This window comes from Felis catus, chromosome A2 (genome assembly GCF_018350175.1).
Source record: "Felis catus isolate Fca126 chromosome A2, F.catus_Fca126_mat1.0, whole genome shotgun sequence".
In the NCBI taxonomy this organism is placed as follows: domain Eukaryota; kingdom Metazoa; phylum Chordata; class Mammalia; order Carnivora; family Felidae; genus Felis; species Felis catus.
Window position 1 is genome coordinate 88,262,586 of NC_058369.1, and position 63,025 is coordinate 88,325,610.

The window sequence follows — 63,025 nt, forward strand, 5'->3', positions numbered from 1 at the left end:
TGCAAAGTGACATGGTTTCTAAGTGGCAGAACCAGGATGCAAACTCAAAGAGCACAGTTCCAAGACTCTTTCTTTTAAATCTTTGCTGCCTGATAAAGAGAAAGTCAATATACTAGGCCTAAGACTGTACGATATTATGGGTTGGCAGTGAACATGCTGGAATCACTGAGGATAATGTAGGATAGGGAGTGGAGACAGAAATTGCAAATGAGATACAGAGTTCCTTTAAACTGATTTTTATTCTTGCTATTTTGTTATAAATTTGAAAAATAAAACTATTTAATAAGTTTTAGCTTTATAATTTATCTTTCTACTATCCAGCATAGTGTAATGGTTAGGAGTATGAACTCAAGAGACTTGAATGCCTAGGTTGAGTTCTGTCTTTGCCAGTTACCAGCTGTGTGACCTTCAGGAAATTATTAACTGCTCTGTGCCTGTTTCATGTCTGTAAAATAGGGATATCAAAGATTGTCCATCTCAGTGTGCAAAAGATTCAATGAGTTAATATTAATAAAGCACTTATAACAGTGCTTTGATTACACTATAATTAGCACTACAAGTGTTTTTCTAAATAAAATTAAGATACCAACTAAAATCTCAACTATAGCATTCACTACCATTAAATAAAATTTTCATTTAGTGCAAGAGAATAAAAATTCTCTATATGTATTGACTTCATTAATATATAATCTCTTAGTTAAAAAAAAAAAAACAAAAAAAAAACCCCAAAAAACAAAAAAGGAAAATCCAAACAGATAATTTCTGCTTTTTGATTCTGTACTGACTTTTTCTCTTCCTGGGAGGCCCTAGGAATATCTTACTGGTGACTAAGAAGTTTAACAAAAGTAAAACTTGTATACAAATACCTAATATGCTAAACATTAACAGGGATCTGATGAATTTCTGCAAATATCCTTCAGAGAATAAGCCTGAATTACTCATTGCTACTGGATTGAACTTTGACATTTTATGATACATAAGTAAGCACATTATTTTTTCTTCAACTATTAACTGCACAGAGTCATATTTTGCTTTGCTAAAAATGAAAAATTGATTAATTTTCATCTTATGAAATTCTTAAGCATATCCCAATCTCAGCATGTTTGGGGAAATAACCATATACATAAAATAACCTGACAGAATTTGAGTGCAATTTTTGTTCCAGAATGTTTATCCTTAGACTTTGATTAAAACCAATAGGCATCATAATCTCTAAGGTTTTTAGAGTGAAACAATCAGGTTTTGTGGTGAATTCTTGCATCATAATCTCTAAGGTTTTTAGAGTGAAACAATCAGGTTTTGTGGTGAATTCTTGCCTGTTTAAGTGGTATATTTTTAGAATCTATTGTAAAATTTAGGACAAATGCAGATCAAGGGTGAAACAATCATTGTGTGGAGAATGATGGTGTAAGTCAAAAAAGCAAAGTCCTCATTCTTTTCAAATTATTTAAAATGGTCCTAGATATTATAGATTTATTTTTTTCCCCTCCTCAATGCATTTCCCTTGCAAAAAGAAGCTGGCTTTGAATTGGTAAGTAATTCAGAAAAGAAAACCTTGGATGAGTTCAATGAAGTGCTAACGTAGCTTACCTGTGGCCCTGAAAGGATGAAAAAAGGGGTATTAAAAAATCAGCTGAGACCACTGACAAGGTGCCTATGCTTATGCTACAAAGAACTGCTTATCTACCCAGTTGATTATTTTCTCCCACAAGTTTCCAGTATCATGAGTCCATCCAGCACTTTCCAATTTTCTCTCCTAGCATAAAAAAATAATCTACTTGAGCTCACCTACAGGTTAATAAATACTCCTACCAGTTTTCTTTAGTAAACAGATAGGCAGAAATCTGATGATAGTTTTCAACATCCAAAAGATGAGATAGCACTCTCAAGTGCAATCACCTTTTAAACTGAGTCTCAGTGTGTGTCATTGCATCATCCACCATTTGATTGAAATGTATATATTTGCAGTGAAGTCACTAATTTTTTCTAAACAAAGTTTTGCTAGAAATATCCATTTTTGAAACACATTTGTTTAAAATGTTCTACTGTGAGAAATGCAGCATCTTCCAAGGAATAGATTCTGAACTTGTCCTGCCCAGTCTAGTTTTAAAAGTTGCAGCCTTCGGTTAAGCTGATACTGGTGTATGCTGATTTTTATTCTTTAAAATAGAATAGAGACTATTGGTCATCTTGAGTTAAAGATTAAAAGATTTTATTTTCACTGATAGGGAATGCTTGAGGGCTATAATTAACATATAGGTAGACATGAAAGGAGAAAATATTAAATACAAAGAATTATAATCTCCAATCTTTAGCCTTCAAAGTTGGATGGATCCCAAAGAAGATCCCTGACTAGTAAGGTAGATCCTGAATGGATATTTTGCTGCAAACAGCAAAAGCTTAGAGAGTCAAATTATCCCATGTGAAAAAGAAATCGGGAAACTAGGGATGTAGATAGAAACCCCAGAGGATGTTCTTAGCCAAGAAGGGCTAAGTCCGCAACCAGAATAAGAGGATACAAAAGATGTACCAAGGGCTTTTAAAGAATCAGATGTTGGGCAAAAAGAGAGTTTTAAAAGGGTTTTTAAGTTTGTTTTTTCTTTTTCTATATGTCCTCTAACCCTCTCCTCCATTCTCTTGCATATTCAGAAAAATCTTGACTCCCTGTAATAATGTTATTTTAAATTTTTATTTTACTTGTTATAAGGGTGTAATGTTTTTTCTCCTCTTATTGACTAAGTTATTATTTATAGACAATAAAACTAATTTTAAGTGTTGGGGAAGTGGTGGTGAATAAATGCTTTACACTTCTTTGCTTCCACCTGGGATGAGTCCAAAGAGCCACATTGGCTCTGGAGCTCCCCATGGATCAACCCAAGCACTGTGACTGAATTGCAGTTCAACTTTTTTTCCCTGCCCAATCCCGCTTCCTTTATAGCCATGCAGGTGTGGCCCAGTGTGTGCTCTCAATAAACTTCCCGTACAGAAATCTCTACTGCATTTTGTTCCCAGGAATCCTGGACTGAAGATTTGACATTAGCAAAGGTTCTAGGAAGCCGACTCTAAAGTGAGAATTGGAGGCTTGCCTCACCTGCCAGCCAGATACTAATGAAGATCCCATCTCTGATGATGAACAGAACACCGGTAGCCCTTGATATTCTCTAGTAAGGCGAGTGTGAAACTCTCTGGTGGTAAACAGGCATGGATGCCTGCAGGAGGAATGTAATAGATATCCCAAGCATTTGGAAGATGCAGCAGAAAGTAGTATTTTTAAGAATGATGGAATTAGATGGTTGTTGTTAGCAGCTATCAGATGCACTAGGGGAAGAAATGGAAGGCTGAAGGTGAATAATCACCAACTTAAGATGAAAGATGAAAGTCAGAGAGCTGTTTCTTTGGCTGCCTATAAAGAGATCCCCATCACCTACAACTAAAGGGCAGGAAAAAAAGGAAGATCAGGCCCAGAACTTAATCATAAGGCCAGAAACCTCTAGAGAGGTTTGCCTTCTCAACTCTGGAAAGCTTGCTCCACCACGATTAGGCACTGGTAGGTAAATAATGGAGTCTTGAGATCTAAGATAGGGACATCTTAGTTTATGACTTTGAAATCTCTAAAACTTCAGATCTCCCTGAGCTCTCTGAACCTACAGAAAGCATCTCAGTCTCTTGCTTAAATGTTAGTATGCCCTCTTGACCCTTGCCTGTAGGACATGCAGAGGTCTCTGCCTTGAAAGACATGATGCTCTGCCCTATAGAATGCACCCTTATTTCCCTACCTGGCCACTGGACCCACAGTTTGAGTCAAATATCAGCATAACCCAGTTGAGGCAATGTTGGGCTTGCTAAAGAAGGAAAAGGAACACACTCCAAAGAAGCTTTGGCATCTAGGCAACATATACCAGAGAAAGAGGAGAGAACATTTTGGGTGGGGGATTAAGGAGACAGGCATAAAGTCAGATAACAAAGAGTTCTCCCATAATAGGAGACTGAATATTTTGGCAGAGACCTCATGACACAGTGTTAATAAGCTACCAGGATGGTCTTGGATGTTGGGAGAAAGTGATCACCTAAGCTACATGCTGGAGGAAGAGCTAAGTCTTAGTTGTCTCAGGCTACACAGACTGCTGGAACAAAAGAAATTTATTTCTCACAGTTCTGGAAGCTGGAAAGTCTAAAATTAAGGTGCGTACAGATTCATTTCTTGGTGAGGACCCTCTTCCTGGCTTGTGGACAGCTATCTTCTTGCCTTACCCTCACATGGCCCCAAATCCTAATAACATCACATTGAGAGTTAAAGGCATGAACATATGAATTTGGGGGGGCATGCATTCAATTCATAACAGTAACCAAATGCTCAAATGGGGTGGAGGGAATGCTGTAACTTCTATTACTAGGAAAGGCTGAAAAACCCACAAACCAACTATGTTCAGTGGGAGTGCCCAAAGGACACTCCATTTATCAAAGCAAAAAGGAACATGTTAGTGAGAGTTAGCAGGTGTCACTGAGAAGCTCTGTGGCGGTTGTCCACCATTGGCTAGGATCATTGTAGAAAACGCTGATTTGGAACAGAGGTCCCTGAAAGGAATAAGGATCATGAGGTAATAGAGTCCAGCTGGTAGACCTTAACCATCAGAACTCAGGTGGGAACAATTACCATAATGCATAGCAAGGTCTGAGGAGCAGCCTGTGATCCTGACCCATAGAGAACTATTGAAAAAATAGAACACAATGTTCTGAGACACACAAAAAAGTGTAGAAGCCAATAGGAATGTTGCTTAATATATACAATAAAAAAAGTTGGAAGATGGACAATGAAGAGGTTAACCACAGTCTCCCCAGTAAAATGTCACATTCTCAGATCCAGTTTCCAGACATGATCAAACTCTATGACTGAAATCCACTGACTGAAGAAGAGGCATCGAGTCCCCATGAGGAAGGATTCTACAACATGAACAGAGGTGTAGATGTTAGTGATACCCCCAGTGCTTTTCTAAAGAATTTCACGACTGTCTGCCTGTCAACTATGTGTTGGGAGAGAAGAATAGGGATCATAGCTCTAGAATAAAGGGACTGAATCAAATATCAATAATCCAGGTCTCCAAATGTCATCATGGTGCCTCTGTTAAACAGGAGTAATTGGACTTGGTAATAAATTAAGTCCTGGCCAACGTCTAGCTCACATTGTGCCTACTAGGTCCACAGACTCACTAAGTATTTTTTCCCCCTGTCCTCCACCCCCACCATGTCCCTGAGGCTCTGGACAAATAGAGTTAAGGGTGGTCTTTTGAAAGGGCAACTACAGGTCAGCTTAGACAAGATACCCTGTGCCATTCTCCATGAGGACACGGTACATACCCCACACCAGTGAAAACTATTCTGTTCCCAAATGGTAGGATGCATGGGTACTGGAACCAAAGGATAGTGGCACTGTCACTCCCAGTGAGACAGTTGGAGAATATGTGCTTCTCATTCCCTAAAATTTCATCTCTGTGGGCCTAGGCCAATTGGAGATGATTTTGCCTTTCCTCCTGGGAGGAATGAGGGACAGTTGACAATGTCTACAGACATTTTTAGTTGTCACAACTGGAAGACACTACTGGTAAGTAGTGATTAGAGGCCAGGGATGCTGCTAAACCTCCTGCAATGTACCAAAAGTTTCTTAAAACAAAGAATTATCTGGCTCAAAATGTCAGTGGAGGCAAGGTTGAGGAACTCTGATCTGCACATCCTGGTTCCCAAAGAAGAAATTGCTCCCACCATGGGAGAGAGTTAGAGTTCCACTGAACTTCAAGCTATAGTTGCCACACAATCACATCAGGATCCCATGCCCAAAGTACAACATGCAAAGGAAAAAACGTCGTCTGGTGTAACTGACCCTGATCAGCTGGAAAAGTCTACTGTTCTGTCTCAGGACAAAGAGGTCTATGTTTGGTCTAGGTTTATCTTTGATCTCTTGGTGGTATCTTTGGTACTACCCTGACCAATTTTGATGACAAATGAAAAAATGCAGTAGCCATGGCCTGATAAGGACGTGGTGACCAGGGCCTTAGGTCTGGATTACTTCACCAGGTATGCTACACGGAACAGCAGAGGTGCCATCCATTGGCATGGGGAATCTAAAGGAAGGAGATGATGAGTTTCTAAATCAGCTGGAGCAGCAGGGAATTGAATCTCTTCCACTAACCTTCAACTTTTAAGCTTCCCCAGAAGATGAGACAAACCAGAATCCTGAGAAAGTTGTTTCCAGACAGCTTGAAATTACCAGAAGTATTAAATGGATCTGAGAGGAGAGTAGTGACCCTTTGATGTGCTATCCATAAAGATACCATAAAGGTATCTAATCTCCCAACTGATAGCACATCAGCTACTGAGGTCTCAACGCTGCATCCACCCCAGAACCGTCTTTTCACGTTAATGTAGGGATGGGTATATGACACCTGGAATGCTTACCTCCTTAGCAGACTGCTCTCAGGGTAAACTATGGTGCAGCTGAGGTCGTTTTCAACTGCTTTGCAATTCAACTTCTCTGCTTGATCCTGCTTTCCTTACATCTTAGAAGTGGTATTCCAAAGGGCACTCCTTAGTAAACCTCTGCTGAAAATTTCCAACTCAGTCCATCTGTATGTACACAATCTAAAATCTAAGTCAGAACTAATGACATGATTCTGCAAATTAAGATGAGGAAACATTGCCCTGAAAATGTACATGAAGGAGGTACATCTAGAAATAGTGTACTAAATGAAATGAAAGAGTTTTAAAATCATTTTCATTGTCAATAAAAGAAAACAGAGACTCAACATCACATGTCACAATACACTGGACAAAGGATGACTGAAATAAAAAAATGAAAATAGCAACAGCAAAATCAGCACTACCATTCACAGTATAAATTCAAATGCTTCATACTTACTTGGTGATAGCAATAAAGTCAAAAGCGTTGGAAGAAAACAAAGGTAAAAGAAGAGATAAAAGTTGTATGAGACAAGGTTAAAGATTCATGGACAAAATATGGACGCTGAACTCCAAAAAAGAGAAACCATAAGTTAAAAAATATATATTTCTGAAAAACTGGGATTAGAGGTTAACGAAAGAAGTTTCAAAAGAGGAGAAAATGTGACCCCAGAGATGAAAAGTATGTCACAGGAGGTCCAAGTAAATTAACTTAGAAAACCTTAGAGAATAAAGGAGGACCTAGTTCAAGGTGAAGCTGAATAAGCACATGAAAGCTGAAATCTATGTGGTCGTAGGAGTTCAGTTAACTTTTTTGAAGTTTGAGAACAATGGAAGCCACCAGGGTTTATGAGGAAGGGACAGATATGAGCAGATTTTCCTTTAGGAAGATCTGTCTGGCTTTACAGTTACAGTGTGATCTGACTTTTTTTTTTTAGATTTTATTGAGGAAAATTTTAAACATGTACAAAAATAAGTACAATAGAATAATGAGACCTCACATATCCTTCATTCAGCTTCATTAGTTATCAATGCATGGCCAATCTTGTCTCCCTTCTACTTTCACTGCTCAAACTCCCATATTATTTTTAGGTAATAAATATGCAAACTCAACGTTTGCAAAGATGAAGTAAAAGACACATTTCTATAGGTTCTTGTTAAAATGAAATTCATAACATTTCTTTAATTGTTTCACTACGCAATGATAGCCTTAAAAGAATTATGTTTAAATATTTCATCTGTTAGGGGCGCCTGGGTGGCTCAGTTGGTGAAGTGTCCGACTTCGGGTCAGGTCATGATCTTGCAGTTCATGAGTTCCATCCCCGAGTCCAGCTCGATACGGACAGCTCAGAGCCTGGAGCCTGCTTAGGATTCTGGGACTCCCTTTCCATGTCCCTCCCCCGCACGCGCTCTGTCTCCCTCTCTCAAAACTAAATAAACATTAAATAAAATGGAAATATTTATCTGTTAGAATATATTTTAAGGAAATATAAAATTTGAAAATGATGCATAAAGGTGTTCCTATGGTATGGATATTCTAGGATACTTGAAAAATATCATCACTTAAAATGTCAACATTAGGGATACCATTAAGCAAACTGGAGGCCCACCATATGATAGACTATTAAAAGTTTCCCTTTACATTAAGCAACATTGGGCATGGCGGGATCAGCTGCCCTGGGAACACTGCCTCAGACCGGAGCCTGCTCTCAAACACTCTGAGAACAAAGCAATGCTTAGGGAGTGATAACACGGTTTTCAGTCTTCAGGCCTCACAGTTGCAATGCATCAGAAACCTTGCCCTGAGGGGACAGGTGAGAGAAAGGTGTTTCCTAATGGAGCACTGAAATTCCAAGCAGGCTTCTACTTTAAAAACCTAATCTTGACGAGCGCTGAATTTGATGAACTTCCTCCAAGATTTAAGAGTCACGAGATGAATTAATTTGAAATCAGACTCTGACTTACCCTGTTGAGTTCTTCATATTGTGTCTCCGATTTTGTGGTTTTTATAACTTTGCTTTTCATCGGAATTCATAGAGAAATTAAAAAAATAATCATATTTCTGTGGCGATTCCAATTTCGTCCAGTTTAGCAAGTGAGGTACAGAGCCTAAGAATCTACATTTTAAGCCGTTTCCCTAGTTCTTTTGTATTCAAGGAGTGGTCCTTGGACAAACAGCCTGTTATCACTGGGCACCTTTGGTAACTGAGAATCTCAGGTTCCACCCTGAACTTTCTGAATGAGAATCTGCATTTTGGTAAAATCCCCAGGTATTTTGTACACACATTAAAACTGACAGGTGCTGATCTATGGAGTCCACTAGATACCCAAGTTTGTTCACCAGATGATGGAAGTTCAGGGAATGATGGGCAATAAGACAACCCTTTCTGTTATGATTTGGTTACATGTGCCTCCAACGTATTTGGTCTGTTAACCGATACATAATTAACCCATTTGGTCTGATAACCCATGCATAATTAAATTTTGGGAACTGTTTATCAATAAAAAAGAAGTCTTAGCCCTAGAATGAACCCATGTCTTAACCACAGAAGCAGCAACTATTGTGTGAAGTTCTTCTCTATAGGATATTTATCACCATGTATAGTATGGAACGCATCAAGATTTCCACAGAACCACTCAAGTGAACTGAAGTGGAGAAGCTCAGTCAGAGAACTGACAAAACCTACCAGGACATAACTCAAAGCAACATGTCTTAGCTTTGCTGTATCTGGCAGTAGTAGCAGCAACAAAATAAAACTAGTCACAGGCTCTTTATTCCACGCAAATGTAAAAAAGATCAAGAAGCCAAGAGCAACAGACTTTGAATTTTCAGCAATAAACCCTTGTATGGTCTATTCATGTTTATACACTGTTAAAAGGACTATTTGTCATGCATCCCAAAAACAATAGCAATACAATAAGCCCCATTGTTTATTACCAAAAAAACCCACAAAGAGCAAAAACACACAATAAAAACCAAGAAGCGATACAGAGAGTGTGATGGAATCAACTTTTTGACATTAAAAGAGGAACAAAGTATTCTAAGAGGCGCAAAATACTGTAACTGCATGATGAAATCCTGGCATCTTTTAAAAGAATAGTGAGCACACTCAGTCTAGATCTGATTGTAATATCATAGCATTTGACAAATCACAGCTGGGACCCTACTAGAAGGATGATGAGAGAGGCTGAGAATCAAACTGCTTAAAGGTTTTGGTGGTACCATGAAAGGATTTGAAGATGCATGTCAGTTGATCTGGAAGTAAATCTTAATCTTTTCATATACGAGGCCATGTTTTTATGTCCACATCTCTTAATTACTGATGTCACATAATTTATTCATGCAGAGGTGATTTAATGTTGGTTTGGTGTCTACCCCACACTAAGGAATATATATTCCCTAAAGGCAGAGGCCATCAGTAGTCCATTCCCTTGCTGTTTTAGGAGACCAAATTCACTTTAAGCTTGTGAATAAGATGCTTTCCTCTGTGTGGCTGGGTTTATAGCAGTTACTGAGAGAGACCAGAGAGACTAGAAGGACAGATAGAGGTACAGCAGGGCTGGTCGGGGGATGGTGAGTGCCATCCCCAGTGTGCATCACCTATTTTCACACATCTATTAATCATGAGCAAGAAGAGGCTTTCGATAAGTCAGTACTGCAGGAAACATGTTTGCTCGATGACAAATGGAACATCAACATCTAATAGTAGAATGAGAGTTATAATACCAAAAGTTTCATGTTATTTAAAGACAAAGTCTGGGGCATCTGGGTGTCTGACTCTTGATTTCAGCTCAGGTCATGATCTCTTGGTTTGTGAGTTTGAGCCCCGTGACAGGCTCCACGCTGACAGCGCAGAGCCTGCTTGGGATTCTCTCACTCTTCCTCTATCTCTCTGCCCCTCCTCTACTCACACTCTCTCTTTCAAAAGAAATAAACTGTAGGGGCGCCTGGGTGGCTCAGTCGGTTAAGCGTCCAACTTCAGCTCAGGTCATGATCTCACAGTCCGTGAGTTCAAGCCCCGCATGGGGTTCTGTGCTGACAGCTCACAGTCCGGAGCCTGCTTCGGATTCTGTGTCTCCCTCTCTCTCTCTGCCCCTCCCCTGCTCATGCTCTGTCTCTATCTCAAAAATAAATAAAAACATTAAAAAAAAAATTTAAAAAAAAAGAATTAGACTGTAAAAAAAGACAAAGTTTAACTTGTGACAAGTTTGCTGTTTCTTTTTAATAGGAAAATAAATTAGAGCAGTACACGTGATCATGGATTTAATGCAGTTTTCAGTCAGAAACTAATGCTGGATTTATTATTATTAGTTATTATTATTATTACAGTATTAATAATAGCTTCAGGTAGAGTACTGTCTGCAGTGCTATCAGACATGATGTGTTATGATACCAAATTGCCACAGCTTATAGAAGAGCTTGGATGTATTTAGTAAAACAAAGTCCCCCAAATACATTTCTTGTCAGTTAATCCTGCTTCACATAATAACTGCACCATATAAAGAGAAATACACACAGGGACATGCATGCATACAAATATGCATGCATACATATGTTCTGGAGTATATATTTGCCCAAGAAAATACCCAGGAGGACAAAAGTCAAACGTGAAGCTACCACAGTGGTTTTCCAATCTGGATGCACATCCAAATCACCCAGGGAGCTTTAAAAATTACTGATGCCTGGCCCCACTGCCATCCTAGAGAGCTGATTTCATTGGTCTAGAGTACAATCTAGGCTTTGGGATTTTTTTTCAAAGCTTCCCAGGGATTGAAAAATACACCTAAAACTTAGCAGCTATGGAGCTAATATGATCACAAAGTGTTTTGATTTTTCTTCTTTTGAGCAAATACAGCTGCCAGCCTTCTGTTTCTCAGAAATTATATCCCTTTTTTCATGAAAGCTTTTTCCCCTTTAGGATTGATTTGAGTGGATAAGGGAGGATGAAAATCACCATACAATGCAAGTGCATGAGTGATAGTGACTCTGTCCAGGTCATCACTGCACCCACAGTATCTCCAGATGCCTATACATATTAGCCACTTAATAAATATTTAATGAATGAATCAATGTTGCTGTTACAGTTACTTTGGCTAAAATCTCGTCTCCCAAGGTTCTCTATTTTTCACTGATTCTCCGCTTTCTATTCTTACTGTGTCTCTTGCTATGTGTCCCAGGCTCTGTCATTGTAACTGGAAAAGAGATTTTTGATGGGAGTATCTTCCTGCAAATTTTCTCCCACATCACTGGGATAAGGTCCTAATGCAGAGGACTGGGCCTTGTTCCATGGCTCCCTGTGTGAGAATGAAACAAATGGTCCAGAGGAGTCAATTTCAGTCCTCTAGTTTTGTATTTATATTTATTTGGTAGTGGAAATTGCATTTGGCAGTAATGTCTCTTCAACAGGGAGAGTGCCTGGTTTTCAGTTTTTAAATCCCTATGAGAGACTGAAGAAGGTTGCCTGTGAAAATGTCACTGCATTATGCCATGTGAATGATTCAGATAGAGCTACCAAATTGCTAAGAGCCTAAGCAGTTGCTACTAACCAACGTCTTGGCTATGAGGTCACCAAACCCTTCTGAATTCCACAATACTCAGATCCAGAGTCACCAGCATTTAAAAACAGACAATAACAATTAACAAACTGTCTTTGTATGTTGAGGCTAATCATTAAGATTCAAAGTCCTAGTATATGATTTAATGACATATATGACTTTTTGAAAAAGAGCCCATATCCTTAATGTTTTAAACACCTAATGACGTAAAATCATGTTTTATCATTGCAGTGATTCTGATAGTCTATTTTAACCATTATGTGCATTGCATAAGTCAGATCATAATCTCAAATGGCTCCAACCTTTCTTTGGTGTATCATAATCAGAATATAATTTACAATGCTTTATGTGTCTTGCAAGATCCTATAATCAGACACCTGACCACCTCGGCCACACTTCTCCTTGCTCAGATACTGTTAACTCTATCGGGTCCTCATAGAGGGCACAACACTCATTGTGCCAAACAAGATCTGTTCTTAAGGTTTTTGTACTTGTTGCTTACACTCCTAGAAGTCTGTTCTCTTGAATAGCCAAATTGTTTACTTCATTTAAGTCTCTTCTCAAATGTAACCTCATCATAGAGTCCTTCTCTACCCATGTGTGTAAATTAGTACCCATATCTGTTACTCTCTACCCCTACTTACCCTTTTCTTTGTTTATTTATAAACAACTTGATATCTGACATATTCACTATCAACTCTCACTCCAACACATATGCATGCACACTCACAAAAATGTCAACTCTAATTTTTTTTCCACTGTGGAATCCTGTGTACTTATAAAATTACTTATTGCGTGTACTCAATAAATATTGGTTAAATGCATGCGCAAAATGACAGATCACTAGAGATGATTTTTTAAGATGTGAAGTTGAGGAGCTGTTGGTATCCATGTTTCTTGACATTCAAAATTCATTAGATTTACAGTTTAAGAACTTGACAATTAGATCAATGAATATACAGCAGGCAGACTGAATGTCAAGTTGGTTTCCAGATAGTTTTTTATCCAGGTGATAAATCATTTTTGATGTAAATGCAATGAACTTATTTGGAAAAATCTACATAATGCATAAATGCATAAATGCATAGATGCATAAATAAGTGACTTTCATCTCTAGTGTTTGTAGTATCTGATTTAGAAATTATGGTTTAAGGTCATAAAATATGGGAATTTTCAATTGCATTCAGTATTTTACTTGCATTATCAGAATGTGTCACAAGTTAAAATACAGAGTGAGATATTTATTTCAGAAAAATCATGTTATGTCCTGAGGAAATTCATGCTGTAAAATTTTAGCAAGAGTTAATGAATGGTGATCATTTCATAACATATATAAAGATTGAATCACTACGGTGTATATCCAAAACTAATACAATATTCTATGTCAACTATCATTCAATACTAAAAATAAAAAGTAAATGAATGAAAGACTTGAAGAATTGGGGGATAGAAAGAGATTTCAGATAAATGCCTTTCAGGTAGGTTAAAATCTGTTTGTGGATGTAATACATGCATAGGCATAAGATATTACAATTCAAGGTAGAAAGTGACAAGTCAATGGTAGAGAAAGCAAGTTAAACTTTGAGCAGAGAAGACATTCTGCAGTCATAAAAAACTTTATGGAGGAGTTAGGGTAGCGTCTACACTAGCAATGAAATATCAACACTGTTCTAAATTACCCAAAATGAATGCCGAGAAATTAACAGCATGATAACTGACCAAAGCTAAAATAGTTAGAAAAAAAAGAATGAATAATATGAATAAAGCTTTCTAACCCAGCCAGGATCATATGTAAAACTCCAGGTGATTAATTGACTACCACAAAAGACAATAATTCCTATTTACTCTAGACATAAAAAGTTACTGCTCACACAGCTTCTTCCCTTTTGAAGGGGAACACATTCCTTTAATGTTTTAAATGCCTGCTGAGTTGACTATAACTCACAGGTATCAACCATGTTTCCCTTTCTAATGAACCTGGAAAAGTGATGACATATCAGAATAATGTGAACAAACTGCCCTTTTAATGCTTACAATAGTGAATGGCCCTGAGTAAATTTGCATTCCGGATCAAACTGAAAAGAAAACTATTTAAAAATTGCTTGGGTCAGTGACAGGACTAGAACTTCAGATTCCATCCTTGTTATTCAAAGAATCTGAAAGTCTGTTAGTCTCAGGCTGTGTTACGTTGCTATCGTTTTATTAAAACCCCTAATGATTATATTAATAGGACAGTTTTCTTTAGGCAATGATTTAATATCTATATACACACCCCAATCTATCTGATGCACTATTTCTACACGATTTTATTGTTTTCACCTAATTTAGAAGTATTTCTTTCCTTGTGCCCACTCCAACCCTTCAGCTCCAATCACTGCCTCACACATGCACCTGTACATCACAGCAACAGATGAGCAAATACAAGTGTTTTATTTTCTTTATAAAGGGAATTAGCATGAGGTTAAGTCTCAGGTACTCATTACCAGAGGGACAATTATGTTAGACACTCAACGTAACGCTTCTCATGGAAATGGGAAAAAACATGAAATTGTTAGAAGTGGTCTATGCGTACTTCCCTTCAAGCTGCAGAAAGTATTTGTCTACAATAAACTCCAAATCAATGATTTTTACCTTAAAGCCATGTAATCGTATTCTCTTGTCTTCCGCTTACTGTCTCACACAAAACTTTGTAACAATCCTGATATTCCAAGCCACAGAAAATTAGAGACAATAAACAAGAACAATCAAGAGAAGGTAAAAGTCTACCAAAGAAACATTAAATCAAATGGAAAAATTCTCAATTAAAATAGAAAGGGGGTTCTGGTTCAAAATTGGTGAAGTAGGAAGATCTTGAACTCACCTCTTCCCACAGACATGCTGAATCTACAGCTATGTATGAAACAGTGGAAAAAAACAAAAACAAACAAAAAAACAAAGCAAAAACAAAACAAAAAACAAAACAAAACAAAAACAAAACAACTAAAGGCCAGCTGAGCATAGACTACAAATTGAGCAAAGAAGAAAAAAATAACAACAAACACATCCACTGAGTAGGAAAGGCTGGGATATAATCTTGCCATAAACCCAGCCTCTGGTGACCCACAATCAGGAGGGATCTCAGAACTCAGAGCTTCTCCTTGAGTGAAGTGTTTGAACCCCACAACGGGAGCCCACAATTTTAAGACCGGCATGTGACACACGACCTCCCAAAACACCTAGCTTTGAAAACCAAGAGTCCCCCAAGGTTGTGAGGAGCTGAGAAACATCTCTCAAAAAGCTCACACCTGTGGACTTACCTGGACCAGGGCCCAGCGCAGAGGCAGATGATTGTGAGTGAAGGAGGCTCTTTTGCTTATATTATATTGTTGGCCTGATGGGCATAATTTAACACTCACATCCAGGAACCCGCACAGCCGGGCGGGGATGTAGCCTGGTAAACCACAGTCTCCTGGAAGGGAGCGCTTACCTGCTCTGGTGCCGCCTGGGGGGATACCTCTTGATGGCCTCGCTCTGAAGGCCTGGGGAGCTTGTGTCTGGGGTCCCATTGCACTGAAACAATTGGAGAAAAAGTTCTGATAGGCTACAGCCCCCTGAGGCATTGCACCACAGCTGACTGAAATACTCCCCAGTCTTTCCCTGAAAGAGGCCTATTTACTTATCCAGAGGCCTCGGCCTGAGGGCCAGGCTTCTGGCTCAGTATCCATCTAGAAGCTGCTTTGAGGGAACAGAGGCTGGTGGATGACATCTTTGTTCTCTCCCTCTGCCTAGCTCCAGGTTGCCTGTGGCTCCTAAAGACGAGTTTAAACCTTGCCTGGTGCCCCAAGTTTTGTGGCTGCTGCTAGGGACACTTCTACTGTGGCTTGGCTGTAGGGGTAACATTTCAAGTGCAAACTTGGCAATGGTTGCCAGGGCACAGCAGATGGAGCCCTTGATCAATTATTCTCCCAGCTGTTGGAGGTCTGGGAAGTACATTCTCATGGCGGCCACATGGGTGCACTTCAGACCACATTGTTGATCTGATACCAGCGAAGAAAGAGGGGGAAGGGGAAAGGATCAGGTGGTAACAGCCTCAAACTACCGTGCAACTCTGAGAAACTCCCACTAACCTGATTGAGACATTCTGAGGAAAGATTACCTGATGGAGGAACAAAATGACCCTCACGAGGCACAAATGACACAGTTCTTGTCCTCCCACTGTTCTTAGTCATTGGAAGTAGCCCAGGAAGAAAGCAGCTTTGGCATAAACACCATATCAGATTCTAAAGGTGCAGCACCTGGGGGCCATCAGCCACTTACATTCTTTGGAAAAAGTTCTCTCGAAGAAAATCTGAGTGGTGCACTTTCATGGCTGCCTCAAAATTTCATGGGCAAAAATCATGTGAAAATAATGTGTCTAGTAAATCTTTGATTTTACAAATTACACAATATAATAACTAAATGAAATGACTTTCCAAGGTCACATCGTTAGTTGTTTCACAGTCAAGGCTAAAACCAAAATGTGTTTATCCTCTACACAGGATTATTCAGTTCCATGACGTAGCAAATTACGTTTCTTTCTTCACTCCCACCACTAAAGTCTCCAAATGATTACAGGATGGAGAAAAATCCAAATATGACAATATGACTTGCATCCTAACTTAATCTTTCTTTCCTTTCTTTATAAATTTTGAAACTGTTAAATTCTCAGGACCTTAAGATTAATACGTGAAGATGTTTTTTTTTTTCCACTAATTTATTTTGATCTGAAAATGAACAGATAAAGCCAGAGGGGGAATTAATTTTTCTGACCTGCTCTGAATAGTGAGTGATTATACAGAATAGCCCAACTCGTCTATCAAGAGAGCATCAAAAGAAGCCACTTACTTCTTTGGATGCACTTCTTTTCATATATTTGAAGATGCTTCTGTTGACAAGATTACTTGTTATCTGTTAACAAAAGAGAGTAATAAAAATCACTCATCTATAGGCCATTAACCAGTACATAATCTTCAGGCCCCACTTATGGAATGTGAAATCGCGATTTTGTGAAAATACTTTGCAGCATTTTATTATTTTTTCTTTTTAACATGGAAGACAACTAACTACAAAGAATGTTGAACCTTGCATAAAGAAAATTCGAGAATACAATTAAAAAAGGTGGATGTGGGTGCTGTTATTTCTGATTTTAGGTGTTCTTAAGAAGTTATAAAACTAGGCTCTTTGTCCATATTTTCATCTTTTCCCTCTATTTGTTCAGTTGCTAACAGTGTGAATGCTGTTTATGAAATTGGCTTTATAATGTGTATTCTAGGGTAGTGTTTATAACTTATCACCAAAACGTGAAATATCCTACCTCTTCTATGAAGTCTTTTATGACTGCATGCTCAGTCATGTCTTCTTATTGCTTTCAGAAGAAAACAAGTCAGCATTGTAAACTAAAACTGATTAGCTATATTAGGGCACGTGGGTGGCTCAGTCGGTTAGGCGTCCGACTTTGGCTCAGGTCATGATCTCATGGTTTGTGAGTTCAAGCCCCACATAGGGCTCTCTGCTGTCAGCACAGAGCCTGCTTGGGATCTTCTGTCTCCCTCTCTCTCTGCTCCTCCCCAGCTCGTGTGTGTGTGTGTGTGTGTGTGTGTGTGTGTGTGCGTGCACTCTCTTTCAAAACTAAAAAAAACTTTTTAAAAAATATTTTAAAAAACTGATTAACTATATCAAAAGAGCCAATTTTACAAGAGGACTTATAGATTGTAAGAATAATATATAATATTTTTTCTGATGTCAGAGTTTTGGCTTTATAATCTATATCATTAGACAGTAAGTATTAATTAAATTATTGGGACCTGTGCTACATATAATGGTTTTACTGAAGAAATTTAAGACTTTCTTTGGATTTACTAAGGGCTTTATCACCAGAATCTCAGATGTAAAGTGGGCCTGGAGACTATCCAATCCAACTTCTTCCCTGTGCATCCTGCTAGAAAATAGTCAATAAATTAGCAATGACTTGAGTCAGGAACAACTCTGTTAGAAAGTGTCTTCCTTGTATAGGCTATGCTCATCTCCTCTGATGTCTCTTGTCCCCATGCCCTAGCCACCCATGCTACTGTGGCTTTAAATTCTGGATTTCATTAAAGAGCCTTGTCTAAAGGAAGAGCATTTGGGACAGTAGATAGAAGTTTTTATTTCATTGACTTCTTTAAAAAACAAGTTTCTTGATGAGCATCAAAGGACAGGAAGAAATTTAGCATCTTCAAATCCTGTGGACTCCAGAATTAAATCTCTGGGGAAATTATGGGAGAAAGGATAGAAAGGGATGAGTTTTAAAAAGAATAGAATCTGATAATTAGATTTAATTGGGTCACCTCCTTACTATCATAATAATCTCATCTCTCACTTAGTGTTATTACACATAGCAGGTGAAATCATGAGAACGCTTTTGTAGTGAACAAACTGAAAGTAAAAAAAAGTGATAAATTTTAAAGAAAGTAAAAGATCATTGTAGCCAGTTTGAAAATTACTTTATATTTTTGCATATATGCATCCTAGCTTCCATTATGTAAAAATTAGAATTATATAGATCCTTGATAAATGTGAATGGGATTTTGCAATTCTAAGCAGAAGATAAAACTAAAACTGTGATTTACCCTTTTAAATCTGAATGTTTAAATTATTTTAAATAAGAGTCATGTCCAAGTTCTACAGAAATTAAATTTACACTAGCATACAGGTAATCTAAGATTCACTGTCAGCCATGGTCTAATAATATCCCTTTAAAATTTGACCATTTAAAATTCTATGAAGTTGAATATATGTGGTTCAAATTACATAGAAACCTATGGTGAAGTTAGAAACATCATTCGCAGATGTCTTTATGCACAAAGGGACAATACAGTAATTTACCAAGGGTATGCTATACATGCAGTTCTAGATTTTTATTTTTTTATTGTATTACCTTTTGGTAATGGTAGTTTAAACCAGTTTTTGTGATTTTATTATTATTTAGCACTTAAACTTAATTAACTCTTAAAATTCATTAAGGTCCACAACAAAAGGGAAAGATGTTCTTCTAGAGGTATTATGATTGTATATAAGTTTCTCAAATCTCACCAGAACAACAACAACAAAAAAAAGAAGAAATGCTCAGATGAAGCAAAAATTATTGCCTATATTATTATTCTAGCTTTCTACTCCATATATGCTATGTTATTCCATTAAAATAGTATAATTTGTGCAAAATAAAGTAAAAAGCTTATTAGGCTGGAGATTGAAAATTTCTAATACATTCAGTCCTATAGTTGTGTATAACATTTCCTATTTTTATTTTGCTAGATTTCTCCTTCATTTGTTTTGGAAGTAATATCCAGATTTATTTTAGGAATCTGGCTTCCTCATTCATGTGGCTTTAACAGGGGTCCCAATTACCGAACTCTGTTCTGAATTTTAAGAGTGAGAATTTAATTCAGGCTTGGCCAATAAAGTACCTTATCCTTCAAGTACATTATTGGCAGAGATCTGATAAAATCTTGAGCTTTTATATGCAAACACTGGGAAAGAGAAAATATTTCTCTTCTCTAGGATAGCTGCCTGGACTAAAGTAAGCTTGGATTTGTCAGAGGTTATAACTCCCAGGTAAGTTCCAAGTAAGTTCATCTGGAGAAGCAGGATCAAGAGGCCAACTTACAAGAAGAAGTCCAGGAGAGAGAGAGAGAGAGAGAGAGAGAGAGAGAGAGAGAGAGAGAGAGAGAGAGACCAACGAGTACCTGAGGACACTGCTTAAGAATGAGACTCCTTGATAAAAGCACCAATAAATCCCCTTTGTCTTGATTTCTCTATTTAGCAACTACAGAATCCTTACAAATACAAAGTGCAATAAAGTAATAGCTTGCAAAAGAAGAACAAAGAACAGTAACTTATTCTACAGGAAAATATATATGGTAAGATTACAATGAATAAAATAGTGAAATGTGAAACTGTGTTAAAGAATCCACAAGTTAAACCAATGAGAAAATACTGTGTGGGAAGGATGTGTGTGTGTGTGTTTGCGTATGTGTCAGGTGCATTAGACTGGGAGAGAGAGGGAGAGAGAGGGAGAGAGAGAGGGAGAGGTGAGTGGGAATTGATACATAACAACAGACAATCAGTTGAATATTCACCAAATAGAGCTAAAGTGTCTGTCCACTTGGGGGATAAATCAAGCTCCACACTCCACAATATACTGTGTGTGTGTGTGTGTGTGTGTGTGTGTGTGTGTGGTGTAGTTACATGATATATGTATTCACATGCTAAAATTTCAGGCTAAAAAGTTACAATAAAAAGTGAAAATGGATAAAATATATAGGTGAATGTTTAATGGCTGTAAAGATGGCAAGGACATATTATTCTAAAACGCAATGGAATTTTTTTAAAAAGCCAAAGCATTTCTACACACAAATATTGGAATATCCTATAAATCAGAAATCTGAAATCAAAAATAATAAATGCTGGGGCACCAGGGTGGCTTAGGTGGTTAAGCATCCCAACCCTTGATTTTGGCTTAGGTCATGATCTCGCTGCTTGAGAGTTCAAGCCCCATGTCGGAATCCGTTTGACAGTGCGGAGCTTGCTTGGGATTCTCTCTTTCCATCTCTTTCTGCCTCTCCTGCATTCTCTCCCTCTCTCTCAAAAGTAAATAAACTTTAAAACAACAACATGAACAATAATGATAAATGTTACTAAGCAAGAGATAAGACAATTAACTAAAGAAACACAAATCACCAATAACTCTACATGAATGTTCAGTATCACCAATACTCAAAGAATGCCAATAAAATTACAAAAAATTAAAGATAGAAGTAGATATCATGATGAGAGTATGGAAAGTTGGGAATTGTAATACATTTCTAGTAGAAATTTAATCTGATGCATCTTTTCTGGAAGAAAATCTGCCTGTTTCAGTAAAACTTCTTAGCCTTCATGGTCTTTTAATGACCTTTATAGGAAGCCTCTCAAAGCAGACTTTTCAGTTGTTTTTCTGCATATTTAAAAAAATAAAGCACGGTAACAATATTAATTCTAAGACAGTCATTCAATTATGGTACATTCACAGAAAGGAAGATTTGGAAGCTAATTAATTTTTAAAGCATAGATAAATGTAATAGGCAAAATAAAGAAAACACAGGACAGGGAAGAGAACCATATGTTATTACTTTTATTTCATATTAGAAAGAAAAAAAAAAGGAAAAGGGGGAAAAAAGGAGTCAGAGAAGGAAGGGAGGGTGGGAGGGCTTTCCGGAAGAAAAAAAATGAAAAATCACCAATTTTGGATATGTGAGATTATTATAAGAGATTCACTATACAGTTAGAACGCCTTGGAAAAATTTCCTCAGGAAAGTTATACTAATTTTATTATAACCTTTTTTTAAATATCAGGGATATAAATATAACTTCTGATTTGTCTAAGGATCTGTAGCATACTCAAGTATTCTCAGGCATTATTGGGAAAGTAGATTTTAAAACATTTATAATCATTATTTTCATTTCAATTTCAGTTTTCCTTACATAAAAATGTCATTGAAATTAGGACTTTAAAATGGTGACTAACAGTGGTTGTGAGTTGCCTGGTTATGTTAGAGTCTATTTATAAAAGAGAAAAGGATGAAAGTTCTCCAACCCAAACCACCAAGAAGGCAAGTTTTCAAGGCTTTCAAGAAATAGTGAAGAGGAACAAATGTCTGAACAACTTAGTCATATTCTTCCATACTTTAAAATGAATTCATTTAATGTCCATTACATTTCCAGAGAGTATGGTTTGGCAAAAAAATAAGAAAGGGGCTTTCTTGCCTTCCAGATTTCTTGGATGTGAGTAGAAGCTACAAGCAGCTTTCTTGCTGCTGTTTTCACAGGATACTTTTCCTTCCTAAATATATAGTTTTTTTCTCCCAACCTTTATATTGTGAAACAGCTTGAATTAAACCAATATGAGCATCCAGATGAAATTTAAAATCACAAAACAAGTTATCTGCTAAAAGTATTTAAAATCTTTTTGCTGAGCACAAAATAAAGCCTGGCAAATTAAAGACAAATTCAACAAACTGTATTGTACTAGGCAGCCTTGAAGATGGCCCTTAATGATCCAGATCTCCTGGTATTCACAGCTTTGTGTAATACTTTCCCCTTGAGTAACTTGCTTCCAACCAATAAACTATGGTGATGTTGAGAGGAGGATATGGCTTCTGTGATTAGGTTACTTACAAAAGGTTGTGACCTTCATCTTGATAGATGACTGTTGCTTTTGTGGCTTGCATACTATAATGATGCCACTTGCTGTGTTGGAGAAATGAGGACAGAATCCAGCCAGTGGACACGGAGGAAAGGAGGTCCTCAGTCCAGCACCCTGAGAGGACTTGAATGTTCCTGGCATCCACAGAGGAGCCTGAAAGTTGTGGCTTCAGATAAGACAGCATACTCTGAGTCCTTGATGTTAGTCTTGTGGTAAACAATGAAATAGAGGACCCAGCTGAACCATCTCCAGATTACTGACCCACAGAAATTGTGAAATAATGTGTGTTGTTCTAGTCTGCTAATTTGGGGGGGGTGTTTTGTTAAGCAATAATAAATAATACACAAAATTAACTTCATCATGATGAGTTTAAATACACAGTTAGTGTAGTTAATACATTTATAGTGTTACCAAAGATGACAAGTTCCAGAAATACTGAATTCAATTGCTTCTATATACTTTATAAACACAGATTCTTTATTTTGTAAAAGTAAATTTTTTTAGCTTCATCTGTTACTGGTGAATTTGAAGAGGTAGAGAAAAGAAATTAAAGTTGAGTTTGAAGTTAGATTAGAGGTATTTCCTCCAGAATAAATATACTGCACTGTACATATCTAATGGAAATACTGGATTTGTCTAACCATAGTTAAGATAATAACCAAAATGTCCCACAGCCACACAGAACACCCTCATGCATAGAGTACATTGATTGATTGATTCATTCATTCATTCATTCATTTTTCCCATAAATATTTATTAAATAAATTCTTTTATCAGAAATTCATATAGATACATGAATCACAGTGGTAAGCAATATGCATTATTCTACTTCCCCCCAATTACAACCATTGAGGTTGAGAGTCATTGCCAAAGTTGAACACTGGTTCCTGAAGTTGACATTCACTGCCATGCCACTGATGATTTGGACTGTGAGATTTGGTACTTAATGGCCTAGATTTTTACTTCTTAATAAAACTGAAGTTAGACATTCTTACATAATCCTTTTTTCACATTGTTTTTTTTTTAATGATATCTATCATGAAAGATTTAGAAGTTATGATAAATCATTCTTTAATTGTGGGGAACATATATGCACATTTTTTATCATAGTAAGTTATACATAAAAATGTGTTTTTTCATGCAAAGTAAAATTCAAATATGTTATCAAGTGTAAATAATCAGAGAAAGACTATAAGGTTTGTATGTTTAAGTAAAGTCTAGACTGTGAATTTTGAGTGAGTTCTAGAATTAAATTTGTGGATAAAACACAAAGTTTAGTCTTTTTCTAGATTTCCTCTAGATAATAATCATTCCAAGTTTTCTGACTATTGTCAATACTTATAGAAACTCCTTCTTTCTCCATTTAGTACATGGAATAAGTATACATATGCAAAAAGACAGATTTTGCATTTAACCATCACTTTTTGGTAGGTATCGGGGCTACTAGAGGTAATATAAATTAATCTAACCCCTATTTTTACTACATCATGCTACACGTAGGTGAGTTTCTTCAATATATCTACCTTATCCAATCTCCACAAGGAAATTATCCGAAAAAAGTATGTTTTCTTTATTATTGATTCTAACATCACATTCTTGGTTTCATTATGCAATTATTGGTAGGGCCGTTTGGTAAGGCACACTCATGCAGACATCAAATTCTTCCATTTGTTTCTTAAAGGGAATGTTGTTCTACATGCAAAACATTCCAAGGGTAAAACATTGTTTCTTTTTTACACAGGAGGTAATATTTTATTATAATTCCAAGCAAACTGAGGAATTTTATATCAAATTCCTCATTTGCCTTAAAAATAGCTCACTAATAAATATACCAGAGGTAGTACTATATAACTCTTAAGTCTCCGTTTTAAAGCTTTCCTCAATTAATATTGTTTCAGTAAGGAATCATTTCAACATGTGCTATGTTCACAACTGGTGGATCAGAGAGTGTTTTGTGGTATTACTGTGATTCACTGACAGAGCATGTGGTAATTTCAGAGAGCCTTTCCTCAATATTATTAACTCAATAGAAACTATTTCAGGGTAGGAAGGAGACAACAAGCCAGACCTAGACAACTGAACTCTATGGTTCCCTGGAGAGTGCATTGCTTTTAAAATTTGAACGTGGCTTTGAAAAATGAGATCATGGGTGATCATTTCTAACAACACAGTTAAAACCAAATATGTTGGACATGATTTCCCATGTAAACATACAGGCTCTCTCTCCCTTTTCTAAAATTTCTTGTTTAAATTTTCTTGTTGCTTCCTTTTTATTATCTCCAGAATCCATATCACTATTGCTGCTGTTATTACTATTTCTACCAACAGCTAATATTTATTGGATGTTTGTGCATTCTAAATCTTGTATGTACTAAGTCTTTGATTTCTTAGAACAATCCCATCAAGGTAGTACAATTATTATCACCCCCATTTTCTGGTTAAGGAAACAGGGATAAATAACTTGTTCCATGTGACACACATCAGCCAAATATCGGAGCTAAGATTTAGTGAAGCTAGTCATGCTGTTAATAAATAACCACTACTTTATCCGAGGAGGCACTAAAAGCACCTAAACCTTCAGGTGAGTTTCAGGAGTAGTGATTCAGGAGTTTCACATTGTGGTTGTTGCCAAACATACCAACACTTTCAGAGTGATCACTTGCCTCTTTTTACAATGTACATGCATCATACAGTTTCTCCTCTTGTAAAATGTCTATAATTTCTTGATTATTGCTTCTCAATTGTGTTAACCTTTATGAGCACAAGGAGCATTTAATACAATAATTCATTCCAAGGCTATGCATTTTATAAGGCTTATACAACCAAATGTATATGTATGAATATACTTCAATTTGGCATAGACAAGTACTCTACTAAATAAGTGTGTGTTAAGGCAAAAGAAAGATTTAAATATGTGGCCAGCTCCCATGTATTTTATTCAAATATGACAAGTTAGTAATGAGTGCCATTGTCTTCATCATGACTATTAGTTTTGGCGACTCGTGTTTCTGTAGCTAGAGCCGACCATGCCATCTGCTGTACAGAACGGTTTGCTGCCATCAACAGTGAGACAACAAATTCAGGAACCCGGAAACCCACAGTCTCCGAATTCAATGGATTTTACTCCTTAGATTTACTTGATGAGACTGGAAATCATAAAAGGATATTAAGAACTTCTTTCAGATAAAGAACGGAGGGTTACAGCCGTCCTTAATAAAAGCACAGGTAACTACCTGTTGCCATGATCTTAGGCATTAATTCCCCTTCTCCTTCTTCCCTCGTCCCCACCTCACATGGATCAAACGCCTCTATGGTATCATCTCAAAACCATGCCCACTGCTGAAGCACTGCAAGTATTTGCTCAGGGTGTCTTTCAGAAACACACCAAATGAAATGCTAAAAACAGTAGGAGTAAACTGAACAAAAAGAACATTTGGTCTTTCTAAGAGGAAAATCACAAAGGTAACTAAGCGCTAAGGAAAACTCTTGTAAGCAGGTTGAGGAAACACAAATACAAATACTTAGTGACAGTGTCATTAGTATGTGTAAAAACTAAAACATTAAGGAATATTAAAAGCATATTCAACAAAATTACATGAACAGCCTCAGCTTGGATTCAAATCCATGTGTCTCCCCTAGCTACCCACCTCAAAGCTCAATTTCACTCTGTTGTTCACATGGAGGTAATTGTGCTCATCTCGGAGGATCATTGTGGGGGTTAAACTAGAGAGTACACATAAAACAAAAAGGACAATTCTTAACACATAGTAATGTGTTTGGCAATGAAAAAGCTATCTACCAGAAAGGAATACGATGGGTTGGAATGACAGCTCCACCGAATTCTGTCTGACACAGTCCTCCACCAGTGTAGGGTCTAATTCATTAGCTACAATTTAGTCCCGTAGCCACACCAAGCTTCAAGGAAAGCTGTGCCTTGTGGCCAAGGTTTTGTTAGAAAAAGAAGAGAAGAACATATATTGGGATATAAAACTATTAGTCTCTGACTTAAAAGTGTTGCTACTTCGGTCTAAATATGAACTGAGCCTGTTGCTCATTCATAATGACATACTGAATATTCACCTGTATTTGGGTTCTTGATAATGACCAACTGCTGTACCATGAAATATACTCCTAAACTTTGCAACTCCTAATTCGTCTCTTCTACATAAATTACATATATAGCATGATTCAATTTTTTTATCATGTAGACGCAGTGTGTATGCACTAAAGTTACGCATATAAATGTAACAAGTATTTACAACAGTCTATTCGGATATGCAAGGGATATCACTTTGTACATTCTAAATTTCCCATATTCTCTATATTGTGGTGTTAAAACAGTGTTCATTTATTAGAGTGAATGGTTTCTATAATGCACGACGAAACCTGAAATTTGTCGCTCTGAACTGTGGGGTTTATTTTAAACCACCCACATTTAAGAAAAATACACATTAATCCTAATGAATAAATCAAATGCAGATGCCTATAGTTAGATCGTGAAATAGTTTGATTGCTAAGAATGGAGGGCTTTTTTCTTGTTATTTGTTTTATACATTGTTGCACATATCAGTGGCTTGCAAAGTGTACTTTTTGGTATCCTATGTTCACTTACCTACCACAAGGTCATGAAGTTGTTCTATGTTTCTTGCAAAAAAAATTACTTTTTATAAAAAATAAGTGTATTTTTATAAAAAAATAAATACTTTTATTTACATTTTTAACTTTCACACTTGAAACATGGTATGAGGTAGAGATCCAAGGGTCTTTTTATTTTTTTTATAGGTATCCGATTGTTTTAGGTCCACTTATGGAAAAGACCACCCTTTCCCCTCTAAACTAGAATAGTGCTGTTGTCATACATCAAGAGCCTCGTCTGGACTAGTGCCCAACTATCTTTATTATTGTAGCTTCAGTATAAGTATGAAATCTCGTTATGTATGCTTTTCAAATTTGCTTTTCTTTTTAAAATTTTCTATTGCCTAATCTAAGTCACTTGTATTTCCACATGGTTTTTAGAGGTTTCTGTACTACCACAAAAAGAAAGCATTCTGAAATTTAAATCATTATTGCATTGAAACTATCGATCAATTTGGGAGAAGAACATTGAGTTTCCCAATCCATGAGCAAGAAAATCTCATTCTTTAGTTAGGCCTTTTAAAACCTAACACATTTCTCCGAGAAAAGATCTAACACACTTGATCTTAATAAGATTGTAAATGGTACTTAATAATTGTTTCCAGTTGTTTGTTCCTAGTACATAGAAACATTGATGATGCATTAAGTGACTTTTCTAAATTCATTTATTAACACTTTTATACATTCTTTTAAATTTCTAGACATACTTATATCACCTGTGATAAATATAATTTTACTTCTTTCTGTCTAGTGTATTTATAAGCTTAATTACCTTCTCTTGTACTGCATTCACTAGGATCTTCCATACAAAATTGAAAAATGATGAGAGTGGATAGCCTTATCTTTTCTCTAATCTTACAGATAAAGCATTACATATTTCACCTTTTAGTATGATAGCTGTAGACTTTTTGGTAGATAATCCTTTATGACATCAAGGGAGATCACTCCAATTCCTAATTTTTTTTAGAATGTCTATCATAAATGGTTGCTGAATTTAATCAAATGCAGTTAGTGACTCTCGAGATGGTTATATGGTACTTGTCCCTTATTTAATGTGATAAATTACATTGGTTGCCTGGGGAACAATAATTAATTTCAAATTTCTGGAATAACTCCAACTTGGACATGGTGATTAGATATAGATATAGATATAGATATAGAGATGATATAGATATAGATATGTGTGTGTGGTGTGTATTTATATACATACATATATATGACACTGATATAATTATGAATATTTTGTTCATAGTTTTTATATCTAGGTATATGAGACATGTAATAATTTTCCATTCTTGTAATGCTCATAGCACATATTCATATGATGATTACGCTGGTTTCAACAAATGACTTGAGAAGTATTTCTTCCTTTTCTATTCTCTAGAATAATTTGTATAAATGTTATATCATTTATTCCTTTAATATTTGGAGAAATATATCATAAAGACAATCTTTAACTGCAATTTTCTTTTTGGGGATGTTTTCAAGTATGATTTCAATTTCTTTCATTTTCTAGATTGCAATTTTTATATTTAATCCTCGAGTCTAACTAAGGTAAAGAACAAGAGTATACAGTGAGTGTTGACAAGTGAAACTCAGGTAAATATAAGAACTCAGAACATGTAGGAAGGGTATCACTTCATACAGAAGTTCAAGTTACTGATGTTAGAAAATATGGAAGGTTGATAAAGGGGATATCATGTCCCATTTGTAATAAACAGGAATTATATGTATAATTTTAAAAACTGTATTATTTTTAAGAAACAGAAAACTTTATGAAATGTCAATGGATTTCAGAAGTTTGAGGAAATTGTTGATTTATTCTATCAGATTATTTTTCTATCTAAATATAATTATCTGAATTCACTTGTACTCAAAACTGTCAGTTATCTAGCTCCTTTCACCCCAAACATAAACAACCTACAACCTTTAGGAATGCTGAATGAATTTCTTTGCATTTGGTTTTAATTATGTCCTCTGATCGGCTCATCCACGTTTAAACAGCAAGAATTTCTCTTTTGAGGGGCACCTGGGTTGCTCAGTCGGTTAAGCGTCCGTCTTCAGCCGTAAGTGAGATCGAGCCTCACATCAGGCTCTGCACACTGACAGCACGGAACCTGTTTGGGATTCTCTCTCTGCCCCTTCCCAGCTCATGCTTATGCTCTCTCTCAAAATAAGTAAATAAACATTAAAAAAATTCTCTTTTTAAACAATTCTAACTTGATATAAGGAACTTTTACTTGATATAAGGAATATTTACCACAAGTATACTTTATTTTTCTTTCAAAGTACTAATGCCTTTCTAATTTGAACTGACCTCAGAGAGAGAAAAAAGCATATTCATTCTCTGTTTGAATCCATAATTTTTACCAGAGTCATCCATGAAATAGTTCCTCATGCCACTGCACAAAATGATACATTTATATTAAATTACACAGTTTCCTTGTCGTTGGTGATATTATTTTAACTATGACTTTCCTAAAGCAAAGTGAGAAAGCAAACAGTGAAAAAAAATAGAGTATTTATATTGGTATCACTTTCCTAAATATATAATTAGCCCTTAGGAAAGTTATTTTTTTCACTTTGAGAATTGCTTAGCATAGAAAATAGATTCTAAAATGTCTACGCTTGAGTTACTCATTTTTTCAACAATTTTTATTAAGCACCTACTATATATTATCACTGAGTTTAGTAGTGATGAGGTGAGGATTGGTAAATGTCTAAGGAATTACTCTCTCATGCTAAAGTAACACTTAATTTACACAATATGATTTAACATGCAATTCATCAGTTTCTAGAAAGAGTTTTAAATTATGTACTTGACAAGCCAACCCATAAGAAGCCATAGGAGAATAATGTGTTAAAAATTACTTTCGCCTGATAGAATTTTTATGACATAATTGAAACATAATTATTTCATTAAGCATTTGATTAAATCATTAGGCAGACTTGTTTTTAATCTAATGTTCATCAGTAGTGTATTTCACAGATAAGTTTTAATAAAGATAAATTCATCATCAGTTAAGCAAATAACATATTGCACTTAAATTAGAACTCTTAATTTTTGGAAAACGTTAATAAGTCATTATTAGCTTTTAAAACATCGTTTAAAAGTTTAATATGTTTTTTTGTACTTCAAAATCAGTATTCTGTCCTCTAAATTGGAAGCTATTTTATAGTAGGGATCTATCTTATTTCCTTTGAAACTCTGGCACCAGGCCAGAGGTTAGATACTTCAATAAATGTTAGTTGAATGAATCAAAAAATTTAATATAATTTCTTTTCTTTGTGGAACTGAATAACAAAAGTATCATTATTTTTGCGATGTCACCAATTTCACCCTAATGGTGAAAAAAACCCCACATTCATGGAATATATTTAATTTTTTTTAATGTTTATTTATTATTGAAAGACAGAGAGAGACAGAGTGTGAGCAGGGGAGGGGTAGAGGGAGAGGGAGAGGGAGACACAGAATCCGAAGCAGGCCCCAGGCTCTCAGCTGTCAGCACAGAGCCCAACGTGGGGCTCAAACTCACGAACCACGGGATCATGACATGAGCCGAAGTTGGGAAGTTGGACGCTTAACCAACTGAGCCACCCAGGCGCTGCAGAATATATTTTAAATAAACCAAATAACTTGGATACATTTGCACTGAATTTCAATGTAACTTTTTCCTATTGTGAAACCTGGAATTTCTCAATTCCTTCATCTTCTCCTTTCTGGTTATTCTTTTGATCAGAAGCTGAGGTTCCTTCCCGTTTTAGCTACTGAACAAGGGGGCCTGGTTTAGGAAATATCTCATTGGAGTTAGCTCCAGGAAGCCAATTCTCTTCTGTTTGTCCAGTCATAAAACAAACAAGAAACAAAAACAAAAACCAAACAGTTTCACATAAAGCCAGACTTTACCATTTCTCACATGCCCTTCATTCATTCTAAACCAAGTTAACATCTTCAAATAAGAAAGTGGGAATGGGTATACTACTCTTATTTTGTTCCAGTCAAGGTCATTTTAATTTCAAGGATTCATGAGTCACTTAAACAAAGATCATGTAAGGAAGTGTTGTGAAATAAACCCAGACTCAGAGACTTTGAGAAATGAACATAAGGAGAGTCTGGTCTCACAGAACCTGGAAAGCTGGAAGTAACTGAACTTTATCTCTGTCTCTCAGAGCTTACACGTCTCCTGTTTCTGCCTCTCTGCTTATGTGCTATATACTTGCCCGTTTTGGTCAGTAAAATGGCTTCCTCTGCTTACTTGTTACCCTTAAATAACTCAAAGCTTGTAGCTTTAACTGCAAAATATGTCATTTGGCTAGCATCCAATGTTGGTTGACTACAATCTATGTTCTTGAAGTTCTTAAAGAAAAACATCTGATTGGTTCAGTTCACCATATGAATCCCTCCTCTACCTATGGGTTGTGTGACTATCCCAATGCAAGCAGCAATGTTCAGGGCTCTGGACTCATGTCACACCAGGGCAGCCAATTCCAGAAAGTCTGCATGGGGTAAATGCTCTGTAACAGGCCCTGAGTGAGGCAGGCATGTGCATTAACATGACTGGTACAACACTGCCATCAATTTAAAGAGAGCATTTGCCCTTGTTCACTGCATAATGGAATACGAGTCTATTTTCTTTCTTTTCTGGTTTTCTTTCATTGCTCTCCTTTTAGAAGCTTTTCAGGTTAGGCTAATTTAGCGCAACATTTAAATGCTTTTAAAATTGCTATCTTTGTTTTTATTGCTTGCCTAGACCACTTATTTTTCCTTAACTCATCTTTTTCTCCACTTGAAAATATCAATAACCTACATAATGGTAACTTAAAAGTAGTTAAAACATAATTATAAAGCGCAATTTTAAATGTATTATTTCTAAAGACTTAGTTTATACCTTCTCTGTGCTCTCATCCCCCATGTGGTGATATGGTGATACAGATGGAGACGCAGAGCATACTAGGCAATAATGCAGGATCAGGAGTTAGCTCAGTTAGTTTCTCAGTCTAGCTCCACCTCATCTGAGCATTAAGGTCTTGGGTCATGTGCTTAGTTCATGCAAATTTCTTAACACATATAGGTTGCTGTATATATTAGGCATAATAGGTGCTTAGTAAGATCAACTATTACTATTATTACTATAGTACAATTACCATGATAGCTATCATTAAAACTACTATTACTATGAATCAATTATCTTGAAAGTATATTAGTTCCTTGGAGTTTGAAAATTAATTAAACATATTCAATCACATTTTTTGGCTTTTCTACAAAGAAGAATATATAACATCTAACATGAGCCTCATCAATAAACTTCTGTCACCTTTACTGAATATTGGTCCATTGGAAAATTCTATCTGCTAAATCAAGATTCATCCAAAACCTTTGCTCTGTTTATCCTATGAAATGTGTCACTCTCAGGGCTACGTCACTGCATTTACCATCTACATCTTTGCTCCTAACGTTCTATTCTCATCTTGATTGGCAGTTCAGAATACATCTAGGTTTTTAAGGGATGGGATTAAATTATCTAGCATTTACTTTTTTATAAATTTATTTTCAATTAAATTATATTATTTTCAACTATCTTACATAAGAAGAATAAGAAATAATTGAATATATGACACTCCATTTAAATGAAAATTGTATGTTTTTATCAGTTAAATATTTTACCGTAGTCAGGGAAATGAAGCTTTTTGATGAGCCAATTTTCAGTATGAATTTTGCTATCATAGATCCGCATGTATCATAGGTTCTACATTTCTGCGTGTACCTAACATATTCTTAGGTGGAAAGAAAATACAGATGAAGGGAGGACACTGGACAATATTGAAAAAGAAAGCGCACCTCATTTTCTTTATAAAACCTTAGTTGTCTATTTTACAAAAACAGTATACATGAGTAAAATGTGTGTCAAATATGCATATAAATTATGAATGCAGAATAATCTTTTCCATTGGTATAATTCACATCATGGCAACCCTTGATTTCCCTCAAATCTTGGTTTTATATAAATGTTTATATCACAAGTACAAATCAAGAGGAAGGTCTTTTTTGGATTAGTGTTGAATTTGAGGATACATGACAGCTAAATTGCTGGAAAAAAACACTCTTTGGTGCCTCCAATCTTATTTCCAAGAAGGGCATTCTTCATGCCTGTTCACTAAACTCTTTCCAGGAAGGGCTCTTTAAGCATGGCAGCTGGTTTGGAGCCATCATGACATTTAAATTCTTTAGCTAGTCATCCTTGGGAGGAGGATCATGAAACAGATGTACAGGAAACCTTATATTTACAAGTGATGATAGTAACTCAAGTAGAGATAATAGAGATGAGACTTCTCTTTCACTTTTGTAAAAGCCCAATCTTATTAAGTGAAACATCATATTTTGCTCTACATAGATAAAATAAAATTACATCAATTATAAATATTTGAAACCAAACAGATGGTTTCTAAACTCCAGCTAAATTATCTTGTCATATGAGGATTTTGTTTGTTTTTTGGTTTTTGGTTGTTTTTTGTTTTTGTTGTTTTGTTTGTTTTGTTTTGTTTTTATTGGCCTCTTTTTTGGCTTCTCCAGTCAATGATAAATTGCATTCTGATAAACAGTAGTAGGTTTATAGAATGCTGTTCCAAGGTCACTGAATTAAGTGTTTTTGACCAAAACTCCCCCCTCAAAATCCAGTTGTGTTGTTTTTGTTGCTGTTTCTAATTTCATAGTAGAAATAATGGTTTTTTTTGTAGCAAGTGAGTTATTTTAGGAACTAATTAATTATCTTGATGTCTCTAGGTTACTGTACATTTTATACTTCTGGAAGGAGTGTGATCTTTAGAATTTAAAGAGAGTAATAGTTACATCTATTATACTTTATGAAAGTAGAATTCAACAAAATGCAAGGCATCTGCATTTACATTGCACTCAACTTATTTACAAAGAGAAGAACATTATATTTGTATTTGCAAACATACTGCCATACCCAGTAGCTAGCACATTTCAGACACTAATCTTTCAGTAGGTAAGTGCTAGAGCCTATGCTGTCACTTAAAGTGTAACTCAGAGGACAAGAAACAGAGCTAACAGAAAGGAGTAGATGGGGTATTTCCAGAGAGGAGGAATCAAGTTATTAATTGGCTAATTCATTCAGTGTGCCTTTGCAAAACACCCTGCTCAATCCTATTGGATACTGAAGTGAAAAAGGCAAGTAAAATGATGTACCTTCCTTTAAGTCATTTGATTGATAGGAGAGAGACTACTCATTTGCATGATTGGTATAAAGGAGTCTATAGAGATGAGTTATGAGGAACATTTTGAGTAATGAGCTATGCCGAAAATTGGCAGCCTCAGAGTCCCATGTTGTTGTTACGGTATGAGCTTCTCTGAAACCTCATCTCAGGAGCAAGGTTAAAAAGAATGCCAGATGGTGGGGTGACTTTTAAATTCCATCCCTGGGTCAAAGTTGATGACCAGATGTAATGGATCTGGAATAAGGAGTCTAAACCAGATGGAAAAGGATTTTTTTTTACTGTTTATTTATTTATTTTGAGATGAGTATGTGCATGTGCGGGCTGGGGGCACAGAGAAAGGGAGAGAGGGAGAATCCCAAGCAGGTTCTGGGGCTGTCAGCACAGAGTCCAATGCAGGACTAGATCTCACATCCCTAAGATCATGAGCTAAGCCGAAATCCAGAGTTGGCCACTTAACCAACTGAGCCATCCAGGTGCCCTGGAAAGGGACTTTTAAACACACACATACAAACATATTTTTATTCTACATATTACAGGAAGGCTACAGTCCTGTTTTATCTTTAGTAAGTTACTATTTTGTGTCTATTTTCCAAATAGAGAATTTATAAGTTAAAGGTATTAACAGTGAGAGAGCTACCAGTTGTAGACTTATGTTGACAAAAAATATGGAACTCCATTTGTTTTTAAAACATTATATTAGCGGGATTATTAATCAAGTGGTAATAATAGTAACTCTTAATGTGTCAATATCAGTGACCTTGATTCAAAATCCTTATTATAGTATAAAAACATTCATACGGTTTTTCTTCAAGTCCCCACCCCCTTTTGAGGACTTAGTCCTTGAATTGCTCTCAGTCTCCTATGTAGATTTCCCTTCCTTAGGTCTTACTTATTTTTCTCCCATTTCTTGTACAGTCTTCCAAATCAAAACCCTCTGTGATATCTATTGCCCTGAAGCACGTGGTCTGGATATCTGAATAGCCCTCTGGAAATAAAATAATGAGATACTGAATCATTGAAAATACAAATACTTTTAATTCATTACCAGGATAATAAAAAAAGAAATTTGGGGGATGAATAAGAATAAGAAATAAAAACAACAACAATAAAAACATTGAGGCAAAATGAAAATAAAAACCAAAATGAATAAATGTTAAAATTAGAATTTACATTATCAGATCTGCAATAAAAGAATTTCTACCAGATATACGTAAGGAAGAGGAAAAGAGACATAACACGCAGAAAGGAATAATGAGCAAAGAAATAAGTAAATATGTGAGTAAATTGCAATATGTGTTCTCTCTATATAGTAAACTATATAGGCTAACTGTATATTTAACAAAAACATAAGTAAAATTTTATATAATAATGGCATATAAATCAGGAAAGAGGAGATCAGAATTTATATGTTCTAAGTGCCTTGTATCATTTGGGAGGGGATTGAGATACAGAATAATTTTATAAATTGTTAATTATATCTAATAAAATTTCAAAATACTTCTATCCAGTGGGGAAAAATTAAAAGGAAAAGGCAATCTTCATGTCAAAAAAGTAAAATATAAGAAAAACAGAAACAGAAAAGTGACACATTAAAAGTATAAAATAAAAATGGTAGAAATGAGTCCAAATGTGTCAGCTATCACAATAGATGTGATAGCCCAAGTTTGTCAGAAGGCAGGTTGTCCAATAAGAGAATGAAATAAAATCCACTGAAGTGTTTACTGCTTGTATAAGGATAATATGGGAGTGCAGAAACGTCTTCACTGGCAAAACTAGGAAGTGATTAGTCAACATTCTGAGGACAAGTGTCCACAAGTCAATGCCATGAAAATAATAGTGAAGAGGGAGTGGAAGAGATCAGTATGAATGAGTAAAATCAGTGTGTGTATGCACTGTGAAACAAAAAACCAAATTCAATGACTATATCTTGTTCCAATACTGATTTAGATAAGCCAATTATAGATAAGCCAATTCTAAAAAGGCATATTTTAGTCAATAAGGGGAAATCTGAACAGGAGAATAGTGATGAAGTCAGTTTGAATTGGACAAGGTAAATTTGGAGGCCTGTTACCAACGGTTCAGGGCTTGGTTCAGAAATGAAGATTACACATGTAGGGTGCCAGTCCTGCAAAATCACGGTCTGTATCTTCAGCGATAACCCAAGAAGTCAACTATTTCACGTAAACGGTGTGTACCTCTGGAACATTTTGTACATTTCTTTGGCTATGCTGGTTTGCCATATCTCAATGAGATTATAAGCAGGTTATATATATTTTTTCTAAACTATATTATGAGCCTCCCTATAGTAGGAGCTCTAAAGCTACACCTGACAACTTTTTTGACCTTGAATACCAATAATTCATTTAAATTATGAAGGTTTAATTCTATATGGGTTCTCAATTGACATCATAAAGTTAATTCTACTAATATGAAAATGAGAAAGTATTATATAATTTACTGCTACATAAAAATTGAGTATCCCAATGTGTTTCCTCCAGGATAGACCTATGCTAATGTCACACAGAATGGCTTGATTTTTCTAAGTGAACACTCCACCATTCACACATTGAGTCCTGAAGTGCTCCCTCCTTACCCACAGATTAAGTCAACAAGGTTCACGACATCTTTCCTCCCCAGTCCTTGTTCAGGGTGTATTTCTAGGCTGCATTCCAGGAGTTAACCTACTCACCCTAAGTGTCACTAAACCTTGAATTTGGTCCCTGACTTTTCCTTGGGTTTAACATTTAACATTTTGAGAACTCATTTATGTCTCTGCCTAAGGCTACAACTTCATTTTACCCCTTGCCTTTGCTTCACTCCTGTCATGCAAAGCTCCATCCCAGTTATAGCCACCGTAAAGCTCAGGTCTAAGGGGAGGGCCCAAATGTCCAGTTGTCCAAGAGAAGAGTATGCATTCATTTCAAAAGAATGGGATTCTAAGCCTATTCCTTATTATGATAAGTCCTTCTGGCCATGTAATCATCATGCTTATATATCATGTCCAGACAGTCAAATATGTGCAATTGGGATTCAACAGCACTGATGTTGACCTGCAAGGGAAAATACAAATGAATACTAAGTGTGGAAGGTATGCTAGGCTGTTTGCTAATATCTTGCTTCTGTGTCTTTTTTCATAATGCATCCTATGTCTGCAAGCTTTCTGTGAGCGTCTGGACTGTGAAAGTGACACCTACATTCATGTTCCAACAGTACCTTCTGTTATGACTCTCTTACATTTTTAACATTATCATTGTTTTGTCTGTCACTGAACTAGATAGAAGCCTCTTATGCACCTTTCTTTTCTCAGTGTCTATCATGGGATCAACACATAATGTGTGTTCATTAAATATATATCACAAATATGAATACTAAATTGCTGAATAAATTATAAATAATATTTTATAGTCTGGATCTGTATCATTATGTAATACAGTTTTCTTTTTTACTTGTGCTGTGTTGACCCGGTTTTGAGTCCCTGACTAGAGTTCAATAAGTTCCTTTTCTTGAGAAGCTAATTAAGTACATACCCGACTACTTCCCTTGGTGAGCCCCCCCACTCTAAGCCCCTATGAATCAGCCCTAATCATCCCAGCACCAGGAAGACACAACTGAGACAGCCCCTGTGCCTTAGAGCCCGCCCAAGGATTCAGTTTAACCAATCTGCAGGGAACTTGAAAAACCTTGCTGTTCCCACCCTGCTTGCCTTACAAAAACTGCCTTTTAGAGTTCCAGCTTGCTGTTGCTCTTTCCCTGGGGGCAACTCCCTTTCAGCCTTGCCTGGCAGCCTTCTCTAGTTTGGCGCTGTAAGTAACAAATGGTCCTCCTTTTCATCTATCTGGGTGTTAGGGTGTTATGTTCTACCATCAAAAGAGTCTTCGAATCTTATGCAACACTTGACAACCCCTACCTAAAGCTCTGTGCATCAAATAAAACTAATTTAACATTTGTATTCAGGACTCAAAATAAGGGTTCCTTGGAATTTGGGAACAAAAAAATATTTATAATCAAAAACCTTGAAATAACTGTCCTGGTGTGGACAAAGAAAATGTTGCCAGCCATCGTTTGTAACTAGCTTTTAAACTCCTAAAAAAGAAGCAATTATGCCTTCTTCCCCATCTATGTGACTCATATAAATCTAGGTGCATAAGTGGAACTTAAAGACAATTGTCAACTGACTGTGTTCAGGATTTACAGTAGTTCCCCTTACCCACAGTTTCAGTTACCCATTCAACCATGATCTGGAAACAGATGCTTCTCAATAGGAGCCTAACACAAGACCGACACCATTCACCTCACTTCATCTCATCACGTAAGCTTTTCACATCATCTCACATCATTACAAGGAGAGGAAGAGTAAGTATTGTACAATAAGATATTTGAGAGAGACACACACACACATTCACATAACTTTTATTAGAGTATATTGTTATAAGTGTTCTATTTTATCGTTGTCATTAATCTCTTATTGTGTTTAATTTATAAATTAAGCATGATCATAAGTATGTACTTATAAGAAAAAATACTATATATATATATACACTATAAAATACTATATATATACTATAAAATGCTATATATATACTATAAAAATACTATATATATACTATAAAATACTATATATGTACTATAAAAATACTATATATAATAAAAATACTATATATATACTATAAAATACTATATATACTATAAAATACTATATACATACTATATAAAAATACTATATATATACTACAAAAATACTATATATGTACTATATAAAAATACTACATATACATACTATATAAAAATACTATATATATATATATATATATATATATATATATATATATATATATACAGGACTTATTACTATCCATAGATTCAGATATCCATTAGGGGGCTTGGGACATATCTCCTATGGAAAAGGGAGATTACTGTATTATAGATCTTTTAAAAAAATTTTTAATGTTTATTTTTGAGAGAGAGAGAGACAGACAGAATGTGAGCAGGGGAAGGGCAGAGAGAGAGGGGGACACAGAATCCGAAGCAGGCTCCAGGGTCTGAGCTGTCAGCACAGAGCCCTATGCAGAGCTCGAACTCATGAAACGCAAGATCATGACCAGAGCCGAAGTTGGACGCTTAACAGCTAAGCCACCCAGGCGCCCCTCAGATTGGCCTTTCTCAGGGAATAATTCTCAGTGTTTCATTTTTTCTGTGTGAACAATTTGGTGCAAGCTAATTATATTAATTTAAGGTGGACTTAAGACACCAAATAAGTAAAATAGATCAATTAGCATCAATATAATTGCATTAGAATACGACATAAATAGTATGTTATTTTAAACAAAGCTAGCTGCAGCTAGTGTTCCTTTTTGCAATTTCCAGCATCTGCTGAATTTACTCTATAGGTTGTATTGTCCTCACATTTTGGCAGAAACATAAGAGAGAACATATTTTCCTTACTGCCCCTCACACCCTTTGATTGGAAGGTTCCACTACTTTATTTGGACATTTTCCATTATACCTCTTATAGTATCCATATGCTAGCTTTTTATGCCTATTAATGTTTTCTTTACTCTGGGCACCCTTCCAAACATACTACTTTGAAATATGGAACTCCTTATTCAGTTATATAGCCAATATCTAAAAACCTCAACTAAGAAAAGATTTCCACCAGAATTTTCGAAGGTGCTGTTAAGATCAATCAAGGCAGCCACTCAATGAGTGTGGAAAAGACTCTTATAACAGCTCAGGAAACCACCTCATAAAGCCTCCACCAAGGGGAACATATCAGAAGACAGAGACTACAAACCACCATAAGGGGAAACCAGCCAAACTCAGCAGCAACAGATGGAGAAGAAAGCACTTATTGACTAACTTCCTTGTGATGCTGTATTTATGTTTCTACTTATTGGGTGCAGATTATATTTTCCTTCCAACAGTAAATGGTATTGATTTAATACATGTGACAGCTCTACACCACTGAAATGGAGGCATGGAATACAAATTTAAACCTCTTTTTCTAAGATACCAAAGACAACCCCTGGACTATTCAGACACTTTTGCTCAAGAAAGGCTCATTGCTAAGAGGAACTTGTATATTGTCTTTTGAAAAAAGTATAGACATGAAGCAAAAATACAGCTTGGACGGCAATAAGCAATGCTGCTTCTTTTCCAGATGTCTGCCTAATTTCCTTGCCAGAAATTTCAAAGGTTTGTATAAAATTTTCCTTAAAAAATGCTTACCAATACTCTGAACGAAAAAAGCAAGGCACATAATGACTTCATCATCTCAGAGTGAATCATAATGAACAAGATACTACACCATTACTGAGCAAATACGAGTCCGGGGAAACCAGAGATCCAGGGCTCTCTGGCCATTGGCAAAACCATGCTGGCTAACATGAGCACAAGCTTTTGATACCACTGTGAATATGCTCTGTTGTGATGATGACATTCCATGTCTAGCATTCAAGAGGTAAACATTTTAAAGTAACTAGTTATGCCACTTGAAAATCAAATCCCAGCGATACTGGCTCCAAGCCAAGGAGTTACTCCCAGATGCATAAGAAAGTGGTTGCGGCCTATAATTAGGTTAATGCTGGACTAGACCCTCTTTTGATGAGTTGGCAACTCCCATGACTGCTTTGCTGTAAGTGGGCTGGTGCCTGAGAGGGAAATATACCTATGGGACTTAACAGGAGACAAGCACCAGAAAGCAATCTAAGGGCTGGGATTTCAACAAACCTTTCAAATAATGGAATCATAGAACAGAAAGGTCGTCTGTTCGGTTCCTGACACTACACGCGTTTTAAGTCTGAAAGATAAATTCTGGTCTACTTTTTCATTTAGAATTCCACAAAGGAGACTCCATCTTCCTTCGGGAAGGCTTTAACGTCTAATATATCAAAAACTTCTTCCATATGACTCTTCAAAATCTCTTTGTTGTAGTTAAGTTCCAGTAAATTTCTTTCTCATATATCCTTTTGTATACATGTGTGATTCCTTTGTTAATGCTTATAATGTCTGTACTTTTTTTCATTAGAGCCACTTTTTACGCTCTGAAATGTTCACTTTTTGGTGGTTCAAAATTGATCATAATTCCATCAATTCCTAATTCTGATAACATAGGAAGTATTACACTCTGGTTCTTGGATTTCCTGCTAAAGTTCTTGTCTTTTTCAATAAAAAGCATATTCTGGCTTATTTGACACTTCGGCTAATTGAAAGTATCATGAGGGGAACTAAATATACATGTTACTCAATAGTAAAGGGTTAGGTTACTTAAAATCAAATATGGCTAGAAGTGTGAATTATAAAAAAAAAATCAACATATAGAATGAGTTTCTGGTATTCAAGAAGAAATGCTGATTTTTATGTAAAATAATACAACATTATTATTCAATTAGTAAACAGAAATGTATTTCCTAAAGACTTAATTTTTCATTGAAAACTATAATTTTTTCAAAAATTTTAACTGCTATAATATGCCTGAGTTATACATTAATACTAAAATATGAAATATGAAGTTACTTTCAGGGTGCCTGAATGGCTCAGTGGTTTAAGCGTCTGACTGTTGATCTTGGCTCAGGTCATGATGTCACAGTTTGTGAGTTCGAGCCCTGCATCCTGCTCTGTGCTGATGGCGACCAGCCTGCTTGGGATTCTGTCTCTCCTCCTGTCTGCTCCTGTCTCTCCTCCTCTCTGCCCCTCCCCTGCTTGTTCTCTCTCTCTCTCTCTCTCCCTCTCTCTCTCTCTCAAAATAAAAATAAATAAACTTAAAAAATATGCAGTTACTTTGAAACAGCACATTTAATAATATCCTTAAGATTTTTTTGTGCACTGTGGTATATAATTTAGGGAAATGTTTTTCAACAGCATGTTTTCCAGAAGGAATTTTAAACCAAGGAGTCATACGTGAGAAAATCTCAAGACTATATTGACTTGTAATGTTTAAAATGGTTGGCAGACTATAGCAATCATTTTGACCAGCTTTTTATTTAAAATGCTAGCCTTCACAGACAGAAAATTATGAGGAACTGTCCTCTTGAATCATCTTGTAACTTTATTATTCTGAACTTTTGATGAGAAAAACAAAATGTGCTATAGGTGCATACTTTTCTCTTGTACTTTCTTTGTTTCTTCAAACATTGTGTTCTTTATCATGTCAGGATCAAAACTGATTTATCAAAGATTAAATGTATATGACCTTGGATTTTTTTCATCCTACTGAATATTTATGTTTATGTTGACACTATGTTTTTAATTTATCATTATGAGAAGAATAACCAAATAGGTTTAGCGTTTTTTCTTGAAATCACACGACCTAAATTACATGAAATAACTAAAAATTAAATACTATCATTAAAGAATTAAACCCTGCTTGTTGGGGCGCCTGGGTGGCGCAGTCGGTTAAGCGTCCGACTTCAGCCAGGTCACGATCTCGCGGTCCGTGAGTTCAAGCCCCGCGTCAGGCTCTGGGCTGATGGCTCGGAGCCTGGAGCCTGTTTCCGATTCTGTGTCTCCCTCTCTCTCTGCCCCTCCCCTGTTCATGCTCTGTCTCTCTCTGTCCCAAAAATAAATAAACGTTAAAAAAAAAATTAAGAAAAAAATAAACCCTGCTTGTTAATGTTAAAATGTTAAAATACACACAATTCTATAAAGATTAAAACTATTATACCATTCTTATAATTACATTACAAAACTATCATACAATTACTTTTCACAATTTTGTCTTTTATATTGTCATGAATATGTATTACCTTAAAAAGGATAGAATATTGTTCCTAAAATGACCTAGTTAATGCATTAGGTCTTATAATATTTCTTTTTTTTTTAAGTTTATTATTTATTATTGAGAGAGAGTGAGCAAGCCAGGGAGGGGCAGAGAGAGAGGGGAGAGAGAGAATACCAAGTAGGCTCTTTTCTGACAACACAGAGCCCCATGTGGGGCTCGAATTCAAACGGTGAGATGATGACCTAAGCCAAAATCAAGAGTTGGACACTTAACCAACTGAGTCACCCAGGGGTCCCTGGCCTTTTAATATTTCTAGGATTTCTTATCTATTAAAAACTTACTATTTCAGTTTATATATGTCAATATCTTTCACAATCATGATTAATTATTGTAGCATTTCACTCTTGACAAAAATAATGAATGCTTATGTGTGTGTGTTCAGAAAAATATTGGTATCCTGAAAAGATATTCTCAAATTCTAGCTACATTTTAATAGGCCAATCAGGGGGCACCTGGGCGGCTCAGTTCATTAAATGTTTGACTCCTGATCTCAGTTCAGATCTTCATCTCTGGGTTGGGAGTTCAAGCCTTGTGTTGGGCTCCACACCTAGAAGGGAGCTTTTTTTTTTTTTTAAGTGAAAATACACACACACACACACACACACACACACACACACACACACACAAATAGGCCAATCAGAGGCTACATGTTTGGTCTGTACCAGATTTCATTTGTTTAATACAGTGGTCTAAGCACTTCCTCCTTTCCTTTCCTTTCCTTTCCTTTCCTTTCCTTTCCTTTCCTTTCCTTTCCTTTCCTTTTCTTTCTTTTCTCATTCTTCTCTTTCCTTTTCTTATTTTCTTCTCTTTCCTTTTCTTTCTCTTTCTTTCTTCTTTCCTTTCTCCCATTCCTTTCCTTCCTTTTCTTTCCTTCCTTTTCTTTTCTTCCTTCCTTCCTTCTTTCCTTCCTTCCTTTCTTCCTTCCTCCCTTCCATATCTCTCCTGCCTCTCTCCCTCCATTCTTTCCTTCTTTCCTTCTCTACATCCCTGTCCCAGAAGAGAGGAAAGAAGAGTTAAAAATTCTCAAGCAATTCTAAGATTTGAGCCAGTTTTCAGACCCAGAATACCTTGAATGAATGGGAGACTAGGTCCTCTTGAATAAGGATTTGGCTAAAAATCCTTGAATAAGGATTTGCCAAAAAATATATGTTGTTTATTTTTCACTCATTCTTCCAAGAAGGGAGCTTTGGAATTTTCAAGAGTGACTGGCATTGGTGAAAAGAAAATAATCCAATTTGGGGGGGATTTCTGGACACTGGCTCTGAACTAACACTAATTTGAGGAAACCCAAAATGTCACAGTATTCCACAAATAAATAGGAGTAGGGGCTTATGGATGTCAGGTGATCAGTGGAGTTTTAGCTCAGGTCTGTCTCAAAGTAGTTTCAGTGGGTCTGCAAACCCATTTCTGGTCATTTCTCCAGTTCTGGAATGCATCATTAGAAAAGGCATACTCAGCAACTAGCAGAATCCCTATATTGGTTTCCTGACCTGGAGAACCAATATGGAGTAAGGGCTATTATAATAGGAAAGGCAAAGTGGAAGCCACTAGAATTGTCCTACCTATGAAAATTGTAAACTAAAAGCCATATCACATTCATGGAGGGATTGCACAATTTAGGGTCATCATCATGGGCTTGGTGGGTGCAAGGATTGTGATTTCTACCACATCCCCGTTCAACTCACCTAGTTGGCCAATGAAGAAAACAGATCTTGGAGAATGACAGTAGATTATCAAAAGCTTAACCACATGTTGACTTCTAATGCAGTTCTGTACCAAACATTACCATTACTTGAGCAAATTAACACATCCCCTGGTGTCTGCTATGTAGCCATGATTGAACAAATGCTTTTTTTTTCTCAGTATCTGCTGGTATAGACCACTATAACAGTTTGCTTTCAGCTGACTAGGCTAGCAAAACACCTTCACGTCCTACTTCAGGGGTGTATCAACTCTCCAGCTCTTGTTTATAATTTAGTTCGCAGGGGATCTTGATTGCCTCTCCCTTCCACAAGATGTCACACTAATTACATAGATGTTATATTGATTGGACTTAGCAAGAAATAGCAACTACTCTGGACTTATTGGCTGAACATTTGCATGTCAAAGAGTGGGAAATAAATTAAAATTTCATTGATTTCTACCTAAGTGAAATTCCTAAGGTTCAGTGGTATAGGGCATATCAAGATATCCCTCGTAAAATAAAGGGTAAATTATTGTAACTGGCTTCTCCTATAAACAAAAAAGAGGCACAATGCCTAGTGGGCCTCTTTGCATTTGGGGTAACATATTACTCAGTTAGATGTGCTACTCTGGCTCATTGACTGAGTAACCCAAAAGCTGCTAGTTTGGAGTAGAGCAGAGTACAAGACAAGGCTCTGCAGCAGGTCCAGGCTGTTGTGCAAGCTGATGTGCCATTTGGACCAGATCCAGTGATACTTGAAGTGTTAGTGGCAGACAGAGATAATGTTTGGAATCCTTAACAGGGCCCATAGATGAATAATAGCATAGATCCTCCAGACTTTGGAACAATGCCCTGCCATTCCTGGGGATAACTAATCTTTTCAGAAACAACTTTTGGCTTCCTATTGAGTTTTAGAAGAGATCAGGTTGCCATGTAGCCTGAGCTGCCCATCATAAACTGGGTGTTGTCTGATCCACCAAGTGACAAAGTTGGGTGTGCACAGCAGCAACACTCCATCATCAAATGGAGGTGACATGTATGAGACTGGTCTCAAGCACGTCATGATGGCGCAACTAAGTTACATGATAAAGCGGTTTAAGTGCCCATGGTTCCCACTCTTGTTATATTATTTTTCTCTCCTGGCCTGCATCCATGGCATCATGGAGAGTCTCCCACAATCATTTGACTGAGGAAGAAAAGCCTCAGTCCTACTTTGTGTAGGACTACTTTGTGTATCGTTCTATGAAATATATAGACATCTCCCAAGAGTGGACATATGTAGCACTATAGTCCCTTCTGAGACATCCTTGAAGGACAACAATGAAGGGAAATTCATCCAGTGAGTGGAACTTTAAACAGTGTATTTGGTTATTTGTTTTTATTAGATGGAGAAAGGGCCAGATGCGTGATTTTATACCAATTCAGGGACTATGGCCAATGATCTGCCTGAATGGTCAGAGACTTGGAAAATTGGTGATAACGAAGTCCAGGAAAAAAGGCCTATGGACAGATTCTCTGAATAGACAGAAAATATATAGATATTTGAGTCTCACGTGAGTATGATTTTAATAATAAAGTGGATATGATGTCCCATTTTGTTGCTATGAGCCTCTTTCCCCAGGTACTCCTGTCACTTCCCAATGGATTCATGAACAAAGTGGTCATGGTAGCAATGACAGAGGTTATGCATGGATCCAATAACATGGGCTTCTATTCACTGAGTCCAATCTGGCTATAGTCACTGCTAAGTGTGCAGTCTTCCAGCAACAGAGGCCAATACTGAGCTCCTCTAGCACCATACTGCAGGCTCATCAGACTGCTATTTGGTGATAAGTTGGTAACATTTGACTGCTAATCATCATTTCTTATTAGAAAAGACACTTCTTTGGATATAGATTTGACATGCTTGCATGCAATGCTTCTAAAACTACCACCCACGGGCTTACAGAATTCCTTATCCACTGTTACAGTATTTCCACACAGTGTTGCATCTGACCAAGGAACACACTTCACAACCAACAAAGTGCATCAGAGGATCCATGCTCATGGGATCCATTGATCATGTTCCCCATCATCCTGCTGTAAATCAGCTACCAATATATTGTACCATTTTTCCCATAGCCAGGATCCACAGGTCCAAAATTCAAGGGGTAGAAATGGAGGCGACACCACCCATCATTACATCTGACGTTTCAGTAGCAAAAAAAAAAACTGTTTTATATCTGAAATCTTTTTTTTTAAGTTTATTTATTTACTTTGAGAAAGAGGGAGAGAGCAATCTGGGGAGGGCAAGAGAGGGTGAGAGAGAGAGAACACGAACTAGGCTCCACCCTACCAGTGTGGAGCCCAATGTGGGGCTTGAACTCATGAACCGTGAGATCATGACCCAAGCTGAAATCTAGAGTCTGACATGAAACCGACTGAGCCACGCAGACGCCCCTCTGTTTCTGAAATCTTATGCTCTGCTGTTCTAGCAGACTTAGAACCAAAGGAAGGAATGCTTCCACTAGGAGAGGCAACAATGATTCTACTGGACTGGAAGTTAAGACTGCCTCCCAGTCCCTAGACTCTTCATGCCTCTGAAACTACAGGCAAAGAAGAGAGTTAGTGTACTTATTGAGGTTATTGATTCTAAGGGGAAATTGGACCGCTGCTCCACAGTGGCAATAAAGAAGACCATGGCTGATACACAGATCCCTTAGGTGTTTCTTAGCAGTACCATACTCATTAAAATCCATGCACAGCTACAACTATCCAATTCATGAAGGACTACTAATGGCTCTGAAGCTTCAGGGATGAAGGTTTGGATCACCTTATGAGGCAAAGAAACATAACCAGTTTAGGTGTTTGCTTGGAGTAAAGAGAATAAAGAATGGGTAGTGAAAGAATGTAGTTATAAATACCAGCTACAACTATGTGATTAGTTGCAGCAATGAGTTGTAATTGTTCTGAGTATTTATTCCTGATTGTGTTGTGAATGTTTGCATATATATTATATATATTTGGAGACCCCTGACTCATACAAAAGTATAGACAAGAAAGATGATAACACAAAGTTATGAGAGTTAGGACACACACAAAATAATAAATAAAAAAAAAAGAAAGATGAAATTAATCATTTGAAACCCCTTCAATGAGTACAATGAGCCAAATGAGTCAATCATCTGAAACCCCTTCAATGAGCATTCAAAAAGGTGAATGAAGCAGCATCTTCATACTGATAAAGACACTGACTGACAAATATCATCATCTTTATGTAGATTCTTATGCTGATAAGAACCTTAATCAAAACTACATAATTAAATAGGGCTTTTTATTATTATGATCCAATTAATGATTTTAGAGAATCATTTAAAACATAGAATTCAGAAAAATATCACATCTCACACAAAATACTTTGAAATGACATTTTAAAATTATCACACTTTTATGAGATCCTAGTTAGTCTTACCGAGAACCAAAGGTTGCCTATTTGTTTTCTGTAAACAACTCTTTACAAAAAGACTGTGTGTGTGTGTGTGTGTGTGTGTGTGTGTGCGACTTATACCAAAACATTCGATTGTGAAGCCTCTGTTGATCTCATGTTTGCTTCATTAGCATGTAACTTAAATAAAAATGCAGTGTACCAACTACCTGAAGAAAAGGCAAGAAAGAACATTCAACTTTATTTTATTTATTTTTTATTGACACTTTATCTTTTCAGAGCAGTTTTTGATGCACAGCAAAACTGAGGGAACCATACAGAACTTTCCCATATACCTCCTCGCTCCACACAAGTAAAACCTCCCCCATTATCAACATCCCCCACCAAAGTGGTACATTTGTTATAGCTGATGAGTCTACATAGACATATGACAATCACCCCAAATCCATAGTTCACATTAGGGTTCATCTGATGTTGTATATTCTATGGTTTGGACAAATATATAATGACATGTATCCATTATTATGGTATCATACAGAATATTTTCACTGACCTAAAAATCCTCTGTGCCCTGCTTATTCATAACCTCTTCTCCCCCCACCACCAACCCTGACAACCACGGTTCTTTTAACTGTCTCCATGGTTTTGCCTTTTTCAGAATGTCATGCAGTTGGAATCATGCCATATATAGCCTTTTTAAATTGGCTTCTTTCAACTTAGGAATATGTATTTATCATTCCTCCATGTCTTTCCATGGCTTGGTAGTTCACTTCTTATCATGAATAATATTCCATTGGATGCACCACAGTTTGTTTATTTATCCGTCACCTTCTGAAGGACATCTTGGTTGCCTCCAAGTTTTGGGAAGTGTGAATAAAGCTGCTATAAACATTCATGAGTAGGGCTTCGTGTGAATATAAGTTTTTAATTCCTTTCGATAAATACCAAGGAACATGACTGCTAGACTTACAGTATACGAGACCTAACTCCAGGTAAATATTGTGGGGGCTCCCCTATGACTGGGCCCCTCTGGAGATTTTTAACTCTCAGACTTGTCCACACTTGAGTCTCCAGCAATCCATCACTTACAGTTCAGGTTTTCCTACCGCAGAGCTGGTTTCTACTTCACTGGTTTCCACTTGTGAGTCTCTGCTCCAGGAAAAAACAGTTCCCCGTATTTGCCTGTTTTTCTCTCTCCTCTTGGAAGCAGCATTTTGCCCTGTGTCCTCCCCTCTTCTGGATGCAAGAAGAGTTGTTGATGTTTTAATCTATTCAGATTGTTACTTTCTGTTAGGATGGAGTGGCAACTTCCAAGCTCCTTACAAGCAGAAGAGAAATTCAACTTTATTTTGAAATATAGACAAAGAGAGTTTTAGTTACACATTTTTGGGCAAAATCTGTTTGCCTTCAGCGTTCAAGGTGAAAAGTAATGTTCTTCAAAAAAACGTAAACTGCATATGAAATATTAAATTAATCGCTAAAATAACCCGTTTTGCATCAGCATTTGAAAACCTAAAAATGAAAAAAAAAATGCTTAACCTTAAACATTTCACTTTAACATCTGCTTTTGTTGCATCCCATAGGTTTTGGAATACTGTGTTTTCTTTTTCTTTTGTTTGGAGACATATTTTGATTTGCCGTTTGATTTCTTGTTTGGCCCACTGCTTTTGCAGTAGTATGTTGTTTAATATTTACATATTAAATATTCAATATTTACATTGTAGGTTTCTCCAGCTTTATTGTTGATCTTCAGTTTTGTACCACTGTGGTTGGAAAATATACTTGGTATGTTTTCAGTCTTCTTAAGTTTGTAATATTTGTTATGTCCCTTTTTATGTGATTTAACCAGGGGATTCTTCTCTTCTGTATGTACTGGAAGAAAATGTGCATTCTATTTTTCTTGGATGGAATGTTTTACATATATCTTTTAGAACAATGTATTCTGAAGTATGCTTCCAGTAAAAAATGTTCTTGTTGAAAAACAAATAACTTTAACCTGAGGGTACTTGTTTAATGTTTATTTATTTTTTGAGAGAGAGACAAAGACAGAGCATGAGTGGGGGAAGGGCAGAGAGAGAGGGAGATACAGAATCCGGAGCAGGCTCCAGGTTCCAAGTTGTCAGCACAGAGCCGGACACAAGGCTCAAGCCCAGGAACCAAGAGATTATGACCTAGGCAGAAGTCAGATGCTTAACCAGTTGAGCCACCCAGGCACCCCTGATGGTACTTGTTTAAAAAAAGCATATCAGAGTGGAGGTGAATGGGGGGAATGGGTGAAACGGGTGAAGGGGATTAAGAGTACACTTATCATGATGAGCACTGACTAATACAGAATTGTTGGATCACCATATTGAACACCTGAAACTAATATAACACTATGTCAACTATACTGAAATTAAAATTAAAAATGTTAATAAAAGGGGGGGAGAATTAACTAAAAACATATTCTCATATGAAAAAAATACAAATTCTTAGGATTAATTTAAATTATGAGATCGTGTGTATAAGATAATGACCTAAATAAATAAACGAGAAATTTATTGTTACTCATAGCTGTAAATTTTATGTCATTTGATAAATGTCAACCATTGTCAATTACTGTGCCTTACTATTATGAAGGAAAACCCTCCAAGTTTTTTTTTTTTTGACTGTTTGATCACTGGAAAATCAGTAATTGTAATATACCTTTGAATAACATTCATAGGCTGCTATATGACAATGTAACTTTTAAGAGCTGCAGGCATTCCATAAAAACATGAGTAAATATATCGATTATGTGCCATGGGCACCTCCTAACCTGGATGTCATTTAAAAAAAAAAAGCTACCGCCATGGTTCGAGAAATACTGCTTTCATATTTTGCTACAATTACCAGTTTTCTCTTTGGTTTATCTTAAATACAGTTGACAACTTGGGTTTTTCTCTAAAGAGAAAGTCTGCTCCTTATTATAAACTTGTAAATATATTTTTGAAGCTTGAAAGTAAAACCAGAACATGAGAAAAATGTGAAAATGTATTTAAAAGTTGATAAAGGTTAAGTGTGCTATTTTGATTACAATTTGGAATGCTTAGCAAAACAAAAGAGAAATGACAGATTCTTGACTTAGGCATATTTGAAGGTATCTTCTTTTATCAGTTTAAAATGTATTTATTAAAAATGAGAGAAAATTCAAATAAAAATGAAATTATAAAACAAAATGATAGGGATGCACAATAAAGCCAGTAGCAGTCATGCTTATAATCTAGAAGTGAATTGTGACAAATATTTTTAGATCAATATTAAAAGTAGCAATTGAAAAGGAAGAGTGTAAATAGTTGATAGGTCTTTGATTAGATGATGATCAGTTACTGAAGAGAAATGAATCATATGAATTCATTTGAGAAACTGATAATAAAAATAATGTAAAACTTATAGTGTGCTACTATAATCAGAGTATGGAATATTTAAGAAACAACCATATGACTTACAAGATTATGCCTTATATAGGAAGAAACTTGATAGATGTTTTCCCAATTTGACAGTGATCATAAAAACTTACATGACATTAACTAACAAGTTGTGAGATTGAAATATTTCTAACAGAAGTATTTTTCTATTATCTTTATAATAAATGCTATTAAAATTATTGTTCTTTAAACTTTTTTTAATGTTTTATTTATTTTTGTGAGAGAGAGAGACAGAGAATGAGTGGGGGAAGGGCAGAGAGAGAGACACAGAATCTGAAACAGGCTCCAGGCTCTGAGCTGTCAGCACAAAGCCTGACGTGGGCCTTGAACTCGGGAACAATGAGATCGTGACCTAGGCTGACATTGGACGCATAACCAGCTAAGCCACTCAGGTGCCCTTAAAAACTATTGTTACATTAAGAGGCAATCAAAGTATACGCAACCAAAAATGTAAGAAAAAAAAGTGTTATTAAAAGACTGTCAGACCACTAAGTCTTGCACAACATAAGTTCCTAGACACTCTTGGTAAAGTGGATTTAGATAATAGAGTTGCTTTAGATTACTCATTGGCTAAACAAAGAAGAGTCTGTGCCATGGCAAATACCTCTTACTCTACCATGACGGATGTGTCTGGTATTAAAGCAAACATAAGAAATTTACAAATAAGCCATTGGGCTAAAATACATTAATGCTCCTTCAGGTACATCCTTTGATTTATTTGATACCAACTGGCTTGGTTCATGGGAGCCTTGGCTAAAGAGTATACTTCGATCTCTCAGGCTTATCACCCTAATGGTCATAGCTGTAGTCTCCGGGTGCACTATTTCTCTCAAAGGTCTTTGGGGAATTCTATTGTGAGTAAACAGGAATTTACTATAAACGATATTCCTAGTTTATATTTAGCCTTTGCACAAGATGGATTCCATGTCATCTTTTCCTTCATTAAAAAAGAAAATGATCCTTTTTAAACCTTACTTTTTAAAATATTTTGTCTCTATGTTCAATATTTAGTTGTTCTCATATGGAACTTGTGTTTCTTTATAAAGGAATATTTTTCTAATTTATCGATATAAGCAGGAATCCTTTTCTGCTTTTCATGATGTTACCTCTGTGTAATATTAAAATATGCAAAATCTTTTTAACCAAAGATTCTAGAATAATGTTGGTTTTCTTCAGTCAGTGTTTTCCAATCTGTTCAGCAATGTTACTGGGATACTGATCAGAATATTTATTAAATCAGTAGACACATGCCTCATAGGACCCTTTAAAACTGATTTTATCCTACCATAGGCAAAGAGCATTACTTTTACATTTCCTATGCCATAAAATGTATCTACACAACACTAATCTATATAATTGCACATATTATATCAAAAAATATATGCTTTCTCTACCTAGGTACTAAAAAAAGTTTACTTCCAAATGTTTCACTACTAGTCTTTTTATGAACATTTGTTGACTATATATTTTTTATAGAGAAAGATACAGGAATAGTTATCTTCTGTAGTAGTTTCCTGTTGACACAACAACAAATTACCAAAAATTTGGTGAAATCTTTAAAATTGCATCCACATATTATCTTTCAGTTTCAATGGTTTGAAAGTCCAGGGAATGTGTGGCTCAGCTGGTTCTTTGTACTGGGTTTCACAAGGCAATATCAATGGTTGGAAGACTGTGTTCCTCATGGAAGGTTAAGTAATGAATGCACTTCCAAACTCACTCAGGTTTGGCAGATTCCGTTCCACTGGCGATATTTTACTTTTCATCAAAATTCCATAATGTCTGACATTAGAAAATGGCTGGATTCTCCTACCTGCTTGTGAAAAACTCTACTATACACTTATGAACTAACTAGCAAGAAAAGGCAAATAACACATTGAAATTATTATTAATATACTTTTGATCTTATGGATGCCCTGAATGGGGCTCCGGGTTCCCTAAGGGTCTGAAGAAAATACTTTGAAAAGCATTATTCTAGAGGACCAATAGAAAAAAAAAAGATTATTTAATAGAGTGACAAGTAAGGAGGAGGATCATACAAAGTGTACATTTTTAACTAAGTACCCAGATTATCATGTTATGGAGGGCGTCATTCTCAACATAAAATGGTCCTTCCCAATTCTGGGCAAGAGAAGAAAGGACAATAATAAACTGAAGCATGTATTTTAATTTATGTTAGAGTAAACCTAGTGAATTCTAATTTCGTAACAAGTATTTGTGTGTGGAAATGTATCGAGGTCTTATTTCCTTGATTTTTACCAACCTATTCTTAGGTGCCTGACCTGTAGTTTGGAGATGGTGATGATCTTAGGCTTTCAAACTTGTTTAAAACTACTCTCTCTGACTAAAATTCATTATGGCAGGAGTCAGATTTTCCATTAGTGGCTGGTGTAAGCTGCCACCTACCTTCTATTTGAAATAAGTTGTCCATGATTTTCTTTGATGAAGCTTAAGAACATTTCTTTGCAAAAACAGAGGAAAATTATTGAGCATGTGCACATGATATTTTTAGTGGATGTGTCCTTCAAATAATTTTCTTCATGATTACTGATAAACTGTTCTCTGCCTTCAGCTCAATTAGTTAAAGTTCTGTTAGAGTATTTAGTTCCTAAATATGATTACCTAAATCCTAAGCGAGGGAAAAGGAATAAAGAATACAATGCCTATATACATTTCATTTCAATGTTTTTCCACTCAGATCACTAGTGTTTCACAATTTATTTTATTTTTACCTATAATAGAGTGTCTTGTGAATTTTTTATTTACCTAACCTCAGAATTCTGTGCTTTCCTGAATGCTTTATAAACTAGAAAATTAGGAATTGCCTAGCATCTTTTGTGAATTATTAAAAAAAATTGTTGCTCTCATTCAGAGCAGATGGGAAAAGAGCAACTCATTAGGAAATGTGCACAGAAATAGCACATGATGTTGGACAAAATATGTTCCAGAAAGTAAAGACAATCAATTACTCTTTTGATGTTACATTTAACTCCTTCTCCATTCATTTTCATTGATTCGTCAGTCATTTACTTATTTTTAATAGCTCTTATATACTAACAGCTCCAGGTCAGGCACTAGGCTGGGCACTGAGATTATATCTGTGAGGAGACATACCATTAGGTCTTGCTAACTTTACCCTGAAGAGAGAATTCCAAGCTGGTTGTGTGCAACTTAAATCTAGTCTAAAGACATTCTAAAACAGAGTATTTTATTTTTATTACCTTTTTGAAAGCTTTTTTAAGAGCAGTTTTAGTTTTAGTTTTATAGCAATATTGAGAGAAAGGTAGAGATTTCCCCTGCCACAGAACATGCATGGCCTCCACCATTATTACATTTCCCACCACAGTGACACATTTGTTACAGATGATGAATCTACACTGACACATCATTGTACCCAAAGTCCATAGTTTACATTACCATTAAATCTTAAAGTGGTACATTCTATGGGTTTGGACAACTGTATAATTTCATATCCACTCTTATAGTATCATAGAGAGTAGTTTCACTACCCTAAAGATCCTCTGTGCTCTGCCTATTCATCCCTCCTCCTCTCCCCCACCCTAATCCCTGGTGAGCACTGTTCTTTTTACTGTCTTTTCCAGAATATCATACAGTCCGGAATCACATAGTATGTAGTCTTTTCAGATTGGCTTCTTTACTTACTAATATACACTGAGACTTCTTCCATGTTCTTTCAGGGCTTGATTGCTCATTTCTATTTAGCACTGAATAATACTTCATTGTTTAAATATACCATAGTTTATTTATTTATTCATCTACTGAGAGACATCTTGGTTGCTCCAAGTTTTAGCAGTGATAAATAAAGTTACTATCAACATCTATGTACAGGCTTTTGTGTGGACATAAGTCTTCAACTCCTTTAAATAAATATCAAGTAACACGACTGCTGAATTGTATGGTATGAGTATCTTAAAAAACCACCAAACTGTCTTCCAAAGTGGTTGTGCCATTTTACACTCCCACCAACAGTGAATAAGAGTTCCTGTTATTCCACATCCATGCCATCATTTGGTGTTGTCAATATTCCAGATTTTAGCCATTTTAATAGGAGTGTAGTGGTTTTTCATTATACTTTGAATTTGCATTTTCCTGATGATACATGATGTATAGAGCATCTTTTGATATTTATATGCATATGAATATCTCCTTTGCTGAGGTGTCTGTTAAGGTCTTTGGCATATTATTTAATTAGGTTTCTGTTTTCTGATTGTTGACATTTAAGAGTTCTTTGTATATTTTGGAGAACAGTCCTCTATCAGATAGATGTCTTTTGCAAATATATTCTTCCAGTAGGTGGCTTGTCTTTTTATTCTCTTGACATTGTCTTTCAAAAAGCAGAAGTCTTTAATTTTAAGGAATTCTAGCTTACCAATTTTTCTTTCAAGGATTGTACTTTTGCCATCGTATCAAAGTCATCATGAAGCCCAAAGTCAAGCAGATATTCTCTTACAGTTTTGCATTTTACATTTAGGTCTGTGATCCATTTTAAGTTACTTTTTGTGAAGGGTGTAAGGTTTATATCCAGATAGATTTTTCTTTCTTTTCTTTCTTTTGTTTTTAAATATGAATTCCATTTGTGTCAGAACCATTTGTCAAAAATACTTACCTTTGCTCCATTATACTGCTTTTGCTTCTTTGTCAAAGATAAGCTGATTATATTTAGATAGGACTACTTTGGGGTCTCACTCAATTCCATTGATCCATTTGTCTATTTTTTTCACCAAAACCACCCAGTCTTGATTACTATAACTTCATAGTAATCTTGAAGTAGGGTAGTTTCAGTCTTACAACTTCATTCTTCTTCAAACTTATGTTGGCTGTTCTGGGTCTTTTGCCTCTCCATACAAAATTTAGAATCAGTTTGTTGGTATCCAAAAAAGTTGCTTGCTAGGATTTTGGATTTTGATTGGGAATGCATTGAATCTATAGATCGAATAGGTCAAAGAAAGAACTAACATCTTGACAATATTGAGAATTCACTACGCAGGGTTTTTTTGTTTGTTTGTTTTGAATAAGTATTTGTCGATGGGCATACACATTCCCTTTCACTTAAAGTGTCTTCTCTGGGGTCACCTGGGTGGTTCAGTTGGTTAAGTCTCCAACTCTTGATTTCAGCTCAGGTCATGATCTCACAGTTCGTGAGTTTGAGCCCCACATCAGACTCCGTACTGACAACATGGAGCCTGCTTGGGATTCTCTCTCTCTCTCTCTCTCTCTCTCTCTCTCTCATAAATAAATAAATAAATAAATAAATAAATAAATAAATAAATAAATAAATAAAGTGTGTTCTCTGGATCAGCAGCATTGGCATCATCCAGGAGCTTGTTAGAAATGCAGAATCTCCTACCCCACAACAGATCTATTGAATTAGAATCTGAATTTCAAGAAATTCCCCCAAATCATTTGTATGTTAAATTTGAGAAGCACTAGGTTAGGTCAGCATGAGCTTATGACCCTTTTGTCACTGGCCCAGACATGTATCTGACCCCCAATTCACACAATACTTTAGTTGGTGAAGTAAATACATTATAGAAAGGTGTCTTTAGCTGTTTGCATTGTATGGGGGCAGGTGTGCAAACAAAAAATGCAAAGGGAAAGACACAAATTTTGTGGGAGCATTGTCTAGGGAGACACAAATTCTTCGGTGAGAGAAACAGTTGGAAAAGATTTCATAGATGTGGCATTTGAGCTAGAACTATAAGAATAGAAAGAAGCATGGAAGCATTTCCTGGGCAAGGGCAGAGAAACATGACAGATCATGGAGTATTTGGAGAATACCAATCATTATAACAAAAGTGGGTCTTAGCCTGAACAGCAGGCTGGATAGGATGAAGTAGCCAGAAATAAAAGTGAGAGATACAGCTTAGGATCCTATCAATGTATGCTAGGCTAACAAGAAAGTTATAGGAAAAGTTTGTAAACAGACCAGTGGCATCATATTGGAACTCTGAATCAAATGAATAGACGGAGGAATGTTAACTTCGTGGATAATTAATATTATGCAGTGTATAAAGCAATATACTGAATACTTTGACAACACTGAAAACTCTTTTACATAGAGAAGATACACAGCAAGGTTTAGAGCTTAGTTTAGATTATACGATGTGTTAGTTTACAGCTTCAACTCCCCAGTTGCCAACTCCCTGTTGCCAAGCATGAAATATTAGGGAGGACCCAGGACTGTCCACATCCAGTTTCAATACTATAACATAATTGATCATTTCACTTCACGTTCCCTTCTTCTTGAGAAAGCCACACACCTATTTAGATGCAGTATTTAAAATACTATCCCATTTTGGCTTGACCTTACTTGTGGAATTCTAAAATTCAGAGTCAGTACTCGGCATTACGCTATGTGTGTAAAATCTACTAATAATAGAAATATGATATGACAGAGGGATGATAAATTGATCTTATTAGATAATATTCCCAAGAATCAGTTATATAGTCATTTAGGAAGGTTTTCAGGGTTTATGATATTCTGGGAATACATACATTTTTAAAAACTCAAAACTTGGGGCACATGGGTGGCTCAGTCATTTGAGCGTCTGACTTTGGCTCGGTTCATGATTTCATGGTTCGTGAGTTTGCACCCCATACCGGGCTTGAGGCTGTCAGCCAGTCACAGCAAAGCCTGCTTTGGATCCTCTGTCCTCCTCTGCTTGCCCCTCCTCCACTTGTGCCCTTCCCGCCCCCAAAAATATTCCAAGTGAGCATCTATTGGAGGCCTGACACTGAGTTAGTCCTTTTTACATAAATCGTTTTTATGAACCTTAAGATTCTACTGCACAAAGCAAAACTACAGTGAGGCATCACATTATGCCTGTCAGAATGGCAAAAGTAAAAAAGATAAGAAATAACAGTGTTGATGAGGACATAAAGAAAAGGGAACCTTCAAGCACTGCTGGTATGAACGTAAATTGGTTCAGACACTGTGAAAAACAGTATGAAGGTCCATCAAAAAGGTAAAAATAGAAATATCATATGACTTAATAATTTCACTATTGTATATTTATACCCTCTCCCCAAGAAGAACACTATTTCAAAAAGATATGTGCACTCCTATGTTTATTGCAGCATTATTTACAATAGCCAAGATATGGAAACAATATGCATCCACTGATGGATGAATGGAAGATATGGTATGGACACACACACACAAACACAGACACACACACGCAGAGGAATATTATGCAGTCATAAAAAGGATGAGATTGTGTCACTTGTGACTACATGGATGGACCTAGAGGGCATTACACTAAAGGAAATATGTCTGACTGAGAAAGACAAATATCGTATGATTTCACTCATACGTTGAATCTAAGACCAAAACAAACCAATGAATACACAAACAAAAAGCAGAATCAGACCTATAATATTAACACAGAAACTGATGGTTGCCAGAGGAGTGGGAAATAAAGGGATGGGCAAAATGAGTAAACAGGAGTAGAAGATACAGGCTTCCAATTATGGAATGAATAAACCCTGAGGATAAAAGGCACAGCACAGGGAAACGTAGTCAATGAGATTGGAATGGCACTGTGTGTTGACAGACAGTAGCTACACCTGTGGGGAACATGGCATAATTATTGAGGAGTTGAGTCACTATGTTGTACCCCTGCAACTAGTGTAACATTATGTGTTGACTTTCCAATAAAAGTTTGGAAGGAAATTCCAATAAAAGCTTGGAAGGAAAAAAAAAGACTTTGCTGTAAAGAAGATTTTGTCAAATCCATTTTCATGTTTCAGGAAAACAAGACTCAAAGATATTTCGTTTCTGCTCAAAAATAAATAAAGTTCACGGCTGATATGTCTGAAATGTTATGACAATGATGTATAGCTAACCTCCAGTCCTATTTCTCTCTCCCACTGGAAATAATGTCGAACTCCATTGCTTAGACTCTATTGCAGTAAGGGGTGGCATATGAATGGCTTCTCATCGCTGAATGCCAGTGGAAATGACACACAGAACCTCTAAAGGCAGCTTGTAAATTCTGGAATCTCCATTCATATTTCCCTTCCACTAGGTGATTTTTGACTCCCAAGCTGACTTTAGAAGGCATTAGTTGAAGGTGATAACACCTTGCATAACCTGCAACCTTATAGGACTTGCATGGAAATACACTCTCTCACCCCTTTCTTGGTCAGCAACATCAGATTGGATTTTATAGCAACAAAAGTAAACAAACACACTTTCATAATAGAAAGTCGCTGAGATTCCAAGAGTTCTGTCTTATGTCAACAATCATCACCCTGCCTTGAACAGCTCATAAGAAGGCCTGAACCGTGGAGGTGTGGTTGGGAGACTGAAGTTGTCAGGGAACAATCTGTGAGCAACATGTTGGGTCTAATGCTGGAACAAAATTTGAAAGAGGCCAATGAACATCAATGATGAAGGCAACGAGATCTTGTAGGATCCTGAAATTGGTTTTCCTTTTGCCCAGGGCTCATCTAATTGATAGGGTTATGAGGATTTACACAAGTTATTGTATCTTTATACCAATAAGATTATGTTCTTAGAGTGAGAAGAAGGTTCTGAATTACTACAAATTAGTGAATCCCTCCTACTGGTAATATAATTCTGTGTACTTTGTTATTTTGCAAAATGTGCAAAATCGCTATATGAAATTTTAGATGCTGTGTAGGTGAATTAGTATTCCAAGACGTCTCAAGACAGTTGATTCAGCTCTGAATCCTCTGCCAGGTTTAAGATTCTAGTTTCATACGCTCATGTGCCTAAAATGTTTAAAGCAAAGCAACAGCAAAATGAAAGAAAGCAACCATCTTTAGTCCACAAAATATAAATGAGGAGGTTGGAGTTTCCTTGAAAGAAAGATATGAGTAACATTCAATAATAAAGCAAGTTCCCCTTTGCCTGTTCTCATTCTCAGAATCCTGTTTGTTCCCCCTCACCTTCTTCACTACATATATGCTCTTGTATTAAGTTTAAGGCTTCAAAAAACCCTGCTTATTTTAATAATATTTACCACTAGAGGGCATTTTCCTCCCATCTTAAACTCTTCGTCCCTGTCTTTTTTTTTTTTTTTTAAAACTGGAGGTACTGAGTATACTTTATTAACTTGCAAAGATAAAATATTTCAGATCAATAAATTAACTCAAATTATTAAGAACATATATTCTTTATGGCACATAGTGTAAGCATCCAGATTCTATAGTTAAACTAGCTGGAATTTAAAACATTGATCCAACAAACTGTTTTCCAGTTTAGATTATGTATCAATATATCAATACACTCACATACATACATATATAGGGCTTTGTAAACCATTTAAATGATATAAAATAAACATAGTGGCCACAAACCATGCCTCTTATTGTATTTTAGTTATCTAAATGTGTATTTGAAAAGATTTGTTAAAAGAAAGATGATTTTTAGTTAGGTTAAAAAATGAAGTCTTTTTCCATCGAAGAGGACAAAGTAAATGGTCACAGCAAAGCTGTCTCATGGCTTGAGTTGCTGTTTGCATTCTCCTGGAAGCCCACTCCACGGTGGAGTCACCCTGCAAGATGTTCACGAGGAAACACCATTGTGTTTGTCACCCGCGGAAGGTAAGGTGAGGAAGCAGGATTGGGCAAAGACTCAATTCAAATCCTTCACAGGACGGCAGAAGTCAGTCCTGTCCGATGCTCTGGTCCATTAGATTTGTCCAGAGTTAGGCTGAAATGGCCCGTCTTTGTATTCCTTATCCACCAATTGTTGGATGTGGACCATGGAGGGGACTAGAGCAGTTAAAGAGTCAGTATGTGCAGCTAAGGAATTCCTAAAGAGGTTAAAGGTCAAATACGGGCTAAGTCCTTCTGGGAAGGGAGATCTGGGAAGTGCTTGGCTATGTCTATCACAGCTTAGTTCTATGGAGAATTTATACGAACTTCTGATTAAATGGGGGCTCTGGAATCGGTAAGTGTAGCCAGGAACAAAAATGCATTTTGTAGACCAAGTAGTATTTTTTCAATGTAGTGATTAAAAAATAGTAATAACATATCAGTGTTTAGCGCATACTGTTAAAATTACAGGTCAGAAATTGAGAGAAAAATGTGAAGTTCCTTTGCATACGTGAGTGGTGTTTTACTTGGAACAAAGAATTTATTTAAGTAATTCAACATGAGGAACGCCTGGGTGGCTCAGTTGGTTAGGCGTCTGACTTCGGCTCAGGTCGTGATCTCATAGCTTTGTGTGTTCGAGCCTATGAGCTCACGTTGGGGCTTGGGATTCTCTCTCTCCTTCCATCTCTGCCCCTCCCCCGCTTGCACTCTCTTTCTCAAAATAAGTAAACTTAAAAATACGAAAAAAATTCAACATTAATAAAGCTATTACACTTGCTCTAATTGAAAATATTGATATTAATGTCCTTGAGTAGAGAAAATCATGTTTGACTTGCCAAGAATTTCCAGATTATTGAATAGATAACTTACCAGAAGGCATTTACAAGAACATATAAATAACAAGTTAGGAAAAGAAAACTTAACTGTAAAATTAGAACTTTTCTGTCAAAAGACATCTTTTTGTCCTTTTTCCCCCTTATACACACTTTACTTTTTAGGGTGCATTTTTCCTTTATTTTATGAAATTGAGAGTGGAATGAAATCCTGAGAAATAAATGATATTTTCAACAATTTCTGTAAGTCAGCTTCAAATAACTGAATTCTCTTTGTTGACTTTGCTCACCAGGAAAGCCTTCTGTACGTTCTTGATCTCAGCTACCAGAAGATGGCACTCTTGTTCCTCAGCAGTGAACCTGGAGGCTTTGAAGCTGTCAGGAGTATCAGTCACCTATCTCTCCATGAAAGAAATATAATAAAGAAGGCGCCTTCACCCTGTTTATCTGAACTGATTGAGATTCTTTATGTGCAGGTGCAACTAATCCTTTCAAGATGTAATGAAGCTCAATAAATCCTCCTTCTGCAATATCTTCACTAGTCTTTGGAACTGATTTTGCTTTTTGTGAGAGGCCAAGTGCAGAATGGCTTCGCACAATGCCGTGTGTTTAAGCAATAAGGAGACTGCCCCATTGTCTTGTGTCAAGCTGCCTGGGATGCAATTTCCTTTTTCCTGTTCTCAAAATTAGCTGATGAGAGCAAGTTCCCCAGGTGAGCATAAGTTCTCCAGGTTTCTTTTTTTTTCCCCCTGAAAAGTAGGTGACCAAAGAATCATGCCTTCACTAGCTGTTATTCTCAACTTTATGTGCTAGCAAATTCACATGGTCACAATATATGATCCTATATCTCCATCACTGCTTCTTATTAGTAGAACAAAGTACTTCCCTCCTATTCATTTTCCTTTTAGTGATTTGTAAATAATGAAGTTATACATTGGAAATGTTCAGAATTATCATAAACATTAAGATCACTAGCATGCAAATGTATATATATGTGTATGTATATGTATACTTACATTTTATATATATATACCTCTGTGTGTGTGTGTGTGTGTGTGTGTGTGTGTGTGTGTGATTAATTTCTTTGTTTACTTATGTAATACACAACACCTTGCCTTTTGGACTTGATAGCCAGTAACCATCGTTTCAAGCTAGCATTT

General features: G+C 36.3%; 1 pseudogene; it reads left to right on the plus strand.

Moving 5' to 3' along the window:
- The first annotated feature begins 34,194 nt into the window (after window positions 1-34,194).
- Window positions 34,195-45,610, plus strand: LOC123383971 (annotated as a pseudogene).
- Window positions 45,611-63,025: the final 17,415 nt, after the last annotated feature.